Source organism: Bacillus rossius, chromosome 6 (genome assembly GCF_032445375.1).
Source record: "Bacillus rossius redtenbacheri isolate Brsri chromosome 6, Brsri_v3, whole genome shotgun sequence".
Taxonomy (NCBI): domain Eukaryota; kingdom Metazoa; phylum Arthropoda; class Insecta; order Phasmatodea; family Bacillidae; genus Bacillus; species Bacillus rossius.
This window is the reverse complement of record NC_086334.1, coordinates 19,521,603-19,588,158: the sequence shown is the minus strand read 5'-3', so window position 1 is coordinate 19,588,158 and position 66,556 is coordinate 19,521,603. Positions and strand designations below refer to the sequence as shown.

At 38.1% G+C, this 66,556-nt stretch overlaps 3 protein-coding genes across 16 annotated transcripts; 2 read left to right on the top strand and 1 right to left on the bottom strand.

The window, feature by feature from the left end:
• Nucleotides 1-20,592: 20,592 nt before the first annotated feature.
• On the top strand, nt 20,593-29,254 carry LOC134532781 (uncharacterized). The gene is made up of 4 exons (XM_063369633.1): nt 20,593-20,825; nt 24,290-24,477; nt 26,040-26,301; nt 28,791-29,254. The coding sequence occupies exons 1-4, from the start codon at nt 20,820-20,822 to the stop codon at nt 28,914-28,916; spliced, it is 582 nt and encodes a 193-aa protein (XP_063225703.1). The 5' UTR covers nt 20,593-20,819; the 3' UTR covers nt 28,917-29,254.
• Nucleotides 29,250-53,207, bottom strand: LOC134532778 (C2 domain-containing protein 3). 12 transcript variants are annotated; one of them, XM_063369618.1, is made up of 15 exons: nt 52,691-53,207; nt 49,346-49,711; nt 48,609-48,826; nt 47,867-47,994; nt 46,136-46,259; nt 43,474-43,644; nt 42,677-42,892; nt 40,980-41,173; nt 37,262-37,414; nt 36,181-36,357; nt 34,475-35,713; nt 33,346-33,525; nt 32,616-32,731; nt 31,598-32,144; nt 29,250-29,686 (listed from the first exon to the last, which is right to left on the bottom strand). In XM_063369618.1, the coding sequence occupies exons 1-15, from the start codon at nt 52,864-52,866 to the stop codon at nt 29,660-29,662; spliced, it is 4,032 nt and encodes a 1,343-aa protein (XP_063225688.1). In that variant the 5' UTR covers nt 52,867-53,207; the 3' UTR covers nt 29,250-29,659. The 12 variants fall into 12 exon arrangements, with proteins under 12 accessions (XP_063225688.1, XP_063225695.1, XP_063225689.1 ...); XM_063369625.1 differs by having other exon boundaries at nt 37,262-37,411; XM_063369619.1 differs by having other exon boundaries at nt 46,136-46,256.
• Nucleotides 53,180-62,977, top strand: LOC134532780 (neuronal membrane glycoprotein M6-a). Of its 3 annotated transcripts, none has more exons than XM_063369630.1 (7): nt 53,220-53,279; nt 53,409-53,860; nt 57,345-57,504; nt 58,294-58,453; nt 59,215-59,365; nt 59,462-59,610; nt 60,663-62,977. In XM_063369630.1, the coding sequence occupies exons 2-7, from the start codon at nt 53,713-53,715 to the stop codon at nt 60,792-60,794; spliced, it is 900 nt and encodes a 299-aa protein (XP_063225700.1). In that variant the 5' UTR covers nt 53,220-53,279; nt 53,409-53,712; the 3' UTR covers nt 60,795-62,977. The 3 variants fall into 3 exon arrangements, with proteins under 3 accessions (XP_063225702.1, XP_063225700.1, XP_063225701.1); XM_063369631.1 differs by having other exon boundaries at nt 53,255-53,519; nt 53,733-53,860; XM_063369632.1 differs by having other exon boundaries at nt 53,180-53,519.
• The last annotated feature ends 3,579 nt before the right edge of the window (nt 62,978-66,556 follow it).

Genomic DNA, 66,556 nt, shown 5'->3' with positions numbered 1-66,556 from the left:
TGCAATCTAAAGGCCCTAACACATGATGAAAGTTTCCTTGTGAGATCTTACATGACAGCTGGTATAGATAGTTCTGTGGAAGAATTAACATTTATCTATAAGTAGATCGCTGGCCGGTTTCATGGACTCTTTTTCTGTATTCGGCCGTCATCATCGGTGCTCCTCTAGTCCTCACAGGTCGCTATGGCACATTGCTGCCTCATCAGAGCAAATGCAACCCGAACGCACCCCAGCGCAGTGCAGAGCAAACGAGTTTAATGGTACAAGCCCCATCTGCTAACAGTGTATCGATAGTCCCTCACGAGGCAATCGACCAGTGTTGTTACTGTTACTTTACTCCTCTTTAATACTGTTTAAAATTAAACTAGGAAATTATTATACAATATTATAATTCAAATAATTATGTAATAAATAATGACCACTATCTGTTTTAGCACGATTAGGCTGATTGCAGAGACTGCACTACTATTTTGCACACATCACATTTTTGTAGGAACAGAACTAGGGAGCCTGGCGGAATCCACAGCCTCGGCAGTTTATTACTACCCTTGAAGCAGGCCAGGCACTTATCGCACTGCTGGGACCATCAAACTTTGTTCTCTGAATTCACCATTTCAATATCATATGCAATAGTATAAGTTTAGAATAATTCTGCATCTGTCCCCACGGGCAGTTTGCATGGTCAGCCAGAATTCACCGATCATGTAAATTAAATATGTGCGCCTCATGTGAGACTTTTATATTTTATGTAATTTTTTGCATTTTTGTCTGAGTGTCCATGTAGTTTAGTTCTTATATTATGGTGTTATGTCACTGCAATCTTTCTGCTTAATATGTAATATTAGAAGCCAATGTGTCAAGAGGTCATTTTGTATTTCATTATTGTTCGGGGTTTTTTGTATTTGTTTTAGTGTAACCATTGGCTATGTGTAACTTATAGTGTATTTTGCAATTGTCTCGTTAGTTATGTGTAGTGTTGCGGAGGTGCACCACGTGTGTGGACATTTACGTTTCAAGTCAATGCAGGATTTCGTGGGTGCCTGTCCTATCAATTTGTAAACGAAGGCTAGAGAGCCAGTAAATAAAAATTCACCGATAAACATGTAACTGTGTAGTCACGTTAATGGGACTGTAACAAGCATGTCGCGTCGAGTTCTGGCTCTCGGAGTAACCAGGCCATCCACTGAGCAGTGCATGTAAGAGTTCCTCTGTTTAGTAAATACAATCTTACCAGTATTCCGAACAACTGATTTTGTAACGGACTAGATCACCATTTAGCAGAGCATACCTGGTGGCTACAACAGCCTGTAGTATTTCTGTTGGGCCAAAACCTGCTGCTTGCCGGCCACGACATGGCGACGTGACGCCCTGAAAAAGTAGTCTGGAACGCTCTGTGAAATAGCACACAGGCATAACTGCTAGTCGACACCTACGACAACCAATGTCATCACGATCATAATTTCAGTGACAGAAAGCGGGAGGTCGACAGTTTCGTACAAGATGGAAATATTTTACAATTGACTTTTGCTATATCCTGGAGTCTTTACTTCCATATGAGATCTACAGAACAACTGAATAAATAAATAAGTATTAGTGTGGCCTTAGTGTCAAGAAGGTAATTTTATTTGAGGGATTTAGATGTTATGAATATTGTTCAGCATTATACGAAAAATCAAGCCAGTCGGATGCGATCAGATGATGGCTCTCGTCATGTTCAAACTTGCAAAGATCTTTTTTTTGGATCTAAATAGAGATATTTGAAGTGAATTTTAAATAATTGACTGACTGGACAATTTGTATGTGCAAGACAGTTTTGCAATATAATATATCGCGGTACTCACACATGTATGCAGCATTTTAATTGAGGCATGTTTGCATTGGTAATAATAAAGTGTCAGATAAGTGATGCATGATATAAATGTCCAGTATAAATGGTCCCTTATAAATTTGAATACTTTTCTTGTTAAAGTGAAAGGTGGTGTACTGTATAATCGTAAACTTTTATTTTATTTTAATGTACAAACAATACCGGCGTGGTATGGTATGGACAGGATGCTACTGTGATGAACACTTCCACGCCAGAATAAAGACAAGCAGGGGCGAAGCCAGGGGGGGGGGGGTTAGGGGTTCAAACCTCCCCTTAGCACCAAATATTTAATTAATTTCCTTATTCATCACTCAGACAAATTTCATATTAAAATTAATAAAAATTTTACCATTACAATATTTAAATTTAAGTAGGTACCGAAAACTGCTAAAATAGCACTATTTTACACCTTTAAATCCACTCGCTTTAATTGGGGGGGGGGGGGCATGCTTCTTAACACCCCCCATACACAAATCCTGGCTACGCCACTGAAGACAAGCAGCCAGGTTTCTCAACCTAGATTTTTTCAGGTAGTGCTGCTGTGTCATTAGACTCGGAGGACTTGGGCGGCAGTAATTGTAACTCGATTACAGGAAAATAATTAAATATGACTATATTACTTTCCTACTCAGTGCATGGATAATGGTAAAATTTATTTTATCAAAAGAATGAAAGTCAGTGACAAAGTCAGGGAGATTGTGTGTTATAACTTCCTCCAATTTCACAGAAATTATTCATTTTTAAAATAAATTAATGTTTTTACCAACGGTATAATCTATGTCCAGATACGAAAACTAATTCAAAAGCACCATTTGAGATCCATAATTTTCCGAGGAGTACCCCAAGACCACCACCCCTCCCCCTTAACACTACACACATCCCTTTAATGTGGTGATCATTGTTGTTGCTTCCCCTCCTGCAAACCCCACATCATCCCACTAAGCTATGGAGGAAAAATATTACAGTATAAAATTAAAAACTATAATTTAAATATTCACGAAAGTTAAAAATGTGGAACAGACTTAATTTCCTTTAAATTACTAAGGTCTCTATAATGTCAACATTTTAATTTGAAGGTGCTTATAAAGTTAAGGTAATAGAGAATATGTAGTCGAAAAATCACTAAAATGCTTAGCTATAAAAAAAAAATCTCTTTGAGGAGTACACATGCCCCCTGGAGAATCAGAGAACCAAATTTCATGGCTCGAGGACTTTATACTATTGATCACTGATCACTGATCATCAATGTATGGCTACCACCGCGGACGAATACTCGCACGGAGTAGGTAACGTAAACGGAAGAGCAGAGTATTGCCGAGCTGAGCCGTTCGGGCCCGTGTCCGCATGCGTGCCATTGCAGATGAATCGCCTCCGTGTACGTGTGACCGCAGAGCGCCGAACTGACGGCCGATGATTGAAAGCTGGCTCGCGGGCAAGAGGCACGCGACGACTCGCGGCACCCGAGGTCACCCGAAGACGCCCGAAGTCACCCCTGGTCGCCTGTGGTCGCCCGTGGTCGCGCGCAGCATCGCATCGGCCGGCCTCGATCCTGCGACGGCGGGCGGCTCGTCCAGGTGAGCCCGCTCGGACGGCATCCACTCACCACTTAGAACAGTCATTATTTAGAATTATAGAAAAAAAACCGAACCACATTAATAAGAGCATTAGAAATTTTCGAGAAAAATACACACAACTTAGAATCACGTAGCTCCTAAACACACGACTTAGAAACGTCGTAACTTAGAAAATAATAGCTTAGAAACACACAACGACGAAACACATAACTTACAAACAAGCGACTTAGAACAGGCATAACTTAAAATTCTGGAAGAAATATTATACATAAGTTTAAAAAATATATCACCCGGAAAACACGCGACTCTGAAACGTCGTAACATAGACTTAGAGCTGGCATAACGTAGAAGCACGTATCTTGGAAACGCACATCACCGAACCACGTGACTTAAAAAAACGCAACCTAGAACAGGCATAGCTTGGAGAATTCTGGCTTGTGTGTTGCTCGCGCAGGCGACCCTGGGCCTGGACCAACCTTGGGCCTGGACGCGTCGCACACTGTGTGGCTGTCATAGGAGTCTCTCGGCCCTCCCACCTCCGCGCACTGGTTATTGCCAGAGACGAGATTGTGTGGTGTGGCCGGTACGTTTTTTTAGAACAGCTAATTTTGTGTTTTTCATTTATAAAACTTCTGTTTGTTTTTAAACTAAAACCAAATAGTTTTTTTTGATACTCATTTTACAAAAAAAAAATAGTGTTATTTTAACTGTGATACGTGACACATTCTTACAATACAACAATATTATTGATATTAAACATGTCCAGGAAATAATTTGGGCAAATTATCATGTGTTGAAAAAATTTACCAACATTTAAAGTTTTCAAAAATACATTCAATAAAATGCAATATTTTAGTATAAACTTTATGCTAAATAAATGACCATCTTTGATTTTTAATATACGGTTAAAAGATTGAATTTTCGTGATCTGAGATGAGTTTCGCTCATCAATTCAATGCTGATTAATATCACGACTTTAGTTGTGTTTCCGTGGTTTATGGTGCACTAACAAGCATGCTAGTTATATGATGTGCAAAGCAGTTCACAGTAAGACTTTGTTCAATTACAGGCCGGTTGCGGAAATTGTGTGTAGGGGACTGTTACCGTGCGCTGAATTGAACAGGAAAGGTTGCGTCTGGGGCTCGAATCAGCGCTATTATTAAAAAAAAAGTTGGTTGTCTGTAAAGTCGGTTTACGGACGATAGTTTAACGTGACAAAGTCATAACAAAACATTGATGAAATGATTATTTTAACTAGGTATAACTTTTATACATGTTTGCTCTTTAACTTCTTCCAATTTGTGTTATTCTGTTAAGGATAGGACGATGATAGGAAAAGTATGAAACGGATGGGAGTGTTTCAAGTTTAATGTGCCTCGAAAAAGACAAATCGATGGTTGTTCCAATCGAGTGGAAGAGAGATAGATGCGGCGCAAGCGTACAATGAGCGTAACGGGACTATGTGCGTAACGGGACACTTTTTCGTGCGTGCAGCCGGCGTTCATCGATTTATTAGACGTTGTCACGTCAAAAAAAAAAACCGCGGGGAGTGAATAGATGAATTAAATACGGGAAACTGGATTCGGATCTTGGCTCGCTCTGCTTCCACGCGGCACGCACTCCGCCAGTCCGCGGCGTGGGACAAGGCAAGCGTGTCACTGCGCGGCAGAACGTTCTTTGTGCCCAACTCCTTGGCCGCAATTCGTCTGCCAGCACAACTGGCTTGAGTCACTTGTGACTGTGGACGCAGCTGCGTCATCGAAGTCAGTGCAGGAGCCAAGAATTTTGTTTGAATAAAGATAAGAAGGGGGGGGAGGGGGGTAGCTGATGAGTAACCCCACATCGGGGCGCCGGAAGACTACCATGATGACAGTGTTCCGCCTGGCTTCTTCGAAAAAGGCGGAAAAGAACCATAACGGAAAAGTGCCATAGTTTCAAAGGACGAGACGGAATTCTGCCATATTTCCTTATACACTACATGGAAAGAGTGCAGCGGCATTCCTTTCGAAGTAGTGCATAAAATACTCAGTAGGTAGCGCTATCAACCCTCTGTTTCTCAGGTTAACTTTAAAGCTTACAGATACTGACGGTGATAGTTGCAATAACAAAACATTTGCAGATCGCGAACGAGAAGAAAAAAAGTTTACAGAAATGTATTATAGGTAGCACTCTATTCTTATTACGACGATTAAAAAAAAAAAAAAATACATGTGGTAACTTGTATTATACCATTCTGCCAAAATTCCTTATACATTCTACGGGATGATGAAAACTCGTAAAATTGTAATATAACTAGCTTCATAGAATTTACATTTTTGCACACTGGAATAATTGAAGTAATTGGTAGATTATTATTTAATGAGTGCAAATCCAACGCAAATAGTCAAGGAATTTCTTATGTAATGTTTTCATTATTAGGGTGACTGAACACAACAAACTCAGATATTAAGGTTTTCAATGTCTATAATAAATTATTTAAAGTCTACAAAATTGTTTTTTAATATGCTGAAATATTTTTGTGTAGTGTAGTGTAGGGCAAGCAGCACAGGCGGTCTAGGGGAGACAGAGGCTCATATATCGAATGTTGATGGGCTTTGCACAGGCTTGCAGTCTTTCAAAAATAAACTCTGCTGCAATTTAAGTATTTTTTATATTAGAAAAAAATACTATGCGTAGCATATTATCCTGCTTCATTAAAATTGTCAGATAAAATTTAAATTCAGTTTTTTGTGCCTTACAGCACCTATAAACGAATAATGACATTAAATAACAACTCAAATACATTAACACCAGACATACATTAATACACATAAATGCGACAAAACACATAACAACACAAGATAGATAAAGTTCATGTTACTTTGGCTTTCACAAAAACCTTAAACGGAGACTAAAATGGTGTATACAAAATAAATATGAAGATTACAAAAGTTTTACCAATGAATACTTTTAGGTTATTGAAAAGGAGTATTAATTTTTTACACATTTTATAGTTACTAATAGTTTTAAGTGCCCTTATTATGCCTGAACCAACAAAAATGATAATAAAACGTCTAATAAATAGAAAATACAAATAAGTTATATAGGAATGTAGCATATTCAAAATAATTTAAATGCCTGAAATTTTTAAGATATTAATTGAAGAACTTTTTTCTGCATACTTTCAATTCTTTTCAAATTAAAATCATTTGATGCACAGAAAGTTTAAATTTAATAAGACCTAATGATCTTCATGTGTTTCTAATAGTATTATCTACATGTTAGTGGAAAAAAAGTTTGGCATCAATATAACTCGAAGGTCTTAAAAAAGGACACCACGTTTAATGTCATTACTTACTACGTGATAATTCTAATTAATTCAATTAGTTTTTTGACTAAATGTTATACAATAAATGCTATCGTAATTCAGAGACGTTTTTTTAGCTTGAAAAACAGATCTGGACAGCTGAAATATCTTGCTGAATAGTTTCACAAACTTATTTCCTAATTATATATTTTTCATCAGCATCTTTTAATCAATTCTGATTACATTTGGAATATCATTTATAAAAATATTAAAGAGTAGTTAATATAAACTACTACTTTGCGGAACCCCATGTAAATGCATTTGAAAATTTAACTGAAAAGCGTCTATTTCCAAAATAATTAAAACATGTATACCACGCATTGCTTTACGAGGCCTAAAATTGATAATTATTAATCATAAGAATATGTTGGAAAGTATGAGGGGCTTTGTACATGTTGAAATAAATAGAATATTTTATTTACATCTCGATCTATTCTGGTGTGTTAAAGACGATATTCCTGATTGAAAACTATGTGGTTTTACATAACTAAATTTTAAGGAATAAAAATTAATGTACCTATAAATATTAAAACTTCTAAAATACTACGTAACAAAGGTTTTTGACTAAAATTTAACCTTTAATAATACTTCAAGAAAATATATACCGATAAATGGTTGAACACACAACATCGGTGATACCCACTTAAATCAAATTTTTTATGTACAAAAGCAAAAAAAAAATGTATGTTTGAGCTTTATTTATAACATGGTGGAATGTTAATGCTACAGTTACTAAAAACTAAAAAAATATTTTAGCAAAACTCCGTTCCCCCGGAGAAACCCCCGGAATGGCCACCGCATGGGGAGCCCAAGAAAAGAAACGGGCTCCCCATTTGGAAGCCACCTGGAAGATTTTTTTCTGTTCCACCCACCGTTTCTTTGGTAGCCTGACTTGTTACAAGGGATTGTATTCCTACCAGAGAAAATGCCACCATTTTGTCTGGGCAATCCGCCTTGGAGGAGCCGGGGCGCGAACCCGGGTCCTACAAGTCACAAGGCAGGCGCTCTACCCCAGAACCAGAGTGGTAGAGCGGACGCTTGCAGTCATCTTAACACTGACATGATGTTATCCCACGAGTTGACTGAAGTTACGTGTGTCATTAACACGTGCAGTAACATCTAACCTCGGTAACGAACAAATTTATGTGTTCTTATGTTGTTCGTTCAGCATTAATTGTGCAATTTCATAAGAGTGGAATATAATTTGTATACGAAGCTGACAATTGTTTAGTTTATTTCCTGCAAGCAAACTTAAAGTCCCGCTGTACAATAATTATATAGAAATATAGACTAGTAAAAAAAGATGTAAGATGTTGGCAGTAAAGTTATTTTGAAATAAATGTTAGATATTAAAAGAGTGCGTTTAGTTAAAATATGTGTGTGCTTAAAAGCATGAAGTTATTGTATAAACGTTCTATTTATTTGGTTTTAAAACCACAGAAAATTTAATTTTTATATCACTTTTGTCTTTCTCTTGTTGCGCAAGTAATACTGGAAAGCGATTCAAACAACTGTTTGTTTGCAAACATCTTTAAATATTGGAAGTACTGTAGCAACACAAAGCATAAATTGTAACACTATTATGTAGTGATACAGTGATTTTCATGTAAATGTACAACTATGTAAGTTTACATGGATATTTCTCTTACATTTACAAAGAAAATTTACGGTGCCCAACGGCAAACAGAATAACTCAACGATGAAACTTAACAGATTTAAATTTAAAAAAAAAAAAACGGCTATACAGAGACGCACAGGTGAACCCAGCGATGTGAATAAACAGTGACGGCAGCACAGACGAACACCTTAAGCAACAGTTGAGGTAAAAAACAGACTAACACAGAACAGTAGCGACGTTGCGGGAAAGAGATCTATTCCCTTCTTAAGGCACAAACAGACTGAGGTTTGTCATGACGTCCAGTTTAATGAGTAATGACGTATGACCGAAACTACATCTTGAATTAATTTACCTATTATTTAAAATGTTGTTTGTCAGTTCAAATTATATTTAAGCAACTACACTACTGTTAAAAAGGTACAGGTATTAGTGCAGAGAAGCTTATTCAAAAGAGGAAGCTGTTTCTGTAACAATAAGTGACAAGAGCGTAGTAAAAAAAAGGGGGGGGGGTAAGTAGGGTTGCCAGATTTATTTAAAAGAGTTTCCGGAGGGACTGGCTTCTGCCTTCCCCTTCCACACCCATGGTAAATGTGTAAACAAAATCACATGTTTTTACATGCACTAGTACACGATATACTCAAAAGACGTGAATTAAAATTTTGGAGACAGAAATTTTTGATAGTTGTACTTATAATATTAGCTGTCAATAATTATTCAAGACATGTGATGATAGCCTACATGTAGTACTATAGTCTGTAACTATATATTTGTACTGTTATGCAATAATCGTACACTCACGTCTGTAGCATGGGGCATCAATACAAGGCAATCTGAAAATGAGAAAAGATACACTATCGAAGTTTACGGCCCGATTCGTAAGACACTAGATTCATATTCCAGAGAACACAGGTTGAAAATCCTGGCTGGCCATTGTCATATCGTCTTAAAGTCTTAAAATTAACAGTGAAACATATAACAAAACAAATAACAGAACAAATGGTCTGTATTATCTTGCTTTAATATTTTCCTAACTATATAGGCTTCGGTCTGAGATGCACTTAAGAGAATTTCCTACCTAGACCTCCCAAACAGGTACACTTATTTTAAATTTAGGTTAGGAAAAAAATTCTGCTTCGCGTAAGGCCGGGTTTATAGAAAACGCAAGAACGCAGAAACGCAACTACGGTAAAAGTCCAACCTTAACTCTTCTACCAGCACGTTTATAAAAAAACGCAAGACACGCAAGAACGCAAGAACGCAACGCAGAAGTTGTTGAACTTTCTACTTCTTGCGTTTTCTCCTTGCGTTTCGGCCTTCTATACTGGTTACTTTAGTATGTGGAAACTGAAACTGTCATGTAATGCATATAGAAGGCTCTGCGATTGTAATCGTTACGCTTGTGTTTCTTTATTTATGTTTTGGTCTGGCATTCTTCTAGTGAATACAGCGCAATGGAGGAAGCTGATTAATTTCTTATTCAGCTTATCCAAAATTTTCTCTGCCTGTACGATAAGTACAACAGAGATTTTAAAAATAATCATGACTTATTCCTGAAATTTTATTTTTTGACGTTGTCGCGTCCTGCGTTCTTGCGTTTTCTATAAACCCGGCCTACTCACGACTCAGACGTGTTAGCGCGGTGATTCGTGTGTTTGTGTGTAGAGAAACGACAACACTGGGCAGTATAAATTGTACGTTCACCAAAAAAAAATTAATGTTGATATTATACCTTCGATATCTCATATCACAGACCGATGTTAAATAAAATTTTCGTCAAATATTAATTGAAATGAATAGTAGCCTACCTAAGCTACCATTTAGTGTCTGTTTTGAATTAAAATTTTTACTACATAGTCACTGACTTGATGTAGGCTTTTGGACATACGCCATTGCATGTATGTAGAAGAAAACGACAAAAAAAACACAAATGACAAAAAACACAAATCAAGCAAAAAATTGCTGTTGTCAGGATTTAACGCCACACAATACTCCACAACAGGAATATGGTCAACAAACAAAGAAAAACAAAGAAAAATGGACTACCAGAATGAAAAAACCCCCACAAATGATGACAGCACAAAAATACCGAACCCAAAAAATTCAGCACAACAGTTGAAACGAGACAAAACACAGCAAAACGAAAAGACGAAACAAACACAATAGTTTTCAAAAAAAAAAAATAAGAGAAACGAAAAAACCCCCCACAAATGATGACAGCACAAAAATATTGAACCCAAAAAAATTCAGCACAACAGTCAAAACGAGACAAAAACACGACCAAACGAAAAGACGAAACAAACACAACAGTTTTCTAAATCAGAAACAAGCGACGTTTCGGGAACTGGCATCTGCTCCCGTCCTCAGGCAGAGACGCATATTAGCCCAGGAAAAGAAGGTTTTATGTCGGGAAAAATTAGAGACAAGCTGAACTTTTGGCAGGTGTTAGGACCTAACTAGAGGTATAATTTCCCAAAAGTCCCCACCCCTCCCCTCTGTGCTTCCCCACCTACCCACCCTTAAACATCCGATTTGCATGCATTTGGATTACCCTTCATATCTCCGTTGTTATTTATCGCAGTCAAATTTTCTTTATATAGTTATATTCCTTATATTATTATCTACAATAAAGTTATGTATAGTTTTGTACTAAGATTAGCAGTTAACTAGATATTAGCTGAGGAATGTCAATTTTTACAATTTTATGTTAAGTTTGTTAAGAATATTTAAGTTTAAAATTTTAATTTGGGACAATTTCACGAAACACTTAAGATAAAACGTGTAGAATGATTCGTTAGCTTTCCAACGGTATTAATTTTTTATATTTTGGATGACGATAACATGTGTATAACACTATATTAGGCGAGGAAGGCGTTGCATTTTGTTCTACCCTTGGTGCGTGCTGCAGTGGGTGGCCTCAGGAGGCTATACAACGGCCTTACTATCAAGAGCGAGGGAGCAGGCGTGTTGAGTCATAGAAATGTCCCTAACCACCCCCGACCATAAATTTCTGAAGACATGTTTACTGCCTTAAGTAACCCGTCTTCCAGAGACTAGTTCTTGGAGTGGATTTGAAGTGTGCGGTAACGTTTTCTAAAACTTCCGCTTACTCTTCGTCACATAATAACGTGAAGTACTAGAAAGTACGGTGTTAATTTTTGATAACTGAAGAAATTTTGCAACAGCTTCTCGAAAATCTAAGAAGGTAAGAATGTTTTCAATAACAAAAGCTAAGTATTATTGTAATAATAAAAAAACCACTTCTTCCCGTGGGCTGTTGCTATTCAGTGGTTATAGTGCTGTTCTCCTACCAAGACGATTTGGGTTTGGTTCCCGGATAAGACCAGTCTTTTTTTTTTCATTTGTACCACTGCATGTTCGGCTGTCGATTTTTTTCCCCTTCTTCGGAGCCTTGTGCTATCCTCCACCCTAGCACTCCGGCCCTGCTTCATTCGCATATTAGCATCGATTGTAGATGCTTCACGTCTTAAGATCCACCAGGACATCTTATAAAATATTTTTACATAGAATACTATATGTCGGCTTTATTGCAGTTTTCTTACTTTTTAAATTTGTGTCACGTAAATGTGATTTATATTGCAACACAAATATCAAACACCGTTAGGCCTATTGATGTGTGTGTCAATACACTGTTTTTGAAGTTCAGGAAATTAATAGATCATATAACTTAAATATTTTTACATATTTGTGTGAGATTTGTAGTAAAATCTTTTTAAAAATGTAATTATATACTGATTCAATTCAACATCGTGACTATTTATCGTAATGTTTTTATGGTTCTTCAGAATACCAAACTAACATTTTAAGTAAATAAGTATACTATTTAAATGCGCATTTGTCAGTCTATGGTAACTTTTTACTATTCGACAATTGCAAATCAACAACTTTCTAAGTGATGAGTAATTACGTCTTCGTATGTTTCAGGATTGAATCTACCTACCATTTTATAACAAGAATTCATACTAACCAAAATTTAAATGGAACATTTAAGTTTACTTTGTATTCTATGCGGTAAAGATACGGAAGGAGATACTGTTGTTGTTACAAAAGGGTTGAAGACAATAACAGAAGCAAGCATTCTACGAAAGGATGGGCTCCACAAGAACTTGAAAGGAAAATCATGTGTTCGAGTACACAAATCGTGTAGGCAAAACTATACGAGACCATCACGTATTATAGCTGCAACTACATCATCACTAAGTCCTGCTGTATGTATTCCTTCAACATTATCGCCTGTTTTGCGAAGTGTAGGAAATAATTTTGACTACAAAAAAGATTGAATTTTTTTGTGGGGAAGAGGCAATTGTCGATTCTAAGATTGCTTTGTATCGTAGGAAAAAAGTTCGTATGGTAGCAACATTAGAAATTAAAGATAGTTTGTTGCAGAGATGTGAAGATCGGAGCGATGAATGGGGAGATCAAGTGAAAGCACGCATTTTTAAATGTAAGTGACCTTGGAGCCCCAGAAGCACGATACCATAAAAACTGTCATGACACTTTTTCAAAGACAAACCCAAGTGAAGGATTTGTAGGCAGACCGATGACGGATAAAGAATCTTTTTTAATGTTGTGCAGTTACATTGAACAAAGTGATGAATGCCAATATTCAATTCAAGAGTTGCAAGATATAATGGCATGCATTTCAGGGGGAAAAGATACATATTCCGACAAACACCTGAAAAATCTTCTTCTAGAACACTTTAAAGAACGCATTATGGTATCTAATGTTTCAGGTAGAAAGAACATTGTGTGTTTGTCTGATACTGTCCATAAAATCATTGAGACCTGGTACAAAGAAAGAGATAGGAACATAGAAACGGAAAAACTTAGGATTGTATGGGCTGCAGCTGACATCATTAAAGAAGATATTCAAAAGAAGGCATATGATCATGAAACATATCCAGGTACCAATGACATTACATGTGGAGGAGAACATTTAATACCAAATACATTAGCAGCTTTCACACAAAGAGTTACGAAAAAGAAAAACGTTTCAGAGTTTGAAATGATAGACAGAAAATGTGTAGTCATAAACCATGCTATTATATTAGCTGTAAGACCCAGATCATTTTTGTTACCAATTCACATTGGCTTAGCTCTGAAACTACATCGTTTATATGGATCTAAGCATCTTATCAACATGCTATATTCTATGGGTATTTGTGCTTCCAATTACGAAGCTTCCATGTACATTAATACTTTCATAAATTCAAGATCACTAAATGTCAATGAAGATGCTTTCATACAGCATGATTTTGATAATGCTGATGCCAATGTTCGAACACTGGATGGCGTGAACACGTTTCATGCAATGGGCGGGGTCCAAACTATAACTCCAGATTCTAGTGTTGAAACTCAAGTAAAGGTTGCAAGGAAATATTCTGGAACATTTAATCCAGAATGCATTAGGATACGATCTTACCCAAAGAAAAAAAACCACAACGGACTTAGTAGCATTACTGTGAAAGACTACCACGAATTAAAAGCTGAGCTGAAAAATTCAGACTTCACAGTAACAACCATGTTTCCTCTAAACTCTATTTGGCTTTCTGGAATGAATGTCCAACCAGGATGGAATGGTTTCATGAACCTCATTAACAGCAGAATGGGAAAAAGTGACTCAACATATGTCATGGCTCTTCCATTTATTAATTTGGATAAGTGTGTAAGAGAAGCTGGAGGCGAGAGAAACGTACGTAAGCCAATTACCACATATAAACCTTTTGCACCAAACGATATGTTGCACATAGTGTCATGTTCATGTAAATCTGCATGTGGGAACTATTGTGGATGTCGAAAGACAGGTTTACATTGCTCAGCTATGTGTGAACACTGCAATGGTCTTTCGGGTAACAATGCAACAGCCATAGATGAAGATGAAGATGCAATTGATTATGTATAATTATGTATGTAGGCGTTGAGTCGAAAACGTTATGAATATATATGTTTGTAAAATACATTGAAGTACTTTTGTTGTAAGTAGAAATTTTCTGTACAAATTAAATAGCATGATGTGTAAATAATAGCAAAGTTTGGAAGTAAAAATGCACATAAAGAAGTGAATAATTCAGTAAATATCACAACAGCTTGAAGTGGGTGGGCGGGTGGTCCGTGATGCTGTGGATGATACTGATTGCTCTTTATCACATACCTACTGTGAATAAGCAGTCATGTATTTTAGTTCACAGCTGCCGGTTGTTGCCAGTCCGGAACACGGCGGGTCCATAGGTGGTGGATAATTGAACGATCCTATGTGGGTTAGGGATGAAGCCCTCCCGAACCAAAACTGGCAAAAATAATATAAAAATTAAACCAACTTTGTTTCTGTATTCTGAACAAAAATTGTATATATAATTTATTTAGAATAATTAGGAAGAATTACAAGTAACGTTTAAGGCCAGCTGAGCGAGCTTGAATAGGGTGCGGCAGATTGCTTTTAAGTCCGGGTTGCGAAAGGTGAGTTCTTGGTTTACTTACGGCCCTCTACTTCATGTTATCTTCATCCAAAATATGAAAAATTAATACCGATGGAAAGCTAAAGAATCATTCTACACTTTTTATCTTGAGTGTTTCGTGAAATTGTCCCAAATTAAAATTTTAAACTTAAATATTCTTAACAAACTTAACATAAAATTGTAAAAATTGACATTCCTCAGATAATATCTAGTTAACTGCTAATCTTAAAACAAATATATATATATATCTTTATTGTAGATAATAACATAAGGAATAAAACGATATATAGAAAATTTGACTGCTATAAATAATAACGGAGATATGAAGGGTAATCCAAATGCTTGCAAATCGGATGTTTAAGGGTGGGTAGGGGGGGAAGCACAGAGGGGAGGGGTGGGGACTTTTGGGATAATACACCTCTTTTTGGGTCCTAACACCTGCCAAAAGTTCAGCTTGTCTCTAATTTTTCCCGACATTTATACATTTTTTCCTTTCATTTCCTGGGCTATATGGTACGGTTGCACCTGTGCTTCCAATATGGCCTCGTGGCCGAGCGGTTAGCATCGCTAATTCAAAGGATGACGGATCGAGTCCCGGCCGCTGCCATACTTTTATTTTTATACTTTTAAAAAGTAATAAATATATTTGAATTAATGAATGCAAATAAAAGTAAATTTATCAATTAAATTGAAGATTTCATTTCACTCCTTCTTTCTATCCATACAAAATAGTGATAATTCGATAAAAAAAATGGTTCAATTTTATTCATAAAAGTATGCAGAGGTAGATTTTACTCATACAAAAAAAAGAAAAATTTTAAAAAAATTCTTCCTCAAAGAATATAATATTTTTAATGCCTTAAATGGTTTGGTTGCAAAAACCTATTTCGGCTCAGTCTCAGGCCGAATATGATATTTCATTTTCTTCTGGATCAATAATTTCATCAATGTTTTGTTATCGTCTGTAAACCGACTTTACAGACAACCAATTTTTTTTATTAATGCTATGTTTTATTCATATTTAAATATTCAGTTTTGATGTTGGTATTTCTCAACAGCATAGTTATTTTGGCGGCCACATTTGGCCCCCTGATGGTCTGCTCAGTCTCCGCCCCCTGAGCGCAGTGGCCTACTTACCGACCAGCGACCACGTGCGTGACGCCGCGGTCTTGCTTCAACGTCGGCGTATTGATTTCAGCTCCTTGCAGTCAGCTACCTCCTTCGGCTCATTATTGAGCCGGAGCGATGCTCCGTCTATACCTCCCAGATATGGGATAATTCGGTTCCGCAATTCTACCGACTTCCCCTACAGTTTCCCTAATGGACGTTGGTCACGAAACCTCAAACGCTCCGCCTAGTCCATTCCCAACAATTTGAACTTTACCTCGAATCGCGGAATTGTTTTGTGGCACCAAGTAGAATAAACAGAGTCAGACCGCACTGCATTAGACAATTTGCTTTTACACAGAACTACTGTAATTGAAGTAATGAAGTGAATTTAAAAAAAAAATGCTGGGGAAAGCAGTATACATATTTTTTTGTTGTTGTTACAATGGAAGGAAAAAAGAAAGTTCTTTGTGATGAAATATTCCTTATTTATTACTTAACCAATTGAACTAAAAGTACAATAATTTATATTTACAGTCCCAAACACTCCGAACAGTATGTAAATGTTAAATTAAATGTCTTAACATAACATGCTTGCTGAGTTTGACACAAAAGACACCAAAAAGTCTCCTGTCCAACCCATCCTCGCTTCACTAGTTTACTGTTTGTCTTCGTACCACGAGTCCATTGGCTCATAACACATGTAGGAAGATTTGCAGAACAGCTTCCAATCCCTTCCATCAGGCGCTCATGTCGGTACCGCAGGGGCCGGCGAGGCAGTCCGTTGAGGCCCGTCTACAACAGTCCGAACCTGAGGGCGGCCCGTGTCCTTATCCTGACGTGAGTGACGTCACATTGTCGCACGGGAAACTGACCTGTCTGGTGTCCGAATCCACTGATTTACAAAGTAGTCACTAGAGAGCAAAAAATGTCTCTTTCCATTGTTTTCGTTTATTGTTTTCATGCGTTATAAATGAGTTTGGAGCTTAGTATTGAAGATCGATTTAACTTGTGAAAGTTGTAAGAGATCAATAATATTTAGTTATTCGATAAGATAAAAGAAAATGCTAATAAATAATTTCTAATTGGTTCCTCTGCTTTGCCTTCCTGCGCTGCGCTGCTTTCGTTGCTGTCTGGTTTTCCAGCGCCGACGGGGCTGTCGTCTTCGACGACGACCTGAACCACGAGCTGGAACTCGACTGGGTGCTTTGGCTGGTTCTCAACCTCTTTAGGCTGATCAACAACCTCTTTGGACTGGTCGATAACCTCCTTGGACTGGTTGACAACCTCTTTGGACTGGTCGATAAGTGGCCGTCGTAAACGGACAGCACTAATCGATATTTCGTCTTGGTTCTCTTAGGGCCGATATTATGACCTCCGGCTAAATCCTCAGGTTAGCTAGCCTCCAGATAAGGCTAGCCTCCGGTTAACGAACGAGGGGTGTATTATGACCCATACTTAGCTTGCGGTTGGCTAACCGGAACCTGACGAAGCGTGTGGTGTAATAATGGTTGTGTTGGTAATGAAATAAAACAGAATTTGGTAACTTTTGTTGCAAGACCGTTTTTTTTTTCTGGTAGAATGTTAGTCAGCTGTTTGTTTGTATTGTGATTCGGAATGTTTACAGCTGCAGTAAAGAAATATGCCGCGAACTTTATCTTGCAACAGATATAATTAAATTAACCAAAAACTACTTTGACGTCAAACCTGCTTTGTATTAAACCATAAAATTACAATTTACGATTCAAAACCGTGTGTTTTCAACTTTACTCTTGTATTGAAACTCATGATTTTGTTAGGTTATATATTAAGCCAAAACTAACGAAGTAATTCTATACCAACAAATAAATAGGGATGACATTTTTGCTAGAGAACACATTTCTTTCATAAATTTATTTCATAATAAAATAATATAGACCCCGTTTCGGGAAAATACTTGTCGATTTTCATTTCACTGGTGTAGGTTTCATTTTTGTACTAATAGTTTCGTATCACGTATCCAAATTAATCCGATCCTGATGGAATTATTTTGTGGTATAGGATGCTTGCTGTTTTAATTTAGTAGGTCGAGAGATCCTAGATATATTCACTGGGGAAATAATTATGATTGTAAAATGTATACGAAAGAAATATATTTTTACAAGACCTGACATAATTTGTTTGCATCGTGATATGTTAGGTATGTTGTGTTATGTACAGGATTTTTCAACATTCTAAATTAAAACAGCAAGTATAATGTAAAACAAGACCAACATATAAAGGGTCATGCCGATAGGATTAAGGGATAAACTTGGATACGGTAAACAGAATAATTCCAGTGCTGTTTTCGTTTTGCACTTGCGTGGCAGGTAGATAATAAGTACCTAATGGTTTGTAAAATAGGGAAGGGATAATTGGGTAACATTTATTTTCACATTCAATTGTATTCATTGAATTAGAACCACGTCTGAAGTCGTATGAAGTGCATTTCATTCCCGGCATATGTCCACTGTATTACGAATAAAAATTCACAGATACAACTTCCACGAAAACACGCATTTTATAGGTAATAATAACCCTCGTTTTGCAATTTTAAAATTCACTTATTTACACATATTCTTAAGCAGGAACATTTAAGTTTATATACATAGCATACGTTTATGTACTTCGTGATCAATTAAAGTCAAATAATAATAAACGACTCGACGAGAATAGAAAAGCGTGACTACACTTTCATGTCATGTAATTTTTAATAAAACTTTGACGAATACGGCGAAGCATTTTACATTTAGTAATAAATTATTCCATCGCATCCTGCAAATATTCAATAGAATTCCTCAAATAGTCATCATCACTATCAACAACTAACCTCGCCTGATACATCGCCATTTTATTTTCTGTCGCTTAGCCTCCGGTTAAGCAGCTAGCGGCCGGTTCATCCACCCGCTAGGTTAGCCGGGACTTTAACTGGAAGGTAGACGTTAACAGGGAGTCATAAAACCGAAATAAGAGCTAGCCTGCGGTTAAATTTTAGCCGGAACTTTAGCTTGAGGTCATAAAACCGGCCCTTAGCTTAGAAAACCTAATATTTTATTGTTTTAATGAGCGACATATCAAAACAAATCAAAAAGTACAAGATGCAGGTTACATATAAAAGGTTAATTAAAAACTGTAAACCAAATGGTTTCTTGCTTTCAGTACATGCTAGAACTGACATACATATTTGCCATTCAATTAATAAAGAAACATTAAGTAAGGAATTGTAAGAAAACGCCTTTCATAAATATGAAATATGTTTTCAAATGAATTTATTTAAATCTAGCCATGTGCCCGATGGGAAAGTATTTGATGCTCGTTTTAGATGAATCACCAAAAATGCTTATACAATTGACTTTTTTAAATAAACAGAAACATAATCACATATTTCCATGTTTATAACTTCAAAAATGACAACGTTTCATAGAAACGTGCATCCAATATTTAATCCCCTTAGGGAATAATTTTCAAAAATACTTTCTTAGTGATCACTTACGTTATATAAGCAACGCCTATGCAAAATGCCATGCGTGTAGACCGTTGTCTGACAGTCAGTAAGTGTTGTTAAGATAATGTGAGAAAAAAAAAACCACGAAACATTATAAATAAAGTAATTTATGATACTACCAGCTTGTCTGGTCTGAGCGGTGGAGAGCGAAGCGGGTGGCCTAACCACCTTGCAAGCACAGGGGACAGTCATGTAGACGCGTGTTACACAATAGCGCGTTGCGATTCGGTGCTATGAGCTTCATTCAGCCAATCAGAACTTTGACACATGCGGCTAGCGTTGGGGGTCGTCCATTAATCACGTGATGTTTTTTTAGCAAATTTTTAACCCCCCCTCCCCCCTAGTGATTTGTGGTGAGGTTTCAGACTAACCCCCCCCCCCCCCCCAATAAATCACGTGTATTTTTTGGTACAAAATATTTTTAAAAATTTCATAATATTATCTTTAAATATAGGTATAATCTAATTTAATTCCGGAAAATTAAGCACAGTGATAAAAATGTCCAGACACACATTAAGGTTGCAGGTTTATTCTCACTGGTATAAAAATAATAAAGGAAAGGCTTATATGTGATTTACGCATGTATTCGGCGCCAAAATCACAGTCTTACTGGCGACCCTTTGCTGGCGACTGGCAAGCCGAGCCGGGTGGTTCATGTAGCGGCGGGCAGGGATAATTGTTGCCTGGCTACGGTGATTCAAGGTCACGCGTCGCTTTTCGGTTTAGTAGAAATCGCGCGAAAAAATAAATACACGTGATATCTCTCTACACCCCCCTCCCCCCTTGTGATATTTCGTGATTTTTCACGGACCCCCCCCCCCCCCCCTTTCGAGCCACAAGTGATTAATGGACGATCCCTTGAGAGCAACACTAATGTCAGTTGTAGCGTTCATCACCGATCGCATGCTAATGGTATTAAGAAGATTAGCTGCATTTTTATTCTTCACATAAAAGAGCACACGAATAGTTGGTGTAAGTTACCAAATGTATGTTTGTTCTATGCACGTGACGTTAAATTTAAATTATTGTTTTTTGGGGGACTACGAAAAACGCAATAAATGCTGAGAAAAAAGGTTAACCTTTTATGATATAGTCTCTGACGTAAATAAAAACAGTGAATGTGATCAAGTAGAAAAATTATCATGCAACTAACTATTTTAAAAATTCTTTTAAGATATTATTTTACCATTATAATTGTGGAAATAAGTAAATAATATGATCATAGCTTTCTCATAAAATAAATCCTACATAAATTTCACAGTCTATGTTTCCGTGAGCGTATGTGATTACTTAAAACAAGTCAAGGATTTCATGAGTGTGAGTATGCTCGCTCAGTAAGTATGCTCAGCCAGAACTAGCTAGTTTATGTGTGACATCAATGCGTTTCCTTTATATTTAGAACTGCGCTGGTCAGTGTTTGTAATCTGTTGCTTATTTTTGGTGACAATATGAGATTGTATAAACCTACTCATTCAGGGCACACATTGATACTCAAAGATGTTTAATTATTTGAACTGCAAAGATTTTATGGTGTTATAAAAATATCTTGTAATTATATATATATATATATATATATATATATATATACACATATATATATGTGTGTGTATATATATATATACACACATATATATACAGAATAGTTGACCTGGGCCCGCTCTCAGCAACAGGCACGCTATGTAGTAACGTCGTGGGCTCTTATATTTCATCTCTATCATCTAAATTATAATTTTTTGGGGGCCTTCAGGCCCGTCTACAATAGCAATGTCCTAAACTGTGCCCGAAGGACACTCGTCGCTGATTGGTCCACGTGACCCTCTGACGTCATGCGTCAAGTGGGCGAAGGTCCGAAGACATTCGTCAATTTGAACTTTTTGTCCCAACCTGTGTACTTCGGACACAGAAAAAGAACAGAACACTCACGATATTTGAATTTCCGGTTCCCGTTTGAAAACGTGGTGTTTGTTTTTGTTATTGAAGGAAATGGAAGGAAATTGTAAGTCAAGAAGAGCCACTTTGCCTTACTGAATAAATATATAATATTGAACTCCCACAACTTTCATAAGTTCAATCTCAAACAACAAAGCATAAAAACAATAAACAAAAACATTTGATTTGGCACATTTACTGCGCTCTGGTAACAACTTTAGAAATCAATACATTCGGACATCGGACATCGCAACTGTGGGCAGGGCAGTTTTCGGTGAGACAATGTGACGTCACTCACATTCGGATGACATGGACCACGCACAAGTTCGGACTATTGTAGACGGGCTCTTCTAGTCTTGATTGTAAATTTAAAATTTTACATTTGCTAGTATTTGCCTAACGTTTTATATCATAAAATGCACGGCTTTAATCAACCTAGCATACCAGGTTTTTTCTATAATTTTTATGGTATATATGTGCTGCAGCACTTTGTAATGTTTACCTTTAGTAGCCCAAATTCCAATACATGCTGGTGATGTTATTTGTGAATCAATTTACCACACAGTAATTAAATGTTGGTCTAACATGTTTTAAGTCTTTCCTTTCAGATGCCTTACATAGATTATTTTTATTTCATTCTGCGCATATTGTGGTTTTGGCAATTGCGACTGTCACTTCTCACTCGGGTCGACATTAGAGCCCTTTACCGTTTCATCTTTATACAAAAATTAATTAAAAAATATAACTGATTTTCGATACTTTATAAAATTATCTAAGAGTTTAATATATATCAGGAACAAATGTTATTTTCATTCCTACACACATTTATTATTTTATTTACTTTTCAGTTATTTCGTTTTCCGTTTGAAAACAAATCAAACCTAATGGTGCCCAATACAAAATTACATAACATAAAACTAAAACATGTTTGAAAATAAATATTTTTCACACGTATTTACAGTTTGTTTTTACTCATCATGCGTCTCATAGGCTCAGAGCAATCCCAAGCAGACCCTCGTCCGACTGAAAGGGATTTCATCATCGCCAGCGTGGGCCTAGGGGCCCGAGTGCCGCGACTTGGCATCGAACCCTGAGGCCCGTGTAGGAGTCCCAGGTCGCCTGTTTGCGACCCATAACCTCCTGGTTTGTCCTATAATAGTTTTGTTTTGGCTTTTTTGTTTATTGATTTCTAAAAATGCTGCGAAGCTGTGATGAATGCAATTGGCCTTGAATATTTAAATTTAATTTCGTGTGGTGACTTTACTTTAATCTCGTGGTGTTTTCCAGCCCTCCCTTTAAGTTTAAAGGGGGGAAGGGCGGGGGGGGGGTGAACATTAGGTTAAGCTGAGCAGTTGGCCTTAGCTGCTAAGGTTGTCTTGATTTTATTATTATTTATTGTTGTAGTGTTGATTTGATTTTTGCTTGTGGGCAGAGGCTGGACTAATTTACTGTATTTTCTACGTGTTGTCTGTGTGGCGAGGTTCCTAAGACCGTGGGCCGCGGACCCCCTCCCTTTAACGGGAGGAAGGGCTAGGCCGGCGGAGGGGACGAGTCCCCTCTGCCCACGGCTGGCTCGCTGTGTACCTAGCGCGGCTCAGCACCGCAGTTAACATTCCTGCCAACTGCAGCACCGCGAGGAATAGACTGCAGCTCGGTGCGGCCCCAGGCCCTGGTGAGCTGCGGTTTGCTGCCCTGGATGACGAGTCCGGCCTCCAGGAGTCGAGTGGCTTCTTCAGGTGTAGCAAAAGCCACTCGGTGAAGGCCGGTGGGGCGCCCTGTTGCCTGGCTGCGGATGCGCCAGCACTTGGTCGGCTTGTGGCCGGCCTCGCGCAGCGCAGACTCCACTTCTTCAGTCGGCTCCCCGGTCCCTCCGTCGCCCCGGAGGACGACAAATTGCCAGGGCACTCTTTCAGTTGCGGAGACTGCTGGCGTCGATCTTCAGCAGGCTATAGTCGTGGTTCCCGCGCAGCTGTGGCCGCCTCCCTCTTCTTTTGGCAGGGGCGGCCCGCGTCACTGGGCGGGCTCTGGGCTTCTGCAGCCGTTGTGATGCTGTGCTGTCCTTGGGAACAGTGCTGGTACCTTTCACAGCCGTGAAAACGGCGGTTTGGGTGCCGAAGTGTTTCCACTCGGCTGCGGGGCGGGCGCCTGACACGAGGTGTGTCGGAGCCTCGCTGGTTGGTCCGTCTGCGTGCTGCAGTCCTGCAGCTCTGGAGCGGACTGGCTGGCCTGCGTGGTCTCGCTGGAGAGAGACGACTGCGCAGCGCTGTGGTTGCACTTCAGCCGGACTTTCTCTTCGCAAGCCACCACAGTGCTGTGCATTTCCCAGGGGATGTACTAGTCTTCTGGATCCGCCGGGATGCGGACAACCGCGAGGAGTCTCCCCATGCGGTACCTGGAGTCATCAACCTCGTAGAGCTTCCTCAAGAAGCCAGACTCTCTGACTTAGATCAGTGCTTCGGTGAAGCCTGGGGAAGTGGGTAAAGGGACCACCACAACTTCGTGCTGATATTCTTCCTCTGGGTGATCGAGCTACTCGTCGATCAGCTGTCTCAGTTGTTTCGGGCCCCAGGTCGTCGTCCCACGAGAGCCCGATGCAGAATGCCAGCGAGCCTAAGTGCTCTGGCACGTCGCCCTCGTATCTCTTCGCAAGGAGGTCGACAGGCGAACTGCATCTCATGTATAGTTCGGCGACAAATCTGCTCCTAAGTCTGCCTCTAGACTTGGGGGTGCTTGTAGCCGCGGTGATTTTCCCCTCTTCCTTCGGTGCGGGTACTGGTGAAGAGAGAGATCGGCCGACCGGGCTGACTGCTGGAGCGCGACGACGGTTCATGGCGGCAGATGGCGTGTTGCAGGCCAACTGCAGGAAGGGAGAGGGCGGACTGGCCAGGAGGGCCGCGAGGTTCCAGGACGCCCCGTGCTCCGCCCCGCCATGCACGGCCTACCACGTGGCCCGGTTCCCCGGCGCGGTCGCCCCCAGCCGGCACCCTTTCAACTCCTCGCGGCCGCGCAGCACCGTGGCGGCGCGGAGCAGCACCCCCGGGTGAGCTGGGAGCCGTCACTCGGTGGACAGAGGCCAGCAGTGCAACACTCAGGGCCGCGAGGGAAACTAACAACTAAGTGCCCGTATCTGTCTGACCCCTCCCAGGCACGTGATCAGGGGTATGGACTCATCCCTTTCAGGATTTAAAAAAAAAAACAACAGACAGAATGAGATAATCATAGCAGTTTAGCTTTTATATTTGTTTATAAGAATCGTTGTAATACTTAGTGGGGTACAATAATGAATTTCCTCACCATTACAGCAACAAGTATTTAATAATATTAATATTTGTCATTGTAATATTTGATTTAAGAAATAATAAAATAATTTACTTGAGCACAAAGTATTAAATTCAATTAAATAAAAAACCAAACATTAAATTTTCTATTCTGATTCTGAAACATATATTTCTTAAATTCCTAGTTGTAAAGGTTGGAGTTACATCATCTTCTGTATGATTTAAGTGTGACAATTATCTTTTAAATTAAATTATAAAGCAAACTTATTCATAAAATATGATATAATGGATTCTGTAAACCCCCCACCTCCTTCTTAAAAATCATGACTTCGGCCTTGCCCCTCCCCTTTACTTAATGTAGGCCTACAAATATTTAAAACCCAAATTTAAAATTGAATCTAAATACTAAACAGTGTAGCCATAACTGAAATTTGATCTGCCGCACTGCATAACTTATAACGTATTTGGTATTTGTATAATGTGTAATATATAACTTTTAATATATTTTATTGGCAATAGACTTGCAATTTTTGTCCACTGCACACCTCCCCCCGGACGTGGTTCGGGAAATAGCGCGGTAGAGGGCTGGCCCTTCGTGACAAGTGTCCTCCATCATAGACTCTTGTGCGGTCGCTATGAAGTGTGCATTAAGAAGCTGTAAGATGCTGAAAAATTCAAGCGCTTTCATTGGTAGGCATGCTTTTCATTAACACACTGTCCTTGTTGCCAGTTTCCACATCTCTATCCCACATTTCACAAATGCAGTAGTGGGGAATAATACATCTTTTCGATTCACGGCAACAACGCTATTCTTCCACTTATCCTACTCCTTGGCGTAGGCCTAACATCCCAGGTTCACCCCTTCTACAAGCTGGCCCATTCTTTCCATTAGAAGAATCATTGCACAACTTGCTTCTGCAGGTAGGTTTGAGCCCCCTTAAATGCAGAACACGCGGTAAAGGTTCTCACGTAAGCACCCGGCACCGGGGGGGGGGGGGGGGGGGGGAAGGGTTTAGGGGTTCAAACACCCCCCCCCCCCCTTAGCCACAAATATTTAATTAAATCAAATTTCATATTAAAAATTAATAAAAATTTTACCATTACAATATTTAAATTTAAGTACTGAAAACAGCTAAAATACCACTATTTTACACCTTAAAATCCTAATTTTCCCGGGGGAGGACCCCCCAGACCCGCCGCTTTAATACGGGGGGGGGGGGGGGGGGAAATGCTTCTTAACACCCCCCATACACAAATCCTGGCTACGCCACTGCCCGGCACTGCGCGAGAAGGAACTTGGCAGCACGGCGATGGATGCGGACAGGCCCGGGACGTACCACCCCGACGCGAGGAGGACCACTCAGACGCAGTTTGAGCACAGCTTCGGCGGACGCAAGGTGCTGCGGCCGGTGGTGGAGACACGCTGCCTGCTGGGGAGGAAGGCCAAGTGCGCGCAGTGCGGCTGCGAGCCCACGGGGGACTACTGGGAGCACCGCGGCGGCACGGCTCTGTGCCGGCCCTGCATGGCCGGCAAGCAGGCGGCGGCCAGCGACCGGAGGGAAGCCCTCGCGCTCAGCCAGTACAAGGTGGGCTTCGCGCTGCAACGCTTGTCAGGCTACCGTCTTTACGGGTCCATCTAGTGCAGTTGCACCTGTCGGCTCAGGAGGCAAATATATGACTTCTGTGCAGGTACCTATGGTGCTTTTCCAAAACTTACACTAAGACTGTCCATTAAGAATCCCTTCTGGCACAGCCTACAGTCAAATGTAGATTTAAAAGTACATACCTATATCTAATGGAATTGTTTTGAAAATTTCTACAAACTCTTGGAACATTTTAAGGCCTTAACGTGCATAACATCATGTACGTGTGTGTGTGTATAAATATATGGAAACTTTTGAGCTGACGATGGTTTTGGGGTCTACAGACGCTGAAATGATAAAACTACATGAAATTTTTCCGGATGTCGCACCAATGGCAAACGACAATAGGTAGAATTTCTTTGAAATCTACCTAAAATGTGCAGGTCCCTATGGTGCTTTTTTCAAAATTTATGCCAAGACTGTTTAATAAGAAAAGCTACCTGTTCTGGAAATAATTTTAGTAAATGTCAACAAAATGTGTTAATAGAACTACCATTCGGGCATTCTCATTTTTTGTTTAAAACACGTTTCATAAAATACTCCATTTAAATATCACAAAGTCATCTTTAAATGTGTAAGTTCTTCTGAAGCTCTGCACACTGTCTGGTAAAGCTCTTCCATCTTACACGCAGCGGCGCAACAACGGGGGGGGGGGGGGGGGGGGGGGTAAGAGAGGATATTTGCCGCCGCCCCCCCCCCCCTTCTCTGAAACCTTGAAGTGGGGGCAAACGGGGGCAAAGAAAGTGCTGTGTAATCAATTTTTAGATAATAAAACTGCTTAAATAGCACCATTTACAACCTTGAAATACAAATTTTCCTTGGGGAGGACCCCTAGGACCAATAGGGGGTATCGATGATTCTTTATAAAAAAATTTAGTTGTTGCGCTCCTGCTTACACGTAATGGCACACTAAAGAAACTTGTAAGGTGAAAGTTGGCAATGTCTCACATGTGCTACGCCTGGTTGCCTCAGCACTGTCGACTTATGCAGAACAGCAGAGATCACTACCTGTATCACAGCAAGGATAAACCAGCACTGCTATTTAATTTCTCTGTTGGCCAACTGATTCTGCAGCAGGTTGTTCACTTTCCAGAACAAAGGCTAATGTTATAAACTGAGACAGTGTCATGAAAAAATGTAAGACTTTCTTATTGTTTTAATTTTAAAGTATGTTGTACATGTACCTTCAATACATACAATTACTCAAATTGTGTCATATTTAATATTTTATGTTACAAAATAACAAACAATGCCATTGGATCTACTAAATCTATGAAACTTTATTAGCAGGGAAAAAAAAAAGAATTATTAACTTAATGGTTTAAGTTTCTTGCTTGAGCTGACAGTTTTAAATAAAAATTTAATATTTTACCACTTTTTTTTAATAAAATTATATTAATACAATTTAAAAAGTTAATATCTTTATTCTTATAAATCCTAGTGATGATTCTGTAGGCTTTTAGCCATGCCTGATTGATGGCAGAACTTCTTTACATACTAAATTGTTAATTTTTTGAACAGAAATTTTTTTTAATATGTAGTAAATTTTTAATTATTTTGTGTGTGTATATATATATATATACACACATACATACACACACACACACATACACACACACACACACAGACAAACACACACACACACCATATAATTTAACACTAAATGTACAAACTTACGTAATTCTAGTAAATTTTGTATCACTACATGTTTTGCTTTGCATTTAGGTATTATCCTGTGTTCTGACTTTCATTTCAGCATTCTTCTGTTTTATTCCGTTTCACCGTATAAGCTGCCTCTATTTATTTGTAAAGTATGAAAAATAAATTCTGCAATTCAAATTCAATTCCTTCAAAAGGTGTCCACGAAAAAATTTCTAGGAAGCAAATCGGGAAAGGGTCAGAAAAAAAATGTGTTAATGAAATGGGTGAGAAAAAAAGAACCTTGGGAACAAATGTGAAACAGGAAGGCACTCGAAAACATGCAGTGCACATAATCAGCACATGCGACATTCTATACAGTTTCACTCCACCAAATAAATCGCGGACATTTTCGAGGTTTCCTCGACTTCTCTGGACAAAAGGGGACAAACCTCGATACAAGATTATGATTATGCCTTGCAAAAGGGTTCCCCCCCCCCCTTTTATTTCGTAACCCAGCGCTCTTAGACGATAGGCCCTACCGCCCTGGGGCCCCCATGGACATGGATGCGGATACGCCGCATACGCAACCGGGAAGGGCGTTAGAGCTTTTGGCTATACACAGAGGCTGGGGCTACCCATCCCAGATTATGTACCACCTCCGGCCCCCTACCCCACTCAGCTCACCAGAAAGTTGGATGCTCCCTTAGCCCTCCGGAGTTGTCATCACTTCTGGCGCCTACTCGGTACAGGAGGAAGCTGACGGTGCGTGTTGTGAGTGTGTGTGTGCGCAGAAAGTACGCAGCTGCTGGATGGTGCACCGCCATGAAGGCACGGTGGCCGCCATCGTGCTGATGGACCCTCGCAGCTTGCGCAGATTGCAGGAGAAGGAAGCGTACTTCCAGCAGTACTTCGCGTGACACTGCACTCCCGCATACGACGAACACCTGTCCGATGTCACCCGTCCCGAGACTGCATCACTGTGCCGGCTCTACCGATCTCACACACACATGCGGAAGGGCAAAAAAATTTGCATACTCGTATACTTAGAATTTAAATCAACAGATTGATACTGTTTCAAGCTGAAAACGAACCAACCGTTTGTAAGGTATTGAGATGATGCATTAAAGCATTACTTATCACTTTATAATACATGTTAGATGTTACTAATGTATAAATAGTAAGTTATAAAATAACATATTTTATAAAAAAAATTGTAATATGAGAATACATTTTGAAAAAAAAATTTACAATGAAAGCTGTTATGTTTTTATTCCTTGCATTCAGCAATATTATATAAGAATATCAGAAAACAGGAATAACTCATTTAAATTTTCTGCAAAACAAATAACTACACATCAACTTTTTTAAAGTAATTAATAAGTTTAAGCTTAGCAATTAAGTTCTTGGAAAGAAATATATTTCACATAATCTGCTAACGACCTGGCGATCAACGAAAGTTATGAAACAGCCAATCAAAAATAAAAAAATACATGCCACACAGTTTGAAAATATATTTATAAAATGCTAGTCAATAGTGTTCACTGTTCAAACACTGTTCAAATACAAGCACTCGGCAAGAATTGCATGTGGGCTAATTCATCCATCACTCGTCCAGTACTAGCGATGTTGGAGTTCAACAGGTCCAAGTTCTTGCGGAACGTCATGTCTTGCCTGTTTTATTTGTTTCCTGTGAATCAAGAAACAATCATGAGACACACAAAATCAATAACAAAAAAAAAAAAAAAAAATTTGAACTAGTCATTCAGTACTTGCCAGTGATATGTAACATCTAACCTATCGTATCACAAACTATGTTTTAACACAACTATTTAGGTAATTTATATATTACACATTTATTAGTACTAGAAAATGCACATGACATTGCGTTGCTCTTTATAAGCCTAATGTTAGTGGAACGAACGGAAAACAGCTGTCTCTTCTTTCTATTCTCCCTCTCTTTTCCAACGCCATGGAAATGTTTGCATTTCCTGACACACTACAGCATATGCAACAAATATAGGCTGCACCGAAAAATGGAAAAGGGCGCATTTGTCCACACTTTCTGTGACATTTCCATTACATTCGCAAAATTACTCCCAGCAAATGCAGTATACCAAGGGCTAAGATATTACACATCAAAAACAACCACTAAACATTTTAAAAATCTGATTTAAAAAAATGTTTTTTCAGATTTATTTTTGCACAAGTTCACAAACTGGACCACCTTACCAATTACTGTAAAACCCACATGAGCATCATTTCAGAGATGACACATTAGAACATTATAAATTTTTTATTTTTTATTCGTTAGCACAAAATCATTTTCGTTATTCAATATAAAACATTATGTACTGCCAATTTTGCACAATAATAATTTAAAACTGAGAATTTATGTAAAAATTTGACATAATGAATTTAAACAATTTTCACACAACAATATCAAAAACCTTTGCTGACCTAGCCATAGGCTGGAAGCAGTTGATAATATGATTATAAAAATCCTGTATTAATAATCCTCTTACAATGTACAATTGTTCCATTCTTGCCAACCCAGTTGTGATCTCATAAGCAAGATTAAATTTCACAATTAACACCTTTTTGCCTATAACATTCCAAGCCCTTTTAAAAATAAAGATTTCAATATACATACTCGTATATAATAGCGCAGTAAATCATAAAATTGTAAAATGAGAGGAAATTGAAATACTAAGTGGAGAAACATGTGCAGTTGTGGGCACTCAACTTGACACACAGCACAGATTGCCAGTATCCACAATAACACAGTCCTTCACGCTGCTGTGTGACCTTGAACTACTGAGGCTCGCCTGCTGCACCTAGGAAGGCAGCGCTGCATTTGTACTCCTCCTCCTGGCCAGATATGCAATAAAAAATGGCATGGAAGCTGTGATTAACAGTTGGCGCCTAACCACCGACTCACCTTGAAACTTGATACCTCGGCTTGTTCATCCTATACCTGCCGGAACTGCCTGCACTTCAAGACACTGCCGCAGACACTGCCCATCAGTGATTTTAACACCATCACCAGTTTACGGCCGCATTTTCTCTAAAGGTAAGGATCCTCGACTGTCCGTTTCCGGACATGTCGTGAATGTCAATGGACATGTCTGTCTACAGATGCCCCCTTGCAGCATTGAACTGCCGACAGGGCAGGAGGACTATGAAATAGTCGCAGGCAGTTCCGCCTCCCGTCCAGTAACATATCTTTAATCAGGGGCAGCTGACAGTGTGTGCCGGATCCAGTGATTCGTGTTGGGCACAATAAATGGCCTTGCACAGGAAATTGTCTCCACGAGTCATTTACCGACTGGAACCTTGTGCATGCTCTGGCTGAAAACCCCGTCACACATTAATATCCACAACGTCGTAACACCCGTGTATCTCGCGTCACCTGTGCCTCCTATCATTCGGGCCGTGCTTCCTGCAATTTAGCTGCCTTGCGGCGAAGAGGCCACCGAGACCCTGTGATGAGCGTCTCTACCCCATGTCAGCCCCTTCTCGAGCTTTACAGTAGAGAGGCCAGCATCGGGAAATGCAATACAGTTACAAAAAAAATAAATTAATAAATTTGAAAACTTGCCTCCAAGCCAGACAGCTGACTAGCAGAAGTACTGTTCTCACACATGCTGACACCGTCAGGAGCTTGCCTCGGCGCCTCGCACAAGTCACCAGAGCCGTTCCACAGCATCTGCAGCCTCTCCGCGACGGTCTGCGGCCGGGAGGAGCCCCCTGCGGACGTGCCGGGCTCGTCGGCTCCCGCGGTGGGTCCGGACCGGCTGCGGCGAGACTCTGCGTCTCGCGGCGACTTCGACTGTTCCACGCACGAGCTGATGAGCGGCTGGAACAGCAGCGGGTTGAACACGTTCTCCAGCTCCAGGTCTCGCACCGTCTGCCCCATCAACCAGTCCGTCAAGGCGTCCGAGTCTTCGTCGAACATCGATGTCTGGATGCCCTTGTCTTCCAGCATGCTTTCCTGACAGGACGTGGAAGCAGCCACCATCTCCGGCCCGACGACCAGTGTCGACGCATCGGTGGAAGGTGCACACAACATCCTCTCATCGCTCAACACAGTGCCCAGCCTCTGACGCAGTCTTGCGGTGATATCATCGAGTTCATTCAGTTTCTCTCTGGAACAAACGTTTCCTCCAGCAATTACAGTCATGCTAAGAACTTAGCTACCGATGTGTATGTAATAGTATGTAAATTATGGATAAAAATTGAATCATAAAAAATACCCCCAGGTGAAATATTTTATTAAGATTTATTTTTACTATTCCAAATCCTGAATATAAATTTGGTGACAAATGAATAAGGCAAAGTCATAACAATGGTTGTAGGGAAAGCAAAAAAAATTGTTTTTGAAGCATTTTTTGTTACACAGTTACCCACCATGACTTAAACCAACAAGACCTCCAAGATAATATTGTACTCCCAAATATTTCCACAAGACTCGGTGCTCACAATTTAAATCAAGCCGGAGCTACTCTCAACGCTCACCGCATGAGCGTAAAGCAAGCATTAGCGAGTATGGCCGGAGAGGCAGAAGGCAGGCAAAAGGACATGTCGCCTTCGCCTAGAAAGAGATAAAGATAACTTACTTGAGGTTGCTGTATAAATCAGCCTCCAAATGGTCGTGATCTTCCTGGACATGTGGCTCTACCTCCGCTGCACTGTTGCTGAACCTCGACAGGTCCTCCAAGGGCTCCACTGTCACCTGTTTCAACACAACACGAGAGTGACAAGTCCGCCTACTGCAGGAACAAAACATGCTGGCTTGATCCGAAAATAAGTAGGCCGAATCTCCCCTCCATCACTTGAAAACGTGGCTACATATTGTCCATTAAGTAACTTATTTTCCTAAAACTTCAAAAGTATTAGTTTAATTGAGAATGTTTAAGTATAACTCATGAAAAAAAATTTGTATTCCTTGATACGTACAAAAATAACTTACACACCTTACTAAAACATTGAAGGCATTCAACAGCTCCTTCCTAAATCATAAAAACTGCTATTAATTTTATAATTTCCAAACAAAATTGTATCTTTTTGCTGGTAGTATATCAATATTCAACTGGATTTTTTTTTCCAGTGTGTCATTACAGTGAGACAAAATTTTAAATTTGTGAATTTGAAAAGAATTAAAATTTATGTTGATACCATTACAGTGAAATCTCATTACAACATAGAGTAAGAGTACTTTATAATAAACTGTTATTAAATTAAAAAACATCTTGTAAGGATCAGAAAATGAATACTTTAAAGTGATGAACTTTTAATTGAGGTTCCCCCGTGGGGTAATTAGAGAGAAATATGCTCAACATACAGTACCTTGATCTGACCAGAACAGCTCCCTGCATAGTCTACAAGGTTGTACCAGCCTGACACGCAGGTCGACCCGCGTGACAGCATTGTGAGGTTGACGACAGCAAACCCCAGTACCGTGTCTGCCACTGCGTCTGGGTCAGCTGCTGCCATCTGCCACACCCTCACCACCAGGCACTGCCCTTCCTGCAACACCAGCGCCTCCTGACAACATGCTCTGCACTTACCCTGAAACACTGCAACTCCGAATACGATGCGACCCCAAACTTTTTGATTATGAGTTTTGGAAAAAATTCTTTATGGGGTAAAAATCTTAAAAAAATTATTTAAATTAGTACAATTATAACATCTTTACTAACAGCTTGTTTGGTGCTACTTTCTGTCAGTACGGAGATTTGCATGGCCTTCATTTAAACAACAAGCTGCAATTGGAAGGGAAAAAAAAGGCAGCAATTATAAGGAAAGAGTTTTATGCCATGCTGCATTCTAAAGTGTTATCTTGTCTCGTCTGTCACCCCTGCTGACACCCTCCTTCCCCTCACAAGGTTTAGAAAGCCGTAGGCAAGAGCGAACTAAGTGACGTGTGACCAAGTTCACAGGCATATCGTTAAGTTTTTCAACTAAGCGGTGGTTCAGGATGCAGTAATTAGTAATTACTACCGGTCTAAAGTCACATCTTCCAGAGGGAAGATACAAGTTTGTTATTATAATATGACTCTTACTTTTAGGTTTAGCAGTTTTGGTAAAAACTATCGCATTATACTCAGGAAAATACGGGAGGTTCCGCCTTGGTCTCTCATGCCATGCTGAATTTTTAACTTTCATGTATTGCTGTTACTTAAGGGGAATGGTACACCAGCGTCATAGTCAATTAACTGGTACAACTGACAATCAATACAACCAACTATCAGTACAGATTTTCACCAATGTGTTATATTTATTGAATGAGCAGAGTAAACTACTTTCATTATTAAGAACCAACTCTGTAAAACCTACTATGTAAGCAGCTATTTGCATACAGTTGTAAGTCTCAGGCTAGGAAATGCTTTTTTCAACACCACAGTTCCTACGCAGCTACTGAATACCGGTGAGACCAGACGGGCAAGAGTGATACAGAAGTGTCGTCAGGACTCACGTTGTTCAGCAGATGTGCGGCAAGCTGGGAGTCGCAGTGCCAGCCCCATACCGGCCTCTCGCTGGCCTCCAAAGCCGGTGATGTCAGAGGCCGCGCCCCACCGTGTGCCTGGAACGTCACGTACACTTTGGGGCGATCGTTGCCGCTCCACGGAACTCCAAGTCTCAGGTGCACCGCCTGCTCGACTGTCACTCTCGCGGACCAAGTCTCGGCACTCTCTTCTGCCTGCTTTGTCGAAGTGGAATCGGAAACATACACGGCCTGGTTCTCAGTGTCGCAGCCAACGGAAACCATGCCCCCGCAATCTACCTCGCCATTAAAGTCACAAACCGATCCAACTTTCGTGGATCCAGTGGTGTTAGAGTGGCTAGGTGAAAAGCTGTTTAAAGTGTTTTCTACTGCAAAGTTCTCTCTGGTACGTTCGTTCGCTGCGCCTGGATTCGATGCCCAGCTCTGTTGCCCCAAGGCTGCTAGCTTTGCCACCTGTAGAGTATCACCTCCAGCTAGATTCAGCATCATCATATTCCTGTGCAAGTCTGACAGGATTGTATTACCGTGACCTTCAGATCTAACAGAACTTCTCAGAACGCTTGCTGCATCTGTGTCTGGCAAGTCTCCCTTCCTTGTGTCCATGGGCTCCTCTGTGTCACTGGAACACCCCGATGAACACACCATATGTTTCTCCCTAGTTTCCCTGCTCGACAGGTGCTGCAACCTTGCTGAAAGATCTCGGGATGCAGGTACATTGTTCTTGGAAGTATAATCATCACTGTCATCATCAGTAAGTTTCTCAAGCATTCCTTGCGCGGTTTTGCACGAGCACGCACACACATGAACACTTTTGTTTGAATCAAATTTTTTGCCTTTTTTTTGTTTGTGCATTTCCTTACTGCAGCTTTTACTAAAATTCGTACTTTCACGCACGGCATGTTTTTGTTTGTGACCTCCACAGCTACAGGACTCTGGTCTGTTGCTCTGCGGAGGTCGGACGTCTTCGACTAGACACACACCATCGCCACCTGCGGACGGGACATGTTGGGAGTCCCCGGCTGCCTCCTGCGGGGTGGGCAGGTTCCCGGGACCGTCGCCGGCCGGCCCGGGCATGCTCCTCGACCCGGCTACCAGCGACTGCACTTGGTCCTCCGAGCCCAGAGCCAGGAGCACCCTGAGTTCCCCGCGGACGCCGCCACCACCGGGGCACACCACTGGGACCCACTTGTCCGCACTTATCACCGGATTCTGCAACACGATAAGCATACCCCGTCACCTCATTGGCACAAAAAAAATATTTGTACTAAACAAAACACTCATTCTCTGCAAAGTATTATTACATCCCCATTAAATGAAAGAGTAGCACAATAAGATATAAGACTGAATTCATCATGTTTGGATATTATAGTTAATTTATACTGGCATTAGGTCCTAAATCTCTTCTGCAAAAAAAAAAAAGAAAAAAAAAAAGGAGGGTTTGGTTGTTGCTTTAGTGAGCTGCCATATCAACCTTTTCCTGAAGAAGTTTTGGGAAAACATTGAAATCAAAGATGAGGATGTCAGCCAGAAAACTGAGTTACAGGGGTAGGTCTGCTAATGAAATTACCTAGCTGTTAAGTGTGTCTCACACCAAATTAAAATAATCAACATGTCAAGTCTAGCAACAATTATATGCAAATGCAAAGCACAGAGTGAGAGACAGGAACGACCCAGACCTTGGCCCGCAGCAGCTGCGACACCATAATGGGGTCCTTGTAGGCCAGGTAGAAGGGGTGCAAAGAGACCTTGGCGAGGCCCAGGAGAGCGTCCGGGCCGGCTCGCCACGCCTCCAGCACCAGCACGTTGTCCCGACAGCGCTCCAGCAGCTCCGGGGACAGCAGCAGGGGCAGCACCTACGCCAGCACACACCATCACCGCAAGGCAACCAACACGCAATCCTCCATTACAACACTTCAGTCGTCTACACATGGGTTTAGACCAAAACTTATATGTTACCATACACATTATTATATGCATGTATTACACCAATAGTAACCTATCAAGCAAGGTAAAAACCAGAAAAAAAATATAGTTAAATGGCTTTTCTAAATAAAATAACCAAAAATCAAAATCGATTACAAAAATATTAACGATAAAAAAAATAAATATGATATATTTAGGTCACCCTGAACTTGAACCTATACAACCAGCCGATCCACCTGAATGACTAAAAACACAATATTTACGCAAGTCAAAAATTCCTTATAAAAGTCGGGGAGAGCAGGGTCATGCAATGTTACAGCTTGAGAATTTTCTTAACACAGTTTTACTGTAGTTTATTCCTTTATTTGGGGACATACAAACACCAGTTTTTTTTTTTTTTTTTTTTAGCAAAAGTTTCATACTGAGATTTTGTAACAGACAAATAATTTGGCACTTTAGCTTTTGCCCTATTATGCAAAACTATTCCTCTGCAAGAGCAGTTTCATTTGTAACGCCGAGTAGCCTGCTGCCAGCACGAGCAGTTGGAAACGTATGTATGCACGACGACCTTGCCAACAAACAGCAGTTTACAGCAATGCCAGAACATTTTTTTGTTGTCTGTGGGTTTGTTCAAAGTTTGCATTTTGGATTCCCACTGGGTCCAAACAGTTTACTGTGGCTCCATCTACACCGCAGGTAAACGACCAACGATCGGAGGATGAAGTTACAGCCGACATACCAAAGATCGGATGATGTCCCTCATTTCGGCACCGGTCCAGCTCCGGGCCTAAGTGGTCCACAGGCAGCCCCACACGCTCGCACGCACGTCCTCACCTGGTGCAACTGGTAGCGAGGGTTGCATCCGTCCCGGGCCACATCGCTGGTGAGGACGTGGTCCCTCCAGAAAGCACGGCACACAAGGTAAGTGTCGCTGGGGCTCTCCAGTCGACCACACGGGACGTGCAGCAAGACATACAGCAGCTGCTGCTGCCACGACACAAGCACACACACTCAGAGCGCCTACTTCGTGGTTTTTGTAATAATTAGTAATAGTTTCAGCACTATTATAAGGACTATTAAATAAAGCACTATTGAAGTTTTATGATAAAAATATTTACAAAAAGATGACGTATTTTATGGACAAATCGCTCATTCAAATTAGACAATACTTTATACACAGTAAATAAATATTTTATTATTTTGCAATTGAATTTGAATACTGCAAAAGGCTCTAAAACTGGAGGCATACAATGCATACATACTTATTCGCATACATAAAATGTATAAATTATAGAAAGCTCAAATAATTGTGGACAAATTGAAATCTTTAACAGAAAAATTACTAGCTATTATCATTAAAGTATGAAGACAAGGACTTCATTCCTTTTAAAAAATATGATCTACACAACAAGTCTAACGATCATAAAAGAATAACTGTCTGATGTATATGCTCCCAAGAATCAGGGGAGTAAGCAAGTCCCTCCATCAAAAATTGCAACATTGCAACAAGAAAACATGTAAAAAATATCACTACTATACTAAAATATCATTAAATTATTAAAAAATTGGCAAAGTGGGCCACATTTGTAAAACATTATAGAAACAGTTAAAGTATGAGTGTATTTTAAATTAATTTCAAAAGACTTAATTTAATTTCTGAAATTTTGCCCACCAGCATAATCAAATTATAACATACAACTCACCAATAGGGACAAGATTATATATGGTGAATTGCGACAAAACCAAAACAACACTGCACACCGCAAACCATGTCAATAAAGCACATGAAACCGGAAAGCAAGTTAACACAACACTAAAAAAAAATTAATCTGTGATTTGACCAAAATTAACATAAATTAAATAAATTATCATGGTAAATACATTTAATGTAATTTATGTTGCATGAATTTTGTACCAAACTGTATGAATTTAATGAAAAATTATTTTTAAGTGATTCGGTAAGAGATGCACAATTTCGTTTTTTTTAGTGGTGCACCGATGCGGATACCGATGAATCGTAATCGGCGATTATGGGTACTTTCCGATTAATCGTAATCGGCGATTATGGGTACTTTCCGATTAATCGTAATCGGTGATTATCGTAACGATTACTTTGCCGATTATCTACGCCCCGGCGTAATTAAGTAGGTTTTTACCTTGTAATATTTTGTTGCACATTTTAGGACGAAATACGGTAATATTTGTAAATATTACAAGATTCATCTAACTCCGTCATATCATGATTACAGATATTTCGTTAAGTTTAATAAAGCTCATTGCATCGAACAATAAAAAATAGATTTTTCCTACACGTTTATTTACGTTTCGTATTTTGTTTAGTGGCCTTGTACATTACATATAGCCAGAGACGTAAAATAGATGGCACGCAATCAAAATACCACAAGTAGCTGCAGTCGATTCTGACAATCGATCTTTTCGAGTCGTAGTAGCGGTTCAAAATCGTGGTCCCGATACCTTCTAGAGTTTATCACTGCGTTTTACAAACTCGTTATGGGTGTCTTTGGTAACATTATCCGTTATGTTATTTGTATGTGACGTGAAAAGTTAAAAAGTATTTATAATTTTATGTATTCAGTCAACATAAATAAAATCACATGTGCTAGAATTGGTTTTGAGTCATTTTTATATAATTACATATAGTGAGATGGCGAGTAGGGAGAAAAAAAGTGAAGTGTGGAAACATTTTTCTATAAACTCAAGTGAACAAAATAAAGCAACATGTTTACATTGTTAAACTGTAATTTCTCAATGTAACCTTACGTGATAGTCTATAATAATGCTAGTTTTCCGCAACAAAAACTTACCCATTGTAAATTACAATTACCGTATTGGTCCGAATATAAGGCGACCATTTTTACATAAACGAGAGATGCAAAAATTGGAAGTCGCCTTATTTTCGCACCCAAGACGTCAGAACCGCAAACATTAGTTCCAAGCTGAAAGCTACAGTAGAAACATTGTTTAACAAAACGTTCAAAATTTTTTATATTAACTAAAACTTTGTTACCTCACACGGGGAAAAATGATAAATCCACCTAATATTGCAGTAATTGACAATTGTTTGAAGTTGAAAATTAAAATATTTGTTCTTGAGTAAAAACGTGAATGTTGAAGCATCTCAAAATGGCAACCTTTTATTTCACAATTCATATTTGTACTTTGTGTACAATCGCGTGTTAACATTTACGGTAATTTATCTTCAGATTTTTAACGGAAATATTTGTACTAAAATATCACAGTTATTTTCAGAACGATTGTTTACGTTTACAAACATTTCGGATGTAATGTTTGGAAATTCACGGCTGCCAACTGTCTTTCCACAATATTTTTTTGTTGTAAAACGAACATTGCCGAACACGCACGAAGACGCCATATTAACAGGAATTTGGTACGTTGCTTCAAAAGCTATTTTAATAATCCACTCTTTATTTATGTAAAAACCTTTCATAATTATAATAGATTATTCTTTCAAATTCATAGAACAGACTCTCTCTGTCAGAGAGTAATATGGACAAATATACGCGGTCACGTAACCGAAGTTATTCTTGGCCGTATGCTTCATCATGTCAGCTAGCCACTTGTTTTGTTCCGGCAAGATGCATTCTTTGTTTGCTTTTTTTACGTTTAACACACTACTAAATAGTAATACGCCTTGTTCTGTGGTAATATGTAGCTTAAGTCAAACGGAAAGTTAAATGCTGTATTTTAAGAGGGATTAATAGCCATTGTAAAAATTGTGAAAAATGAACAATCACACATCGGTGGAACGGCGGGGAACGAGCCCTAGACAAATAAACAGCTCTGAAGATGACAATTATGCAGCTTCATTAGAGTAAACATACGAAAAAATTTCTAGTGTAATACTTAAAAATGTAAATATTTTCTAATTGCTTTCTTTTGACTTTTAGGGTAGGCCATTCAAACTTATTTTAAATAAGTAATGTGATAAATATAAATTAATTGTTATACATAAATGCAAAAACAATTTATCAACACAAAATGTATGTCTAATGAATTTTCACATTAATTTCTACCAAAAATTATTTTTACATTTGTTTGGCCTCCTGAAACTGCAGGTCGCCTTATATTCGGGGTCGCCTTATATTCGGGCCAATACGGTATTAGACTGTAGTTCAAGTTGTTTACAATAACAAATATAAACATAAGTTAATTTAATTTACACTTTGCAATGACTTAATAGTGTATTTTATATATTGTTATACTGTTATTATAACTGTATCCTCAATTTTACCTAATATTGTTATTAAATTCACATGAAAATAAAAATTTTTGTGTGCATTATTACACTTGAAAAAATTTGTTCATTATAATCGGTAACTGAATCGGGATCTGCCGATTATTGCTCTCATAATCGGTAATCGAATCGGTAATCGGTAAAGTCATATCGGTGCATCACTAGTTTTTTTATCGCAATCCACCGTACGATCTTCTTCCTGTTTATTAGCAATTGCAGTGCAGTCAGAAGCTCAGCAGCTAATGCACAGGGCCTCGACACGCGGTGAAGACGTACCTGACCGCTGCGGAGTGTCTCTCGCGGGGTGTCCGTGACAGCGGGGCGACTGTACACCTGCATGCCTGGGTCGTCGTCAGCGGCTGCCGGCAGAGGACCGCCGTCCCCAGGGGCGGTCCGGCCCGACGGGCCGGCCTCACGGCGGCTGAACTGGGCCTTGTCGCTGCCCAGCTGGACTATGACCCTCAACTTGCCTGCGCCAACACACCCCTGCATCACCACCAGTGGCGTAGCCAGGATTTGTGTATGGGGGGTGTTAAGAAGCATGGCGTCCCCCCCCCCCCCCCCCACAATTAAAGCGGGGAAGGGGGGGGGGGGGTCCTCCCCCGGGAAAATTTGGATTTTAAGGTGTAAAATAGTGCTATTTTAGCAGTTTTCGGTACTTAAATTTAAATATTGTAATGGTAAAATTTTTATTAATTTTAATATGAAATTTGTTTGAGTGATGAATAAGAAATTAATTAAAGATTTGTTGCTAAGGAGGGGGGGGGGGGGGTTGAACCACTAAACCACCCCCCCCCCCCCCCCGGCTACGCCCCTGATCAGATCACCACTCAGACCTGTGCAGGATGTGTGGCGCATGCCTCCACTGCAACCTTTCCACACACATAACAATAAACAAAAGTTAATGTATATGTAACTAGGGACAAGATTATATGGTGGATTGTGATGAAAACACTGAAAAGAATATTAATACAAAATGTAACACCGAAATGCAAGTTAATAGACCACAAAGCACCATTTATATTACCAAAAATTAAGTCAAATCACAAAAAAAATATATTTAAATATAGTAAATTCAATAAATTTAGTTTGTTTAGTAGGATGTTTGAAACAAAATGTATGTACTAAAAAAATAGTTGTTACTTTTTTTTATATTTTGCAAATGTTATTAGTAACTCTGTTTTACATTATGATGGTGTATTTTCCATACACACAAATACTTGCCAATTTCTTTTTATTGTTCGAATTAGTTAACAATGCTTACTAAAAAATTATTATATTGTAAAAGTGCAATATATATTAGTTAGTCATTTAAGTGTCATTTTGTTTAATAATATGCTAATTACGAATAAACAGAATTCTTAAAAAATAAAAACAATAACATCTATATTTCCTGTTCATAAAAATGAAATTAGCTAAAAATAAACCATACAATATTGTCCCTAATTATAGTAGAGAAAGTAAAAAGAACTGAAAATGGAAAATAAATAATGTTTATTATTCAGATATTATCAAACATAACATTTAAAAGAAATTATGTAAATTTTTAGGTTTTAGTTTTCTTCTTGCAGTTGAAAAAAGCAATGTCATAAATATAGCTAAGAAAACATCTACAACCACATAATCTGCTGCAATCACATAACAGACTGTCTCCTAGACAGTGGGGTCATTACATACGACAAGGGGTGAAATGGGAATACCCTGAGAAATGTCTGCTTTGTTTGAGGAAAAAATCAGAGGTTGAACCCGCTGGGAATTGATCACAGATCACACTGGTGGGGGGCGAATGCTAGGACCACTCGTCAACCGTGACCCCCTCGTTACATGTTCCTGCCTGCCAACTGTGAACTGTCGTTTGTAAGGTAACACAAACAGTGGGGCAGAGGTCAGCTAGGGAAAGCGTCACTTAGAACTGTCGTTTGTAAGGGAACACAAACAGTGGGGCAGAGGTCAGCTGGGGAAAGCAGCCTCACCGACGCCGCGAACCGCGAGCTCCTGGTGGACCTCGAGCCGCTCGGCCCGGGCCAGCCCCGCCAGCGACAGGGTCGCCTGCCCCAGCAGGGAGCGCTTCCTGTCGCTCAGCTGCCGGCAGTACACCCGGAACAGCAGGTGCATGTCCCGCAGCAAGGCCGCCAGGGCGGGCCCTTGCCTCGACACCGTGTGCACGAACCTCTGTCCGAACTGCACCGCTGCACAGCCCCCACACACACACACACGCCCACATTGCAAGTCTATGCGCGTCACACTTCTGCCACATTAACCACATTACACTACGCTGACTTTCATTTTTTAAATTTCTTTGATAAATATATATTTTTTAAATATACTTTGTATTTGTTCATATTCCAATTTTTTTGCATGACATTACGTACATGAATAATATCTTCCCAAACTTTAATAACTGTACAATTGCCATTTCACCAATTACGTAAGTATATCCTCAAAGCTACTTCCAAGCCATTTGGAGCTATAAAATATAATAAGTATGCTGGATTGTAAGCTTTGCTTTATCAGTGAATTACCAAGATGGTGGGGTCTTATCTGTCTTAACGGGGCAAGAAACATACAAAACTTTATTATACTTAAAGATATCTTACATTCAAAATTATCTGAAATATTAGACCACTGTATATAAAAGACAGTTCAAAAATAATAATTATCTTAGTTTTGAGCATGTCTTTAATTCATGACAAGAGGACTGACAACTTTATGTTTATCGTAATTCACCATTATGATCTTTGCCTGTAATGTCTGAACAGTCACGTCCTACCTCTGCCCACGAGTCTCCGGGAGCAAGTTGTTCGGGCCAGCGGAGCACAGCCGGCCACCAAACAGTGAGGGACTTCATACTCTACGAAGTAGGTTCCGTGGCTGACAGGAGCCACCTGCAGATGCAGGCTGCTTACACACACACGCATGCTCACCACCATTTCCAGGAGCTCTGGAAAACAAGACAGTGCATTCTGACACGCTGCGTACTTTACAAGTGTAATGGCAACAACTACTTCTAGCTAAATTACTGCTCAAAATACACTAGGAAAAAGAAACTGAAGAAAAGGATGCAAACTAGCTAACTGACAGGATGGCAATTGAGAAATTAGTTGGCATCTTGTGTTGGCGAACTTCGAAGAATAAAACAATTACAACACAGTTTAAAAGTCAACAGTACTCTCTCATTTCTTAAACTGAAATAAATAGTTAAGCAAATATGATAAGTATAAATACCATAAATTATTATATGCTTTTAAACTCTTAAAAATAAAGTTAAGTTAAACTTGGCACATGAAAACCAAAACATAAATTATACGTTCAGTAAGAACTAGGATAGGTAAAATTTTAATCATGTATAATGTATAATTATGTAGATATGAATATAGTAACAAACTGTAACATTTAAAGAGTACTAGAGTAGTCTCATATTTTATTTTATAATAGGTTTTTTGTTAATATGTTTTAATTTAAATAAATTATCAACAAATATATTTATTAAATATCACATTTAACTAAAATCATCTCTGTGAGAGCAGAACTGTTAGGTGATTAAATAAAAAAAAACATGCACATGAGAGAAAGAGTACAAGAAAGAGAAAAAGAGGAGGGACAGTGTTCAGTGATCCCACATGTAAATCCTACGTAAAGTGTTACAACTTTTGACATATCTGACGGCCGGCGAAAGTCGCATCTACCAGTCTTTTATTACGTTTGCATTGCCAAAGGCTGTAAAATGAAGTACCTATGTCAGTATGTCATGCAATATTACAATTGAACTGTGCCAGAATGTACCATCTACCACCACAAAACAGACAGAAAGAAATGTAACTACATATATATCTTAATGAGAAACTTAAAAAAGACAATCAGAACTACAGATCTTCATTTAAACTAGAGATGGGCCAATCAAATCTTCAAATACTATCAAATCCTTAGTATTCAAAGAATTCTATACTCAAGGAAAAAGATTTGAAGAAAAATATTAAAGGAAATAATGTAGACTAAAAAATTTATCACCAATAACCTCTGAAGTTTACATTTTTTTGTTCATACCTATTCTGTCACCATTCCCCAAGATATTGTGCTTTTACATGTAATCTTATATATAAAAATGAATGTTTGTGTGTTAATCTTCTATGCACTCCGCATCGTTCATCTGATTTAGTTGAATCTTTGCACACTTGACCTTTAACCTATTTCACCTGTCTAGGTGAGATTCTGATAAAATTAATCCTTAAAGCAGAATTTAATTTTTTGCCATTGGATTGATAACTAATCTTTCGTCCACTCTCTATGAAATTTTGCAGGCTTGACCTTTGAAACCATGGAAGTATTAATTAGTCTATGGAGTGGTTGTACATTCTGAAGTTGAAGTCAACTGGTTAGCAATTTATTGGGTAGCAAAACAAACTGTAGCAATACAAAGGCTAATTTACTATAAATTTGTTTAATAGTTTGAAAGGAACTTGCCAGGAAGAATCATAAAGATGCCATAATGTAATGAATATTGCTGAACAAACATAAAACCAAACTTCTGCAAGAAATTAGAGTTAAACTTCATCATAGCCAAAAATTGATTTACTATGCAGAAAGAAATTGTGAGGAGGGGAGGGGGGAGTTAGAGGTCATTCTCATTTTGACTTCAAGTATTAACATGGCAAAGATTGTAAACACCAACTACCTTCTTGTTTAAAACACGAGTAACGTCACTGTTTACGTGAGAGTTCGATAAAACCAACTAAAGCAAAAATTAAAGTGGTGCGCGAGTAGGATCAGATAATTACCAGTATGTATTTTATGTAAGTTCATCTTTTCTATGATTTGAATAATAATGGTGGCGTGCGAGTTGAGAGATATATATAAAAAGATAGAGACAGATATAGAAATGGAGAGAGATAGAAAGATAGAGACAGAGTGATGGAGTGGGATAGAGATACATAGAGAAATATAGTGATGGAGAGAGATACAGATATATAGATAGATGTACAGAAGAGATATTGGGATAGAGATAATGTATCTATAAAGATTTATAGATTAAAAGAAATATGCAACACATGCTTGGGATTAGTTATATAAATAAAAATATAATATGTATTGATTCTGGAAACTTAGCTTTTGGGGGAAAAAAAAAACTTATACTGTAGTTGATATTTTTCATTTATTTTACATTTATTTTTATTTTTTACCCTTAGAATCAAAAATTCAGATTCGCTGCAATCTTTTGGATACGGATTCAAGAAATTTGGGATTTTTCCGATCACCAATTTAAACACAGCACAGGCAGTAAGGATGAACTTGACCACAATAAACTAACTGGAAGTACAGAAAGGCAGAAAATGTCGCAGAACGCTACGAAAACCAGGGACATGCTGCCAATTTAAGAGCAGCATTTAGACAGCAGCTTGTACATGCACCACTAAACAGCACACAGTGGTACCAACCATCAGCAACAGAAACAGCTGAAACTGGCTGTTTTTCAAAAGTCGCTGATGTCATCGCAGAACATTCTGCAGCTTCCTTCGGTTGGGTCTCTCCATTAGCTGGTAACTGCTGTTTTCCCTGCTGCTGTGAAAGATACACTTTCTAATCATTATCTAAATTTCATCCGTTGTTTTTATGTGCTAACAGAGAAACAATTTCATACAATCACAACATGTTCATTAAAATGTTTTGAATTTAAAACACACATTTCATATTTCCAAGGTACATTTATATTCTGACATGTTAGACCACTCTACTTGGCTAGATTGCAATCCCAGTAGTTCCATTTGAAATTATTCCGAGCCTCAGTCCACATCCACTTCAAACCACATAGAAACATTTTTTAAAATCCATTTCATTAACATTTTATTTAGGGAATTGTTAACCAAATCCTTGTTTCTGAAATAACACTTGTTCGACATACGAAAAACATAGTTTTGATTGTCTTATAGTAACAGAAAATGAGCAGATAGTTTTTTTTTTTTTTGTCGTATCTCCCACAAGAGCAGATTAATATCAAAACTCTAGTATGCACAAACAGAAATGGCCTGAGGATTGTACTTTAATATTCCAGTTTTTATGAATGTTGTGTAAGGAGACACATCTATTAGTCATTTCTCATCCCTTTATTCATGAACAGGTCTTCTTTAAACTTCTATAAACCTTTTAATTTTAAGTTTCAGCATTAATGCAGTCAACTTGCAATAACTTGAATATTTGTTGTATAATCAATTCCATATTTACATTTGTCACCACAGCCACTTAATAGACTTTGTCAACATCCCCAAACATGTAATCAAGAGCAATTTTTTTAAACAGGCAACTACTTGAAGATACCTTCCAACTCTTGCTCGAGCTTTTTATTTCTTTCTTGCCGCAACCAAAAAAATTATTTATACTAACTAAAAACTTAGCCATGCCACACACTCCTTGCTACAGATAAATACTTTTGTGGGAAAATACTATAACTTACCACCACAAATATGTGCTAAACATAATGCTAAAATTAACATGGTATGTGGATATGCAAGTAGTACCATCTAACACCACCTGTTGCACATGGTAGCGACATCAGCATTTAAAACTACGCAAGTAAAAAGTACCATTCCACATGTTCCGTCACTGTCATTCTGGCTTACAAACATGACTAGTTACCATAATACTACATTAAGGCTGGATGCACACAGAATCAGACAAATTGGCCTCGCAACAGCTTAACACCGCATTTTCATTACGTTATTTCTTTCTACATTCTTGAAATCAAATTGTTGTCATGATACTCCATCAAAGATGGATTATATAAAATAGTTCTTTCCTAAACTAAAAATATTAATTGATCTGCATCCAGCTACATACTAAGAACAAATCAGTTAAAATAGTTTACAAGTTAATATTTACTCAAAATAAAGTAACCACTAAAAACAGTCTTTAACTAGACAGCTATGAACACACTATAGCTTGCCTTTGTTGACAAATGCAGCCATCAAACGGTCAGCTCTGAACGAAGTTGGAGCTTTTCTCGCCTTGTGTCTAATCGCGACAGTTTTGTGGCGTTGAGTGGCATGTGATTATTGCTCTTATAGAAATATATGCAAGCCAACTACAATCAGACAAAATGTGTCTCGTTCCGCATGTGCCCGGCCTACGTAACGAGGACGACACAGGGTCTCATGACGGAACGTGGCAGTTACCTCAGGGTCGGTTCCGGTGCTCCTGGGTGCATCACCGAGGGACGCAACCAGCTCCAACATCTCTGCTGATGGTTCTACTTCGTTCAGAACTTCCATTGCTTCGTACGGCACTGCGTCATCCAAGTCTCCTGCCAGCAGGAACACAGCCACCCTCACTGCTCTGTCTTGCCAGGTGTAGCTATCATAACAATTATGAGATGGGTCCATTTAGCAAGGAGCGTACACACAATTTCATTTCTTGGGGAGAGGGTTGCCCGCTGTTTGCTTTCATATACTTTCCTTTTGTTAGTGGCGGTAATACATTTTTTTATGATTTTATGGGTAAAAAAATGGGGGGGGGGGGGGGGAAGGGTTGATATATTCCCCCATGCAAACACCCCTGATATCAGAATTATACCAAAAAATATATACATATTTAAAAAAATACATTTATCAAGCAACATTAAAATACTCGCTAAATGATGTCCAAGATTTAAAAAACCCTACAAAAAAGTAAGTAGACAAATCACACACATTTACCAATTTTAATATTTTTACAAGTGTAGCTGGGATGATTCCTTAATACTTTCATTGATGCATACATCTGTCCCTAATAGAGTCAGCTGGACAAAGCTCTGCCATTTAAAACCACACATTTTATTATATATCGTGTACCTCAAAAACTCCACAAATAAAACCTTTTTTTAACACTGCCTTTGTGAAGTGCAGACAGATCACGAGACAGGCGACCCCATGCACACACCCAGCAGACCGCTCAGCAGTTTCTCGTCGCTGGGCTCGCTGGCGCGACGCTCGGGGCGGTGCTGGCGGACGTCCGTTTCTTCCCAGTCTTCCAGCGCAGACCTGGCCATGGCATCTCGCAGTCTCCGGGCCCGCCACAGCAGCTGCTCCACCAGCGAGTCCGGCACGCCGCGCTGCGACCCTCTGCGCAGGTCAAGGGCCCGTTGGGTTTCGTACGACCTTTGAACATATATATACTGTATAGAAGTCGCGAGTGGATAGGATTTACTCTACGTTTTTCAGGAGCGTATGATGAGCAGCTTGGGAAATTCACCGCTGCAGGGTGCTGCCGTAACGCCCTGTATCGTCTTGGGTTGTTATTTGCACGTTAGAGCGCAGCACTGTCGCCCGGTGTCATTCCCCCGCACCCCCCACCAAACATTCACTGCAGCTCAAGGTCGTTCAACGGGAGTTTGTGCTTCACAAAACTGTAGGGATGTGAGGTGGGGTAGAGGGTGGGTGGAGGACAACGCGTGTTTGAGGGAGGGTGGGGAAGGGGTGTTTGAAGAGTTCGACACTTGTCCGCTAGGGACCACCACAAGTTGATGCCCTAGAGATGGTGGCGATTGCAGCGGTGAATTAACCAACTACCTCAAACCGTATTAGAAATTTTAACATGGGCTAGCGACTTCTATACATTATATATATATTCAAAGGTACGACAGAGGTGATATGTCGGGTAAAATTCAACACACTAACCTCACTGCTTTCTGGACGACAGGAAACTCTGTTGTGGAACCCGACAATCCTGCAGAGTTTATTTTGCCGTCACAGATGTTTTTGAAGAACTTCAGGGTCACATTTAGATACAGTTCTGCAATTTTCACACCATGACCGTCAACTACGGGAAGGCGAATCTGTTTCGTGGATTGTTCAGTAAAAGCTTCTCGTAAATTGCACAGAGTTGCAGATCCAATCAGGCATAAATTTTCATCAACTACGACTAAACTGAGTTGCTTGCTGTCTTCTAAGTAGCTGTAGAATAATTGTGGAGCTGTATAAATTCTATACGTAAACACCACGACTGATGAATTGTTGCCTACGTTGCAATTAGACCGCAGTGGCCTGCAAAACAAAGACACCTGGTAGTTACAAGTTTTACAGATTTCTCAAAAATTAATTGTTTTTTTTTTTATTTTGTTTTGTATTATCAAATATTGGATAATTATCTAGAAGAGTGGCACATCCAAAAAATAGCAAATAAAAATCTGAAAATGCAATTTTTACTTATTTGACTTTTATACACTATGTTATTTTATTAAATGATGCAGAATCATTTTCTGGTAACGTGTTCATGGAATCATAAGATTTCCGACATGTTGAATACTTGCAGCAAGGCATTCTCACGTCAATCGAAATGTTGTTGTTATGAGTACTTGTAAGTCATCTGCAAAGGTGAGTTTTTAATAATTATGCATTTTTAGTGGTATTATTGATTATTTTATTTCATAAATATATGTTTCCCAGGCTAGATTTTCATAAGTTTTGTTGATTCTCATGAATGGAAAGTTTTTTGGGTGAGATCAACTACATTTATAAAATCTATTTAAATCATAATACGTATGTAATAAGTAATTAATGAAGTTGACTCTTAACCAACCGTTCACACATAATCACAGTATTTTAAAAGTACCTGAATTCACCATTAAAATGGTATTCTACTAGAAATACCAGGTAAAAGCTCCATATTACATATCCAAGTTTATTAATAATACTCTAACATCTTGTGACAAAAAATGTTTTACTAATTGCATCTTTGCCGATCTTTCAAAAGCATTTGACTGTGTTAACCATGATCTACTTTTGATTAAGCTAGAAAACTGTGGTATAAGAGGTGTGGTTCATGACTTATTTAAATCATATCTTAATAATAGAAAACAAGTTACGTCAATCATATTTACTGAAAATAATTATACGACAGCATGTTTTTCTGAGCCAAAAAATGTTACACAAGGTGTGCCGCAAGGCTCTATTTTGGGTCCCATCTTATTTAACATTTATGTAAATGATTTCCCAACAAGCTTAAAATTAGGTTATCCAATATTGTTTGCCGACGATACAAGTATATTAATTATGGACCCAAATAGACATACATTAGAAACAAAAACCAGGCAAACACTTACTGATACATTGCGATGGTTCTCTACAAATAATCTTACCTTAAACTCTAATAAAACTGTTATTATGCAATTCGCATTGCGGAGAAGCAATTCATTAATACAAAATAACATTAGGATAGGTGATGATATTTTTTATTATGTAAAAAGTAATAAATTCCTTGGTCTTACTATAGATAACACTCTCTCCTGGACTGCACATGTTGATAACATCTGCAAAAAATTAAGTTCAACATGCTTTGGTATATATACATTAACAAAATTGTGCTCCAGTAGTGCTGTTTTATCTTATTATTATTCAAATATACAATCTGTTATTAGCTATGGTATTATATTTTGGGGGAATTCCTCAAATTGGAAAAAAATATTTATTTTACAAAAAAGAATTGTGAGAATTATATGTGGTAAGGAACACAGAAGTCACTGTAGACAAATTTTTAAAACAAATAAAATAATGACTGTGGTAAGCATATATATATATAAAACAATATTGTTTTATAACAATAATATACAATTAGTAAAAAATAGTGATATACATAAATATTTAACAAGAAACGCTGATAAAATACATAATGTACAGCATAGAACCAAAAAATATACACTAAATCCATTTTATATGGGCATGAAATTAATTAACAAACTCCCAAAAAGTATTATGGAAAATAGTAATAACCATACATTTGCATCTCAACTTAAAACCTTTTTACTACAAAAAGCTTACTACTCATTAGAAGAATTCTTTGATAAATAGTATTTTATTTTATTTTTGTATCATGTAAATATGTATTTCTGTATTGTTGTATTTTAGTGATGTTTGCTATATGTAATGTGTTTTTATAAATTGTTTATTTGTCTATGATCATATGTGTAACATATATATATATATGTTTCATTGTTGTTTTTTAATTATGTTTGTTATATATATATTGTGCTTTTAAACTGACAACTTCTATCTGTTTGAATTTGTTTAAATATGTATTTGTTTTCATATGCAATACTTATGTAGTATTTTATTGCGGTTCTCTAATGATATATGTATGTGAAATGTGGTTCTGCAAATTGACAACTTCTTCCCATCTGCTTGGGTTGTATAGAAGGCCATAATAAATAAATAAATAAATAAATAAATAAAATAAATCCCTTGATCCTGATGGCATGATCTTGTACATTTTGAGCCTATGGTACATGATGCTTGCTGTTTTAATTTAGTACATCGAAAGATCTTGCACATAACAAAAACTTGTGATATAAAAATAAATTATGATTTTAAGTTCAATAAAAAGGAAAAAAAAAAATATTTTTTTTATTCAACTTATGACCATTCATTGTTTTACCAAAAGTTTTTTTGTCAGGCCAGTATTTTTCACCATACTAAATTAAAATAGCAAGTATCAAGTACTACAGGATCAAAGCAAACAGGATCATGCCATCAGGATCAAGAGATCAACCTGGACATGTAATAAAGAACTTTTACCAAATATCACAATTTGGTTTAACAGAATGAGAAATTTTGTCCGGAAGTAAAAAAGCTTTTTTACACACCCCTCTCTACAAAATAATTACCAACTTTAACAGTCATGCAAAAAGCATATTTCTATAATCTATATATATATTATTTCCATTTATAAGCACAAATCTGAAAGCATCAAATCAACTGATTTGATGGCTTCCAGATTCAATTTTCCCTATTTTCTGATTGCATATTCACTCTTACTAATTAAAATTAAAAGAAAACAGTACTTATATTGTCCTTAAAAAACTATTTTACAAAGCTCCACATCTGCTACTGTTATTACACACAATTGTGTTTTAGTGAAACATTCTTTATTCAACATCTATAAGCAAACCTTATGAACACTAAACATATAAAATTGATGCATTAAACTAAAATAACAAAATAAAAAATACCTCCTTCAAAATTTCTCACCTGAATTTCAGAGGTTCTTGCTCACCCCACCACTGCACACTTACTATTACGTCTTTAGTAATTTTTTTAAACCATAAAATTTCATCTACTTGCATAGTTAGGGCTCCTTTCAATACTCCCTCCACATTTGGAGGAAGACAACGACAATTTGAAAGTACCTGTCTGTTCAACTTCATAATAATTCGATAACATTTCGTGGTAAAAGTATTTATAGAAAAATAAATTAAACATTAGCATTCACTAACAAACTTCACAGAATCACAATTCAATTCTATTCATGCAACACAAATGTTTACTTTCCAACATAAATTACCTGAAATAAAGTAGTAAATACCTAAAGCTAACCTCAAAGAGACAGCTGGTTTAGTTGACAACTGAATGTAGTCACCACAAAAGTAGCTAGAAATCAATTTTTTCCCTGATAGGAAAAATATAAATTCTCATTCGGAAGAAAATTACCGTTATAATGCCCTCTACAGTCAAATATTCAAACTACAATATCAATGACAACAAACATGGATGGTAAAGTCAAGTACACTTTTAATAAATACTGGTTGTCCTTGAATTGATTGCTGATGTGGTGATTTTGGTATGCTGATAATTATAATTGTGAAGTAGTGGTTGTTACTATATTTTCTCTGATGATCGAAAGAGGATTTTTGATTATGTGAAAGTTCGGTTTAAAGAGAAGGAAGTCATTACGGAACTACTTTTCTAGGTACTAGGAGTGTACATACTGACGTAAACACCTACGTGAACGGTAAAAAGAAAAATCGGCCAACGGGAAAGAATTTTTGCTGCGCGTTTGACTAGTCCTGTAAAGCAATGGGTGAGTATACGTATTTTGTGACAAGTCTGTGAACGAGTATTGAAATTGGCGCCTTCTTGTCATTGGGCGGAGCTATCTTATCTGAACAAAGAACTTTAACTCCAATCGTTGGTTATTATCAGATGTTGTGTTTGGCTTGGCGGGGTCGTGTCGTGCTTAATGTAAAAGGCTAACACATCTTGCTGCTTGAGAAATGCCTCGGCAAACTTTCAGAGATCAAGTTGGAGACTCGGAAGTCGTACCGATGGTACCTGTACGGCGTAAAATAGGCTTGTCCCGTGAAAGCCTTGGCAGATATTCAGAAAAGTCGTTACATTCCGAGTATAACTTGGGCGGTGATGGTAAGTTTTGGAATAATTTTCAAACCTGTATGTTCTAGCTCTCTTTCTCATTCCATGTCCTTAACTGCAAAAGTTTTAAGTGAAAAATTTGAAGTATTATGTAGCTGACCTAACCTAACAAACTTTTCACTTTCAGTATTTTTTTTCTACAATTAGAAGCCATTACTATTAGTATTTACCCATTTATGTGAGCACGACATGAATTGATCCAGTGCAAAAAATATTTTAACTCATTTATCTAATTTATCTTAATTATGTGCTTCAGAACTAAATTTAGGAAGAAGCAAACATGGGAGGAGTTCTCAATGCCATACAAAATGTTTATGACGTCATTAATGGCGTTACTAACATAATTACCGCCTCTAATTATGGGACAAGCACAGGAATATGTATATTTTTGATGGCAACATTCACATGCTAGTTTTTTACAAAATACTTTTTTTTGTGTGTTACTTTGATATATTATATACTATAACCCTAATTATTCTTATTTATAAGGCAGTACTGTTCATATCTCTATGTGATTGTATTATATACTACAATTACACCCATTTTACTATATTTTGCGATATCACATCTGTACAATTTATTATTTTTTTAACAGTAATTTTTCTGTATTGCGTATCCAATGGTATTCAACTCAAACCTTCCAAATAATTTAAACAATTTGATGAATGTTCGATTGAAATTTGAAATAATAAACACATGTAATATTAAACTGTAATTACCAATATTCACCGATACGTAATACGGAACTTTGATGCCTGGGCACAATTATTCCTTATTGCATATCCAGTTTTATTTCATTGTTACAAATTAACATAACCTAAACAATTTAATAGATTGAAGTTCTATTTTTTAAATTAAAATGTCCAATCATAATTTACCAAATATCTTTTGTTTCCGAATAAAATATAGCAAATGTATATTTGTATTAGATAACTGGGAAAACAAATTACTTCCGATTGTTGGTTGTCTATTGTCCATTAATTTTTTATGTCATTATTTCCAACTATATACACCTGTACTTATTTTTTCTTTAAAATCTTTATAATTTTTTTGTATTAAAAAAATACAGTTTCCATTTAAAAAAATTATCTTACAAACAGACGCATACATATTAATTCAAGTTGAATACCTTTATTCCACTTACATCTGTTGGTAACAGTTGGGGAAATCTGTTTCAACTTTCGCGACAATAATCAACGTGGTCTACAACAATTTCCAAGTTAACTTTAAAAATGCAATCAAATGAATGTTTTAAATGTAAAATATTATTTTTTATTGTTTTAACAGTTGATTAGTCAATGATTGTAATATCTAGGTATATTATCAATTCTACCAGTACCATTTTCATAAATAGTTACAATGTCAAATAATTTTTATTGAGTTGGTGCACATCCACGTTCGTTTGTAATCTGAAAATTTTCTATGAAGAATTCAACATTATTAATTTGAGATTTTTGAATCTCAAATTCAAACATGCTAATAATTGGAACACAAAACAAATTTTTAAATAGAATTTATGATATGTCGGTTTCTTGAAATGCATACGGTTGATATGATTTCACTCTAGTGCCATATTCGTTTACCAGTCAAGCGATGTCATATTTGGAAGTGGTGCACATCAATTCATATTTCTTTGTAATGGGTTTTTCCAGTGAATAGCAATGATTATCCATTCCATTTTCTTTGATAACTTTTTTGGAAACATTAGTAATAGTTAGGCAATGTGAATTCAGTCTATCATTTTTTATTCAATAATTTATTGTTTGAATATTGGGACAATTTCTTCAACTAACTGAATTAAATATTTCATCACTTCTTCACTCCCCTGTTGGGACCAGTGTTGTCCCTTATTTGGGAGATGAATCACACGGGCTCACTGTTAACTTAGTCTGGACATAAGTTACTTTACTTTTGAAATTACATAAATGTACATACATCTTTTGCTCAGATGTTGTAGTATGAATGACACCATCAATGTTGAAATGATAACCAATTATACATTAGCTTTTAAATTTCACTTAAAAATAACACTTTAATATACACCATCGTTGTCTATTCACTTTTTTATTGACCCCAAAGTGCGTTTCATGCGACTTGACCTACGGCCTTACTTTTCCCTGGCGAGGGGGCAAGTATATACTTGGCTCAAGATTGGATTGCCGCATGAGTTAGATAGTTTCTTCAAACTTGTCTACACGGTTGTTCATTAAATTAGGTTCTACTCAGCGGCAGGGCCATCGAAAGAAACCAGGGGCAAATTATTTAGCTGGGCCTCCTCTCCAGCATCTAGTGTAAAAAAAATTTTTAACCCCATTATTTAAAAATATATATTGATGCTGTTACAGTAAAATTATGTAAACCTCAACTGTGCAAATTTGGGTTACATTCTTTTACTCTAAACCAGTCTGTATATAAAAGACTGTAAATGTTACCATGCCATAACTGTAAAAGAGATCTGCCTGTACAACATAAATTGTAAGGTTTCCAGTGCAATCTTTTATCAAAAGACTCATAATTTTGATCCTATCAGAGTAATCACATGCATTTAAAAAAAATCTTGAAACTCAACCAGGGGCCCCTGGGATATTACCCCCCCCCCCCTTCCACATCCTTGTTTTTCTTTTTGGGAGATTTGCATCAAGGGTAACACATTTATTTATTCATCTAAACAATAATTGAATTACGGTGGTTGAGTGGTCGGTAATCACTTGCCTTCCACCAAAAATATCCGGGTTTAATTCCCTGTGGGGTTGAACCTGGTTTCTTTCCAAGGGGAAAATATAACGGATGTTGCTGTGAGCTGGTGGTGGCAGGTGGCTGTGGCTGACAACTATTGTCACTTGTTTGTTTATCGTAATTTTTCATAACTCGAGATTGAACACGTGTACATTGTGAATTTCTAAAAAAAAATGAATTTTGAAGAAGGTCTCCATTCAACAAATCTTCGCAAAAAAGTAAAACTATTTTGATACACCTGGTTGTTTAATCGTCAAAAGAATGGAAAGAATTTAAGTGCTAGTTTATCATTGCTTGCTGTCTTGACAAATCACCCAGCGTGAAACACCACCAGTACATAATTAGTTAATAACCTAACTTAATATGGATTTAACGTTGCATTCAGGAGGACCCGCATTCAAATTTTGATTTAATTGATAATTTTTATTTAGATTTCAAATTGTTTCCCTAAATGAATTCTTCAAAATGAGATTGTTTGTTGCTATAGGATATAGGTAATTGTCTCCAATATCCTTGATTTTTGTCATTTTTACATGTCTAATATGACCTCATTGTCCAGAATATTTAAAGCTCAACTTAAAAATATAAATAAAAAAACTTGATGTACAATTTTGATAATATTTTCTACACCAGGGACAATTTTTTAATTGTGGCCTGGTTTAGTATAGGCTACATACATCCTCTTGTGGACACTAATTTATTTTGATTGATAATTTTTGTCCGTGCCTTGTGTTTGAAGGGGGACACTGCCGGAACTGCCTGACCCGCATCCCGTATGCCACTCTCATTGCGACCATCATGTGCATCGTGGGAGTGGGTGTGTTTTGTGGGACCATGTACCGGGGAGCCATGCTTGCCGTTCTCATGTTCGACCAAGTGTTCCACCTGCGACTGATATGGTAAGAAGTATTTCAGACATAAATTTGTCACATTTTAGTCTTAACGTGAGGCCAATTCAAATTTTTTTTGTTAATGATATTTAAAAAAAAATGTGTTGGAAATTTTGAGTTTTTGCTCTTTCCTTAATGCGAGAGCTCTGAACATCGAACTGTAGGTTAGGCACTCTCTTAAAAAATGGCCTTGTTCATAGTTGTTCATTCTTGTAGGCCTTTTTAAAGAAGTGCGAATTATGTTATCAGTTAAACAAAGTTAATGAGATTTAAGTCACTGTTACCAATTAACTTAAGTTCATTCAGCTCATAATCCATTAAGAAGTTGACTGAACGGATCATTTAGTAACCACATTCGCCACCAGAGTAGTGCGCACTGTGCCTGTAGTGTGAGCCAAACATCTTATGAGCGGGGCCTCATAGCACAATAGAAACACGTTGCTCATAAAGGAACAGACAGAGCTGAACAGTAGGCGGAGCCCTACAGCACCCAATCGTGCCGACTCAGCACTGCCCTGTTCTAAAAACATCAATCATTGTAATGATTCTGTTTGTTTATCTACATATTGCTCAATAAGCACATGGTCAACATATTTTGAACAGGAATAGCACCTGAAGAAAAGTGTCTCCTTGACGACACCCACTGATACGTATTCCCTTCCCCTACTTCCCCTTCTGGCCTACTTATCCCTCACACACCATATCCCAGCATTGACAGCATGCAAGACGTTTGGCCTGCAATATACCCAATGTATATACCCAGTGTTTTGTCAACGTATCGTGTGTTGTTGTGTTCAGGGTGGAAGCGGTGCAGATGGTGTTTGTCGTTATTGGAGCGAGCATGGGGGCCCTGGGCCTGATGATCTTGTTTGTGGGGTTCCTGGCGACTGGGGCCACGCGCACCAAGGTCTACCGCGCATGGGGCGCCCGAGTAGGGGGCCGCATCTCGTGCGCAGTCGTGAGTAGCTTGGCCGCTTCCTCAAATATGAGCGATATGCGAGACTCCGTGCATGACACTGAATCCAGGCTGACATGCATGAGCTATTTTGAAAGATGATTGCTATAGTTAGCAAAACATATTTAGTCATGTTAAATTACGCTTGTGTGTGTCTGATTTAAATGTGAGTTTGGACAAACTTATCTTTCTCTGGCACACAACATATCCTTAACAAAACTTTTTTTTTCATCAGTCTTTTCTTATTATTGTAATCATTACATCTAAAATCTTCTGACATTAAAGTCACTCAGTTATTTTCTTTTGAAAATATTTCCGAATTCCACATAAGCGGTTTTGTTTTGTGTTAACATAATTTATTAATCACCACACTTCTGTCATATATTTATTGTAAGTAGGCCCTACTGATACAGTGGAAAGATAAAAATAATAATATTGAGGACCACGTCAGACAATATAATTTTTACATTTTTAGGTCTTCATGTTTATTGATAGTATGCCTGTGGACTGATTATTTTTGATTGATAAATGAATTATACATATATGTAAGTGCATTTTACAATGTATGACATACATGCACATTTAAATTAATTACCTCACCTAATAATTCATAATTTCGTCAACTTCATTATATAGTTGGATAGCAGGCTTAAAGTAAATTTCGAAATTCAGTGGGTAGTTTTTTTCCCCACAAAATGTCTCGTAAACATCAGTTCAGAAATGTGCCAGTCAGAACACTTAGAGACTCGCCTATCTTTGCGCAGTTCATGGGGATCACGTACGTGCTGCAAATGGCCTGGCTCCTGATGCTGTGCTTCCTCGTGATCGTCACCCTGGTCTTCACGATCTTCTGGGGCCTGTGCAGCAACCCGCTGGTTCAGGCCAACCGACAGTGCATCGACTTCAAGCAGTTCGGTGAGTCTCGTCGCCGGTCGTCGACCGGACTGTTGGGCTCCTGGTGTGCGGGGGGTGGGGGAAGTAACGTGCGCAACGTGTGTGTCCTTTGTGAAGGATTCCTGTTTCCCAACCACACACGCCCGGAGGACATGGAGGTGTGCGACACGCACGAGCTGAAACTCTTCTGCAAGGACTACGTGGAGAAGGCAGAGCTGATGTTCATCCTGGCCACAGTCGCGTGTCTCCTCGTTGTCCTCAGTCTGGTCAGTACACGGTCAAGCATACAAAAGATGTTGATGCAGGCTTGAACATTAATTTTTTTCTCTTGCATTTTGGGGAGTTCATTTATTTTTAACTAATTTATTAATGAGATTTTATGAGCAGCATAGCATAAAACTACAAGAGTGGCCTAAATACGCTGGCACGATACTTTATTCATATTCAGGTGGCTTCAACTACAACAAGTAGCACGCTGTGATGGACCAACATTGAAAGGTACAAACAACAAAGGACAACTATAGCTAAAATGTTAATACATAGGGGTGGCTCCAGGGTAGGGCACTGTGGCTAGCAGGGCCTCACTATGACTCTTTTATTACCGATGCAGTTGTATCAAAATTTCTTGCTAGATTAGCAAAACCATCTTCGAAATATAAGTTTCGGACTGGCTTAAAAACTTTGTTTTAAAGTGTTCATTCTTAAAATTTTCTTTAGGTATTTTCCTCCCCCTTTTTTACATACCTCCCAGGCCTCCCCGGTAAGGCCCCTCCAAAACATTAGGCTTATCCAAAAGTAAGTGGTCCAGAACCCTGTAAAGTCTCGAGCCATCACTGGTCATACTATTATTGTAAAATAAAATGAAGATGATTCACTTGTAATTACGTAATACAATGCTGTGTGATTATTATGTTGTGGTATTGTCTAAAAAAATTATGGAACCTCTATTTTGATTTCAATCTTGGGTTTTTAGTTTTTTGCTGATTCCAGCATTTTATGAAGAAATATTTTGGAAATGAGGCTAAAGAATATGTGTGATGTTTACCTATCTGTGGAAAAACAAAAAAAAAATGAACTTGTAGTAATGACTGTGATGTAGATGATTAGTTAGGGGAAAAGTATTGCACTCTTAACTTCTAATTTCCATTTTGTAAAGTTATTGCACATTAGTGGATCCTGTTTTATTGTGTAGTCAGTGAAGCAATACTGTACTTGACTAATCAATTGGAGATTCATAAAGGAATGTTGACATGTTTAATTAAGCCTTGTATATCTCCTTGGAGTTGTGTAGCTAAAAGTGTGTGCACTTCCTGACAAGGTGCACTACCTGATGTGCCTCTCGGCAAACTACGCACACATCAGGGACCACGAGAAGTTCCAAGAGCTGCAGGACTTGCAGTGCCTACAAGAGCCGGAGATGTCCTACGGGGGGTCCAAGGATCGCTTCTAGGACAAGGCGCACGAGTCTTTCAGGCAGAAACCGTAGCCGTCCACATTCCGAATCCAGTCTCCGAACGTTACTTGTATTGACTGCATGCGAACTAAGAGTAATGTCGTCGCAGCACCAGAAGTATCAGATGAAGTTTCATCGCTGTACTTGGGCAAACCATCTTGGAAGTGCCTAACATGCATTACAGTTGCCTTTCTTCATTCATTGTCTCGTAGACATAAATTTCTAATTTTTGAAATCATGAAAATTTTTATACAATACAGTATTGTGCAGTGGTTTTTTTTTTTCTCTTCTGCAGTCTGTTGAGTCCATTAAAAATGTGTGTTGCCTTGTTTTAAGGGCCTTTTGATGCTTTCTGTAAACTTAATTTTCTTAACTAATCTATTCAATTTATACGTATTGTAGTTCTCCCTGTAAGCATGATATATAGGTAAATTATAAGGGAGCTTTTAGCTGACGTACCTAGGAAATGAACCCCTTGTTTTCAGACATTGTTTATCTTTACCGCTGTGCAGAGCGTTCACTGCTTCAGAGTATTTTTTTTATACGATTGCTGCATATCTGTATGACATCTCATCTAGCAAGTCTGTAGAGGATGGTAAATACTAGCACAAATTGAAGTGCCTGGATAAAGAATGTTCAAACCTCATTCTTGTGCCTTACTTTCTTAAGCCATTCCAGTGTTAGTGTCCAAAAAAAAAATATATAATTATATATATAAAAAATCCTCGCTGGAGTTTCGTATTTATTCTTTCACCAGAACTTGATGTGTTGCGAGCACAGTTTTCATTAACGTAGGAATTTTCTTGACTGGTTTTTCTGCCTTGAATCTCTCGTAACTTGCGCCATGTAGTCCTTGCCCACATTGGGTCCAGAATACATCTCAGCTGAAGCTCTTCAGGTTGTAAGAGAGGATGAGGATGCTAAAGACGCAGTATTTCACTCGTGTGTGGAACAAGCAGATGCCTGGGATGCCACAGCACGGAGCAGCAACTCGTGCACAGGAACACGCTTGTGAAGTGTGCTCTGAGTGTGCACCGGATTGGTGCTGATTGACTAAGATTAATGATCCCGATTGAAGCATGACGGGACCAGAGGTATCATGAATTGTAATGAATCCGTCTATGAAAGTCACGAGTAGAGAAAGTGTTTGAAATTAATGCACTGCTTGTGTTCATGCTTCAAAAATTTAAAACTTGTTTCAGAGTATTTTATGCAAATAGCACCAAGTGCACTTTGTTGTTTGATGTAGAAATTGCATATTTATGACCGATTCTGAAACATTTGTATGCCTGGAATTTGTATGTAACTTTTATTTTCGTATTTGTTTAAACTGGCATCAGCTGTTATTGTAGAAAATCATATTTTGTGAATTTGCAACATGTAAAGCTCTGTTAAGGAGTTTTCTCGACAAATGCAAAAAAAATTTTTTTACACATTTCAACCAAGTAAATTTTGGAAGAAGGTAAAATTTCATGTTTAATATTTCTGAAGCAAAATTATTTAAATTTGTCCTGGAAAACTTCTTAAGGGGGTTTTACTATATAATAATTCACTGGTTGATGTTAACAGTTGAATAACCTTTGTTTGTGTGCAATGTATGTTTCTTATAGCTCATATTTGAATTTTTCATTAAATTGTTTCAACTACATATATTTTTGTTAAGTTGTTATGTGTGAATATCAATGATGTATGTTGTCATTGTATAAGTGAATAGGAACTATATATTGATTATATTTTATGAGATGTATGTATATAGAAAGCCTGGAACTAGAGGGTATAGGTATAACTAATGATTAGCAAGTTAGTTGGCTGCTTGTTAACTCGAGCATTGTTTTGCTTAAAGGTAAAAAATTAAAATTCATATTTCTTTGCTTTGTGATGTCCTTAATTACCAGTATTTGCTTAGTACCATTGTGATGTACATGACTGTATATTTTTCTACTGTCTGATTTTTCCAAAAGATGAGAATCAACAAGTTGGGAAAAAATTGGATTTTTAACCAATTTGCATGAACTTATGTGCGGATGTATAATTTTGTGCAGTGTGATTTTATAGTTTTGTGTATCGTTGAAATGTTTCAGAATATGCACATTTAGACCATCATTACAGGGAGGTCTAAACAGGCAGCTATGATTATGCAAATTTGTAATATGTATAGTAAATAATCGTATGGGTGCATATATATTTTTATAATTTAAGTAATTTTTCTCTTTTTTGAATTATTTTCATATCTATGTAGCTTTAATCGAAAGTTTGTTAATAAAGACACTGCCCATTTTCTAATATATGTTTAACTTTTTTTTTTTTAACAGAAAAGGCTGTATGCTGCCAAAGCTGTATTAAATATAAAATGTCCCTTCAGTTGCGAACTTAACATTTAATCATATTCTTGTTATGTAATGAATGTAGAAGGATAATTTGTAATTATCTCTTACAGTATAATTAATTAATGTGTAGGATTCCGCGTCTGTTTTTTTTACCATGTCTTAGAAAATTTTATACCTACAAGTTATATACACAGCATTTTACAATCAATTGATTGTGGTAAAGTATTATCTTTTATTTACATCTTGTTTTTGTACATTTTAGCTGTAAAGAATACATACAATCATATAACTGTTGTGGGGCCACGTAACTTGTATGTCTAGCATACTAGAAATATTTTTGACTACTTAATTAAAATAACTGTTAATACATTCTGGTTCTGATTCTGTTGTGCAAATGCGACAAAGTAAATTTATACCAGTTAGATTTTTGTTTGTTAGGTGTGTGTGTGTTTTTTTTTGCCAGTTGGGAACACTTTACTGATTAGCAACTTCCCCTAAACTCACATTCCATTCTTAATGTGTGCATTGTTATTCATGACAGTGTACGTATGTGTTTATTTCAAATAGTATTCCGTCAATTGTTTAGCAAAAACATTTTTGTTTTAAATTTGCTGTCATGTCCCAGTTATACATTAAGAGTATCAACTGTAAGCATTGTAGTGTGTTGGTTCAAGGTCACAATTAAAGAGTAACTCGAGCAGTTTTAGATAACCGCATGTCGAATACTGCTTTGTATTTTCTCACTTGCAGTGTGGAAGAATGGTTCTTTTCCCGATTAGGAAAGGGTGATCCTGTGTAAACTTTGTTTGGCAACAGGATGGATCCCCTCCCCATTAGAATCTCTTTGTACAAGAGTGGTGGAACGTTGAAGTTCCCGACCATTGAATTGGTCGTAATTGTAGAGATAGAGCTGGCTTTTGCTGATGTCGTCATTGTCCTACATAATGCCGTGAATTTTTTTTTTGAGGCTATATAAAAGATTGTGTCTATGTTCCGCCGCTACCTAATGATTTGCCAGAGTTGAGACACAGAATTGAAGAGACTGTTGCTTCCATTATTCCAGATTTTTTAACCACAGTAAGGGAAGAAATGGACTTTAGGTTTACCTTCAATTTTGTGTGTGATTTGTTGCTAATATCTAAATTAAACTTTTATAATATACCGTTGAGACTGGGACATTCTTTAATGGACATCTGTATTTTGAACGTAAGGGAGGAAAAAGTTCCTGGAAATACATCTGTTCAATAGTAATAAAACATGGGAAAGCTGAACTTAAAAAAAAAATCATTACAAGTTACTTCAATACCGTTGTGGATATTTAACAGTTAGACTCGAAAAAATTAGTAACCAAATCTGTGTCCAATGACTGGATTATTATGCAGTATCAGTCTGAAGGTCCTAACTTTGTGGTTGTCAATCATGTTCTACTTCCTTGCAGTGTCTGGGCAGTCATGGCAACCAAGAACAGTAAACCCACTCTGCAGTTACATTTGGTTCCTTGAAACTGTTAATGTAAGAAAATTTCACCTGTTATTCAAGACCATTTAAAAAAGATTTTAAAATACTATTTGGAAATTAGGTAGATGGCCATAAGCTGTAATTTTTCATTCCATTTAATATTACTCAGTTTTGAATTACCTAATCAAAAGACATTGTAACATTTTTATCCTGGACAGAAGGAAGCTGTTGTGATCTCACTTAACTGGTGTATTAAAGTGCAGTTTTGTGCTGTATGTGTCCGTGTATACTGTATTCCAACAAGCATTAAATTAAATTGTGTTCTTACATAAAATTCCTGTAAACCTATGACTGGGTATGTTAAGTTGTAATAAAATTTTATCAACTATAAAGTTTTTTTAAATCCCTGTTGGCACAACCTACAGGCATATGTAGATTTGTAGTAACCTACTTATTCTGGAACATTTTAAAAATTGTGATGTACATAATGTGATGTACATAACATTCTGCATGTTCTCCAGATCTTAAAATGATTGATAAAACGTTTTCTCATATTCCATGCAGCAAGAAGTTTTTTAAACATCTGTCTTTATGCATCCAGCATAGAACAATTTTTAATATAATGCTAATAAGGTGGTAGTTAATTTTTTTGGCCTTCAAACACTTATCCCTTGCATATAAATATTTGCTTTGGACTGAGGCTGGTTATTATTATGATTTTAAATAAATTCAAACAAATTTGGTAGTAGGGAAGCATGATGCATTTTTTTTAGGGATGGGCCGGTCGAATCCTCGAATCCCACCGAATCTCAAGGATTCGAAATTCGAGGGAAAAGATTCGGGATTCGAGGAAAAATATTTATAACTTAAATGCTTACAATTTTCTTGGCCTGTTTACGTTTTCCTTGGAACACATCCTATTGAGGTACAGTAGAACCTCGTTAATATGTGATGGTCGGGACCGAGATAATCACGGATTACCGAATTTCACGGACTAGCCATTAAAAGCCCGGAAGGTCTTGTCAAGCTTCTCATACACCGGCGTGCAGCTGGGTTAAGGCCAAGGTCATGTGACGTAACATCTCCCGAGGCTTACTGCGCCTTGGCAGCAGATGGATAAAAAATAGTAAACTCACTCCCCATTATTAATGTTAATTGGGACCCGCCAATGCCCGGATAATTGAAATCCTGTAAAAAAAAAAACTGATAATCCGTTCACGGTAAAGGCCTTCCGTCTTTGTCTTCCAGGGGCGTAGCCAGGGGGGGGGGGGGGTTTTAGGGGTTCAACCCCCCCCCCCCCCCCCCTTTAGCAACAAATCTTTAATTAAATTTCTTATTCATCACTCAAACAAATTTCATATTATAAATTAATAAATTTTTACCATTACAATATTTAAATTTAAGTACCGAAAACTGCTAAAATAGCACTATTTTACACCTTAAAATCCAAATTTTCCCGGGGAGGAACCCCGGACCCCCCCGCCCCACACGCTTTAATACTGGGGAGGGGGGGGGGGGCATGCTTCTTAACACCCCCCATACACAAATCCTGGCTACGCCACCCACTGTCGTCTTCGAATTAGTGTCTCGGCTTAAAAAAATACAGCACTGCCTAGCCATTAGTTCACGGTCATTTACAACAGCCGAAGAGAGAAAGATAAGATTGTGCTTACCTTGCCACACATAAATTTTGGGTATCCCCCCCCCCCCTCCTCCTTCACACAGCAGAATGCCAGCCAGACACGTCACTCGCCAGGCGCCTGCCGTGCGTTGGTCGGTCGGTGGAAACAAAGGGAGACGGAACAAGTCAGGGCATCCCCCTCAAGTTTAAAGAGTGACAAATGTGACAGCTGAAAGGGGGGCGACATAAAGGGTCAGTACAAACCAACGAGCATACAATCATTCTGAAAGAGTGGAAACTCCCATGTTAAACGCGTGTCACGATAAGCAGACTGCTATCATGGCTGCTATGGA

Coding starts and splice junctions, on each gene's coding strand:
- LOC134532778 (XM_063369618.1), bottom strand. CDS start 52,866: ATGAAGTTGAACAGACAGGTACTTTCAAATTGTCGTTGTCTTCCTCCA. Junction 43,645..46,135: donor AGCTGTTTCTGTTGCTGATG/GTTGGTACCACT, acceptor CTTGTTTTCCAG/AGCTCCTGGAAATGGTGGTG. Junction 42,893..43,473: donor CCGGAGACTCGTGGGCAGAG/GTAGGACGTGAC, acceptor GGGGCTGTGCAG/CGGTGCAGTTCGGACAGAGG.
- LOC134532781 (XM_063369633.1), top strand. Junction 24,478..26,039: donor GCGCGGAGCAGCACCCCCGG/GTGAGCTGGGAG, acceptor GGATGCGGACAG/GCCCGGGACGTACCACCCCG. Junction 26,302..28,790: donor TCGCGCTCAGCCAGTACAAG/GTGGGCTTCGCG, acceptor GTGTGTGCGCAG/AAAGTACGCAGCTGCTGGAT.
- LOC134532780 (XM_063369630.1), top strand. CDS start 53,713: ATGCCTCGGCAAACTTTCAGAGATCAAGTTGGAGACTCGGAAGTCGTA. Junction 53,861..57,344: donor GTATAACTTGGGCGGTGATG/GTAAGTTTTGGA, acceptor TTGTGTTTGAAG/GGGGACACTGCCGGAACTGC. Junction 59,366..59,461: donor CATCGACTTCAAGCAGTTCG/GTGAGTCTCGTC, acceptor TCCTTTGTGAAG/GATTCCTGTTTCCCAACCAC.